Source organism: Neovison vison, chromosome 8, assembly GCF_020171115.1.
Source record: "Neovison vison isolate M4711 chromosome 8, ASM_NN_V1, whole genome shotgun sequence".
Classification (NCBI taxonomy): Eukaryota; Metazoa; Chordata; class Mammalia; order Carnivora; family Mustelidae; genus Neogale; species Neogale vison.
Window position 1 is genome coordinate 26,052,891 of NC_058098.1, and position 70,728 is coordinate 26,123,618.

Below are 70,728 nucleotides of genomic sequence, written 5' to 3' on the forward strand. Positions count from 1 at the left end.
AGGTCCGGGAATAAGGAAGCAGTTTTATTTTAACTCACAAGAGGGAAATGAAACAAGTACTTTCCCTGTGTTTAAACTCGAAAGCCACATCTAGATACTAGATTAAAGTAAGTCATTGACATCTTAGAATGGGACACCTTATCTATGCCTTCTTTAGATGCCTTCCAGAAGAGGAGTGCGTGCAGCTTTCCCAAAGAATTGGTGGCACTCAAATTTATCTCCATGTTTTTGTTTGCTTTTTTATGGAACAGACTTTATTTTTCAGAGCAGTTTTAGATTTACAGAAAAATGAGTAGAAAACACAAAATTCCCATATACCTTCTCATCCAGTCCCCAGTTTACTCTATTATTTTTTAAAAATATTTTATTTGTTTACTTGACAGGAAGAGAGAGAGAGTGAGAGGGAACACAAGCAGGGGGAGTGGGAGAGGGAGAAGCAGGCAGGGAGCCCAATGCAGGGCTCAATCCCAGGACCCTGGGATGATGACCTGAGCCGAAGGCAGATGCTTAATGACTGAGCCACCCAGATGTCCTCATTTTCTTAACAGTGTCTTTCTCAGAGCAGAGTTCTTAATTTTAATGGAGTCTAATTTAGCAATATTTTCTTCCATGGACTGTGCTTTGGTGTTGTATTGGTCCTCATGTTTTACTGCGTCTTTGCTGTGACCAGAGGGATAAGTCACAGTATAGGCAGTGTAAACCAAAAGAGCAGGACGATGGGAACTGACCCCTGGTCTTGTCTGTGTAGCAACAGGTTCCCTCCTATGGATTACTGAAGAGCTATACCACAAATCGTGAGTGCAAATTCCTACCAAAGGAGCCTGAGCTCTGCTTTCAGATACCCAAAGATATATCCCAAATGAGAAAGCAGGAGAGAAATTCAGTTACCCACTAGATAAACTGAAACACTGCTAGCTTCATTTTCCACAGCTTATTCCCGGTTCCTCTGTGCTACTCCGGGGTGCAAAACAAGTTCAATATAGGGTCCCAGGGGACCCTGGCAGGTGCTGTGATGTAAATCCTTCAGGAGATGCAATAATGTAGAAAGAAGTCATTGGTTCCCCCATCTCACTGTCTGCCTCTTCCTATCATTCCCCTTACAATGAAAGCTAATGCTTTCGATTGTAACAACATGCAGGAAGGGCCCACAGCTTCCTTGTCTTCTCTGCCTCCTTCCCACATCTCCCTCCCCTCCACTGAGAGCTTCTCATGCAGGCTACCAAATACCTCTCAGCAACCACATCTCCAGGCCCTGCTATTCCTACAATGGTGGGTATCATCTTAACAACCATGATGGCTGCTTGGCCATGGGCAGTGGCCAGCCTGTGGACAGCCCAGGAGCCCTTGGGGAGACCCAGACTAACCAGCTTATTTATCAGTGTGGGTCATCAGGAAAGTCAGGGCCCCAATTTGAAAAGTCATTCTTTTTTTTTTTAATTTTTATTTTTTTAAAAGATTGTTTAAAAAAGATTTTATTTATTTATTTGACACAGAGAGAGAGATCACAAGTAAGCAGAGAGGCAGGCAGAGGGGCAGAGGGGGGAAGCAGGCTCCCTGCTGAGCAGAGTGCCCAATGCTGGACTCGATCCCAGGACCCTGGGATCATGACCTGAGCCGAAGGCAGAGGCTTAACCCACTGAGCCACCCAGGCACCGAAAAAGTCATTCTTATCATCTTGTCAGACTCAGTTCTTTGGAGACAAACACCCATCCAGCATCCAGTGCCAGTGTGATAGGCAGAATAAAGCCCTTCCCCCACACCCAAGATGTCACTGTCCTAATCCCTGGAACCTGTGAATATGGGGCTTTGCAGATGTGAATAAGGATCTTGAAATGGAAACGTTAGTCTGGATTATCCAGGCTGGCCTAATGTACCAACAGGTGTCCCTACAAGAGGAAGAGGGAGGCAGGAGACAGAGTCAGAGAAGGAGCTGTCATGACAAGTGGTTTGAAGGGATGGGTATAAGAGAAGCAAGAGTCCAGGGACATGTCAGTCTCCAGAAGCTAGAAAAGGCAAGGAAATGAATTCTCCCCTAGAGGCTCCGAAAGGCACATGGCCTTGCTAAATCCATTTCAGACATCTGCCTCTGGAACTGTAAGATAATGAATTTGTGTTTTTAAGCCACCAAGTTTGTGGTCATTTGTTACAGAAGCCATAGGAAATGAACACAGCCAGTGACTAATTGGCGGGGGAGGGGGGAGAGGGTGGGCCATCAGAAACCTCGGAAGCCTTGGACCCCACTTCTCTTCATACTCCTGGTCTTTAGAAGGGTCCTTCCTCTTCTCAGATGTGTCATCCAGCAAAAAGGCAAGTAGATGATAGCCACGAACTGGCAGGACAAGGCAAGCCGATCTGTCAGTAAAGCCTTTAGCCTCTGTGTCTTTTATTTAAATATTTATTCCATCATTTTTAAAGTTTCCCATCGCAACCACAGTGGTAACTGGAATCCAGCTGTCCCAGGCAATAGACATATCAACTTGGGGTCTCCTGAGGACGGCAGATTTGTAGACTGCTGGAGTCAAAAAAGAGACTGTCCGGTTCAAACCACTTGACAGATGCGGAACTGAGGCTGGACCGAGGTGGGGTGGGCCGGTGTCTGTGGGGAACGGTGAGCAGGACCAGGCAGGCTGTGCTAGAGCTGCCCCTTAGGCATCAGCTGGGTACCTGGCCCCACCCGGATTCGCCCATCATGGCTGCTGTTGGTACTGGCTCTCGGTGGCCGTGTAGAAGTCGTCCAGCACGCTCTGGATATATTCGAAGGTGGGCCGCTCCTCAGGGCGGTTCTTCCAGCAGCGTGTCATGATGCTGTAGAGCTCCTCAGGGCAGTGCTCTGGTCGAGGCATGCGGTACCCGCGCTCCAGTGCCCGGATCACCTCTGGGTTTGTCATCCCTGAGAAGGAGCCATGGAATTAAAAAGGGAGGGATTGGGACAGGGAAATCCAGGGTGACAGACATCGTGACCTCCCGCACAGCCATCACTTCCCACCTCCCTTAGGAACTGAGCCCCTCCCACTGTGAAAGCCAGTCTCCCTAACAGCTAGGGTAGGGGCGTGATACCCAGTTTTGGCCAATGGGAGCTGAGGAGCATTGTTCTGGCAGACTACCAGGAAAGGTGTTCCTCCCTTGGAAGAAACACCCTTCCTCTTTCGATGACACTGAGGAACAACATGATCCTTGGAGGACGGCACAGGGAAGACAATCACAGAGAAGCTAACCACAGTCCTGAGTGCTGTTGAGCACGTGAACTAGCCAGTCACCAACACCAGACTCCTCCTCATGGAGACTGATAACTTGCCTAGAGTTTCTGCCACTCTTGGTTATTTTGTTCCTTACAGCCTAATGTGTACTCTTGGATATAGGTTCCATAACCCATTGCCTGGCTCTTACTGGTGTATCCTCAAGACAAAACAGGCGGTCTGTCTCAGAGTCACTGTGAGTGGGACCACTCCTTGTTCAATTGACGTTTATCTGAGATATCCTGAAAGACAATCTTCTGCACGCCTGTGATGCCCAATCTTACATTACAAGTCTAGAGCCCCAAACTCATATCCGACTGCTTCCTCCAACATCTTCCTTGGATGTTACACGTCACCTCGATTTTAACAGGACTAAACCAGAATTCTTGAATTTCTAGCCCTAGCCCATCCTACCCAGTTGCTCAATTAAAACCAAGAGGATCAGGGCACCTGGGTGGCTCAGTGGGTTAAGCCGCTGTCTTCGGCTCAGGTCATGATCTCAGGGTCCTGGGATCAAGCCCTGCATCGGGCTCTCTGCTCAGCAGGGAGCCTGCTTCCTCCTCTCTCTCTGCCTGCCTCTCCATCTACTTGTGATTTCTCTCTGTCAAATAAATAAATAAAATCTTTAAAAAAAAAAAAACCAAGAGGATCAACCATGATTCTTCTTCTCTCTCTCTCCTTCCTCATCAGCAAGTCACATTTTTCCCTTCTTTTAAAACATAGAATCAACCCACCAACTTACCTCTGTCTCCACCACTTGCCCCCATCCCACTGCTGTGACTGCTACCTTCTCCTCAACCCCCAATCTACTCTCCATGCTGAACTGAAACATCACTTAAAGATGGAGATCAGATGATGCCACTTCCCTGCCCCAGACCCTCCAATGGCTTCCATACACTTAGACTAACATCCACAGTCCACATTCTTTACCATGGCCCCGGGCCCTCCCTGATCTGGCCCCTGCCAACCCCATCATTCACCTTCTGCTCTCATTCCTTGTCTCCAGCTACCAGGCTTCTCTTTCTTTAAACATACCTCAGGGCCCAAGAGCTAGCGGTGTTTTCTAACTGGACTCTTTCCTCTAGTTCATCACTGAGCTGTCTTTCAACTCCAATAGGACCCACTCTGACAGGAGCTGGGGAACACCACAGACAGCCCATGTCACTCCCTCTCACTTGTCCTGCTTCATTTTCTGCTCAGCAGTCTTCTCCAGCTGGGAGTGTGTGTGTGTCTGATGTGTGTGTGTCCCTCCATGCTAGAACATGCTGGTCTCACCGTATCCTCAGTGCCTAACACACAGGAGGGATTTGATCAATACCAATGAATGAACCAACTGTCTATATCTCTTTATTTCTAACCTTCACAACCACTTCTGCAAGGTAGATATCATTACCTGTATTTTTCGAAGGTAAAGACACCAAGGTAGGAGAAGTGAAGTGAATTTCTCAAAGTGTAATTGTTGTTGGGTTGAGATTCAAATTCAGGATGGTTTATATACAAAGTCAGGGAATCTCTGTATCTGCCTTTCTCCTTCTCCCCAGTGTTCTGGCTACAGATAACCCAGGAGATATCCCAACCAGAAAGGAACAGAGAGTAACATTATTTATAGAGTCTCAGGCAATCTGCATGTTGGGTATATCTTTGTAACTACATGGTCTACTCAGTGTAGGGTGCTGCCCATAGGCATGGGGATAAATTAATTCATTCAGCAAGTGGTTATTAATCACCCACCATGTGCCAAGCACACAGGTCGGCACATACACTAGTGAGGAGTACAGACATGATTTCTGGCTTCATGGAGCTCAGTGTCTGGTAGGGAAAATATTAAACAAATATATAGTTATCAATTGCAATGAATACTCTGAATGAGACCATATGGGATATTATGAATGAGAAGTGAGGGGCATGTATGATACTTTAGATGACAGGATGGTGGGTACAGACTGAGATGAAGCTGGAGAAGGAGGCAGGTGCTGGATCATGTGGGACCTGCAGTCTATACTTAGAAGTATGAGATTTTGTCCCAACTACAATGAGAGACCATTAACGAGTTAGAGGTGGAAAGGGGACAAGATTTGTTTCACAATTCTAGAAAGATCCCTCTGGCCTTAGTGGAGAATGGCCTATGGGGGAGAGGGACAAATGCAGGGAGACGGTGTAGGAGGCCACCGTGCCATCAGGGTGGAAGATGATGTTGGCCTGGATGTAGGTGGAGGCAGAGGAGTTAGACATGAGCATATATTTTGGAGACAAGTGGCCAGAACCTTGGGACTGCTTGGATGTAGGAAGGGGTGAGAGAAAACAGAGGGCCAAGGAAGCCTCCAGATTTCAGCTTAAGAAACTGGATGGATGGATGCCTTTGACTGAGATGGGGCAGGTGAGGGGAGGTTGGGGGCAAGGACCAAGAACTGTCTGAATGGACACACTAACAAGAGAAGACACCTGGACGGGGACATGGAAGCAGCCACAAGCTATGTCCCCCTCACTACCTGGGTAAGGGATCCGGCCATAGGTGACGATCTCCATCAGCAGAATACCAAAGGACCAGACATCTGACTTGATGGTGAAAGAGCCAAAGTTGATGGCTTCAGGAGCTGTCCACTTGATGGGGAACTTGGCCCCTGTGGGGTTGGACAGAGCAGAGTCAGGGAGAGTCTGGGAGCAGTCATGGCTGGGCGTATGCTAGGGTAGGGAGCAGGACAAGGGCACGGCTGCTGACATCTGTCCCTCTGTCCGGCTTCCATGGTAGCAAGGGCCATCAATCCTAAGGACAGTTGTCTAGAGGGGAGAGGAGAGGGCAGAGGGCTCTGGGGTGTGCCAGGGGAGCTGACACTCTGGGCCACCTCACTGATACAGCTCATACCCCAGGAAACTACAGCTCCTGAAGAGGACAGTCCTCAAGGACTGGTATAAATGGAGTCATACAATATGCAGTCTTTTCACTTAACACGATGTTCTGGAAGTTTATCCACGGTCAGCATCCATCAGTCCATCCCTTCTTTATTGTGGCCAAATAACGTGCTTTTGTTGCTTCCACTTTTTGGCTGTCATGAATCATGTTGCTGTTCATACACAAGATGGCCTGTTTCTGAATTTTATATAAATGGTGGTATCTACGTTTTGGGGGGGTGTCTGATTTCTTTCATTTCAATATTACGTCTGTGAGAATGAACCATTTTGTTGCATGGAGCATTGGTTTGTAATTTTTCATTGCTGCATAGTATTATATTACATCAATGTACCACAATTTATATATCCATTCCATTATTCATGGATAGTTGGATTCTTCCTAGTTTTATCTATTACGCATAAAGTTGCTCTCACCCTTAACTTCAACATGCACTTGGCTAGCTCAGGCTAAAATTGATCTGAGTCACTGGGTATGAGAGTCTGTGGGTCAGGATACTCTATCTGGAAGGACTCCAGCAAGCCTACTAACATCAAGCTAATACTGAGACACATCTCATCTCTCAGTGCTCATAACCCACCCAAGAGGGCCCCATGGACACTTTGGCAGGGCTCCCTACCTTCCCGAGCTGTGTACTCATTGTCCTCGATGACACGTGCCAGGCCAAAGTCGGCGATCTTACACACCAGGGATGCAGAGACCAGGATATTGGCAGCTCGGAGATCTCGGTGAATGTAATTCCTCTGCTCGATGAAGGCCATGCCTTCTGCAATCTCCACCCAAAACAGAGACATCCTCATCCTCACATCTGGCCCAGCCCAAAATAGGTCCCAGCGAAAAACATAAGAGGAGTGAAAATGCATGTGCTTCCCCTTTCTTGTGGAAGGGTCCTGAGCTCAGTTTAGAATTTCTCTATCTCCCCATTTAGGCTGGGGGAATATCTCAGGACCTGGGTCTCTTTGGGGGATTTTCTGGGATTCCAAGACTTCCAGAAACTACTTTGAGGAAAGAGCATTATTTCCCCAGGACCTATATACACATAACAGAATACTATAAGATCCTCTCATCCGCAACCTTCTTTCTGGGGGACAACCTAGGCTAATGCCATATTCTGCTGTATCTCTTGTACCTTCTTCATCTTTAAGCCTGGGTAGGGAAAATTCATGTATTCATTCAACAAATATGTACTGAGTGTCTCATGGGTGCCAAGCATATTATTTGAAAAGCTGGTGAGCCAGGCAAGGTCCCTGCGGGTAGTAGTAAGTGTCATAAAGGATAAAGCAGGATAGTAGAACACGAGTGTAGAGAGCTGTTTTGGATTGAGTAGTCAGGGAAGCCTGCCTGGAGAAGGTGAAATTTTAGCAAAGATCTGAGTGGTGATAATAAGTATGTCGAATAAGAGCATTCCTGGCAGAGAGCGAGAACATCATGTGCAAAGGCCCGGAGGTAGGAATGAATTTGGGTGTTCATGGAACAGGTAACTAAGCAGAAGTTGTCACGGTGCGGGGTGAGGGGCAGGATGGTGGGAGTTGAGGTTGAGAAGGAGGCTGCTGACTGTGAAGAACCTTCTAGGTTTGGAGAACAGGTTGGATTGTATTCTGAGCATGATGGGAAGATGGTAGAAGTCCTCGAGCAGGAGTGTGACATGATCTGATGTATATTTTAATGCCATCATGGCTGCTGAACGAATAAAAGACTGTATAGAGAATTCTCATTCACAACGTGTCCCTAAAAATCCTGATTTTTCCTTAAGGACTTTTCTCAAGGGCTTGTGCATTAACCCTCATAAAGAAGCTTATAATTAACACCCAGACACCCAGAAAACAGCACTTGTGGCTTACAAACTGGCCTTTGAGCTCCTCGAGCCAGGTGTTACTACAATCTCTGTTTTATAGAGTTGGGGGACACTTTTTCCAGATCATCCCACCAGGAAAATTCTCAATGTCAGACTCAAACCAGTCGGCAGATTTCCAGTCCCTGTGCCCCATGTTGCCTCCAACTACTGCAGAGCTCCCGTGCTTGGAGGACTGCAGCTGGGTGCAATCTGGTGAGATTTGGGGGGTGGGGGAGCCTGCCAAGACAGACCAAACCAAGACACAAGCTGCTCAAGGTCGGAGGCAAGAGGGTGGTGCACTTGCAGAAAGTGGCCAGCAGGGGGCACCCGATGGCTACCGGAACCGAGGTGTGAGGCTTCAGACTTTCCAGCAAAAATTTGAGACTGATTTTGCTTGGAGTTACAAGCCAGAGGTGAGATGAGACAAGGTCTTGCAGGAGGCAGAGGGGGAGGGGAGCGGGATTAATGAGGAGTCCTCAGACAATGGAATAGTTAACAAGAGCTATTATGCTAATGACAGGCATTGTAGCTCATTCATTTGTTACACGATGATATTTGAGATTAAATAGCATTTGCTCTGTGCTTGGGGGTGGTACGGCTGCTATCAGCCATATGGCAAGAAAGCTGGATTCTAGAGAAATAAGTAATTGGTCCAAGCGGAGAGCAGGAATGGACCTCCAGCATCCCTGCTCAGGATCTGTGCACTGATGCATCACTCTACCTGGGTTTTGGCCTTGGATTTGGCACTAATGCCGAACTTTTTTCAGCACTCACAGGCAGACATTCATGTAACTTATTGATTTTCACATGCACTTGGTGGAGCAGATGGGATTAACCCAATTTAGGAGACTAGAGGATACTGCCTAAGGAACTCTGGGCTTAATCTGATGTTGGACCAATTCAGTCTGAGTCCACAGCTCTGGGACCTCCAGCAAGCTACTTCCCTCTTCTGTGCTTTACTTTTCTTCTCTGTAGAATGAGGACAACAACAGAACCTGCTTCTGGGGGGTTATGTGAGGATGAATCCTCTCAGCCTACACAAGAGTGTGAACAGAGTCTGGCTCGTAGGTATTCACTTCAATCGGGGCTATTCATGCTCCCTGGTGAGGAAGGTGGCATATTCAGAGAGGTTAAGCAACTGGCTCAAAGCAACACAGGCAGAGCTGGGATCAAAACCAAAACTCTATGTGACTACTAAGCCCAGAGGCTTACACAGTGTTGCTTCTCAAGGGTTGAAGGAATAACAGTGAGGTTCACTGGGTCCAGGATTGGTCTAAGAAGGAGGGTGTGATGAAGTGGTGATATTTCATGACCACCAAGAAGGCTGCCATTATGTTGGGCATTAAAACTTGGATTTGAAAAACAACAACAATTGGGGTTTCCTTCTGAGAGTATCAGGAAGCCACAAAATCAGAGCTGGAAAGGCCTAATCTGGGCTCTTCCAACAGAATCCTAGTAATTCCTTGGGTTTGCTGGTCGGGGTTGGGGCGGGACAAAGCAAAGGGCACCCCCTTCAATCCGAGCACCTCTGTTTTGATCTATTTTAAAATACTCAGCAACTGTACAAGAGTTCACTTGACCAACAAGGTTAGGGCTTTACAAAAGACTTCTGGGGGTGCCTAGGTGGCTCAGTGGGTTAAAGCCTCTGCCTTTTGGCTCAGGTTATGATCCCAGGGTCCTGGAATAGAGCCCTGCATCGGGCTCTCTGCTCAGTGGGAGCCTGCTTCCCCATCTCTCTCTCTGTCTGCCTCTCTGCCTACTTGTGATTCCTGTCTGTCAAATAAATAGATAAAATCTTAAAAAAAAAAAAGACTTTTGAACTTGGAAAGCATAGCTGTGGTCTAATTCCCTCACTTGACAAATGAAGACACTGAGGCATGTTGTAGGTCTGAGGCCCATATAGTCAGTGCTCAGGTGAGGCATGTTCTACACCATCTGCCTTTCTAGGACTGGAAGTGAAGACCTGGTCCCAGGTTGCCTCCTTCCTCTCTCTGGGCCCTCTACTCCTGGACATACAAGGGTCAGGATCTTCTTTCCCACCCTTGGTTTCTGTTTTCCCATCTGTGAAGCAGGGAGAATGGCATTTGTCCAGGCTGACTCTTCCCCAGTAAGATTTCTGCCAGTTTGATGGTTATAAGTTAGTTATAGGCCGGACTATTATTTCCCTAGGGACAGGGCCCATTAAAGTGAAAATACCAGGCCTTGATTTCCATATGCCTCTGGCATTCCAGACTCCAAAATTTAAAGCCTTTTTTTTTTTTTTTAAAGATTTTATTTATTTATTTGACAGACAGAGATCACAAGTAGGCAGAGAGGCAGGCAGAGAGAAAGGAGGAAGCAGGCTCTCTGCAGAGCAGAGAGCCCGATGTGGGGCTCGATCCCAGGACCCCGGGATCATGACCTGAGCTGAAGGCAGAGGCTTTAACCCACTGAGCTACCCAGGCACCCCCCCTTTTTTTTTAATAATCTCTGGACATTCCTCCCTCTCCTAAGATTTACATACTCAAATGAGTTCTGCCTTAGGGATCTCCAGAAAGCACAGCCTTGGGTCCTAGGCAGGTTTCCCTTAACACTCTCCAGGCTGCAAACCATACCCCTCTCATCTTTGCCAGCCCCAGGTATTAGCTTATGAGGCCCTGCTCTTTTGCTTTTCCCTATGGGCTTTGGCACAGGCTGTTTCTTCCATCTAGAATACCCTCTCTCTCCAGTTCAGCTGCCTAATTTCCACTCATCCTTCATGGTTCAGCCCAGAAGCCACTTCCTCTGGGAAGCCTTCTTGGGTTGTTCCTGGACCAGGCTAAATGCTCCAGTATGTTCTCCCACAGCATCCCTTCCTCCCCTGCTTTCCCACAGAGAGGAGAGAATGAGAGAGACAGAAGCGAAAAACACTCAAGCTGGGGGTAAGAAGAGCTGTAGAGAGTGAAGGGAAGATGAGAGAGATAAAGTTCATCTGTAGTCAACTGCTTCTACAGGCCTAGCTTTCCTATTCTGTAAAATGGGATGACCTATCTGTGGCCAGCCTGTTACACGGGTGGCCCTCCGTGGACTGTGTCTCCTGGAACTCATGCCCTCGTGCAGCCCCCTCCCACCCTGAGCCTTGGCTGGGTTGTGGGCCATACTTTGGCCAGTGAAAAGTAGCAAGAATGATGGGAGCAGAGGATCCACAAGGGCTTGCACATTAGGGCTCGGCCCCTTGGAACACTCCCTCTTGGAACCTAGCCTCCATGCTGTAAAGAAGCTCTGGCTGGACTGCTGAGTGATGAGGAGCCACAGGAGAGTGATCCCAGAGGATGTGCCCCCATGACAAACATTCTAGAACATTCTAGCCCCAGGCAAGCTCTCAGCAGAATCCATCCACATGACTGACCTCAGTCTCACCACAGGGAGCAGAAGAGCCACCCCACCAATTCCAGTCAACGAGCAGCATCACAAGAAATAATAAAATGTGGTTTCAAGCCAATAAGCTTTGGAGGAGTGTGTTACATAAGAATAGATAATAAAGCGGTGCCTGGGGGTCTCAGTCCATTAAGCAACTGCCTTCAGCTCAGGTCTGGTCCTGAGGTCCAAGTTCAAGTCCCTGGTGGCTGGCTCCATGCTCAGCGGGGAGTTTGTTTCTCTCTCGCCCTCTGCCCTTCTCCTGTGCCCTGTGTTCTCTTTCTCTCTCAAATAAATAAATAAAATCTTTTTTTAAATTTTTTTATTTTTATTTTTTTTAAAGATTTTATTTATTTATTTGACAGACAGAGATCACAAGTAGGCAGAGAGGCAGGCTGAAAGAGAGAGAGGAAGAAGCTCTGCTGGGCAGAGAGCCCGATGTGGGACTCGATCCCAGGACCCTGGGACCATAACCTGAGCCGAAGGCAGAGGCTTAACCCACTGAGCCACCCAGGCACCCCTAAATAAATAAAATCTTAAAAAAAAAATAGATAAGAAAAATCCCACTCTCTAAGGTTGATGTGAGGACCAAATGAGTTAGTACCGGCAAGACACATACAGAAAGTATACAGTTGACTCTTGAACAACACGAGTAGTCAGGACCCCTGCACAGCCAGAACCCCACATACAACTTCTGTCTCCCCCCAACTGAACTACTAATAGCCTTCTGCTGACCGGAAGCCTCACCAGTAACATAAACAACGGATTAATACCGTTGTTATATTATGTGTATTATACCCTGTACTCTTACAATAGAGTCTGCTAGAGGAGACAAATTGCTATTTACTATTTACTACTATTTACACTGTTATAGAACATGTCCAATAAACACGTTAAAGAGATCACAGAATTTCTGTCCCCCCCCACCCCCTGCCCCGCCGCCAAGGCCCCCTTAGACTCTCACCTGGGCTGAGAAGTCAATGAGCTTGGGCAATGGCTGCTTGCTGCCCTCTGTACTTTTCAGGAAGTCCAGCAGGCTTCCTGTGTGGGGAGGGGAAGCAATACATGCCAGTCAGTTCTCACACTTCTTTGGTGCACGGTTAAAATTGCTCATAGTCATGGATTTAAATAAAAATATTTATTTACCACTCCTGGTGTTTATGAACTAGAGTTTGAGTGTTTTAAAAATGATTTGTGATTGGGCGCCTGGGTGGCTCAGTGGGTTAAGCCGCTGCCTTTGGCTCAGGTCATGATCTCAGAGTCCTGGGATCGAGTCCCGCATCGGGCTCTCTGCTCAGCAGGGAGCCTGCTTCCCTCTTTTTCTCTCTGCCTGCCTCTCCGCCTACTTGTGATTTCTCTCTGTCAAATAAATAAATAAAATCTTAAAAAAAAAAATGATTTGTGATTACTAGATGGGGGCAATCACGGTTTCTTCGACTGAAGGAGTTTTCTGAGCCCCGATGACCAGAGGGGCCTGTGCTTTCCCCGCGCTGGCATAATTGTGTATTTAGAAAATGAAAAGCATTTTGAGATTTCAAAATCACACCTAGTGACGCTGCGTGAGATGTTTCTGTTTATCGAAAAATGGGCAAGGATTGAAGATGGTGGTGAAGTGGTGGCCTAAAAAAAAAAAAAAAAAATCCCTGGGAAATCTTGGATCATGGGCAGGCGGGGTGGGGGCAGCCTGGAGGGAAGGCTTCGCCAGCTCTTTCCCAGAGCATTGGTCTGGCCCGGGAAGACTACAGGTAACCAGGGAGATGCCCCCAGCCTCAAAGGCTTATTGTGAACCCATAAGCCTCTTCTACTATCACCCAGAAGGGTGCTGGCCCCACTCCTCTCTCCTGTAGCCCCGTGAGTTCCCCTTCTCCTGGCATTCTCTTGAATGGTTTCAGCCCATTAAGGAGGAGGGCTGGGCCATTCCCTGTCAAGGCCCAAGTAGTCAATTTCAGAGTAATTGTCAGAAGAGCTCCTGGCCAGACTGGGGCATCTGGAGGGCAGGGGCACATTTGAGTCTGCAGTTGACCAGTATGAGCCACCGCCTGCAGCCCCAGCGCCCCGAGCGCAGCACCTTTGGCCATGAACTCCGTGATGATGTAGATGGGTTCTTCTGTGACCACCGCATGCAGCTTCACTAGCTTGTCGTGCTGCAGGGTCTTCATCAGGTTGGCTTCTGCCAGGAAGGCCTCCACCGACATGCTTCCCGGCTTCATCGTCTTCACGGCCACCTTGGTGTGCTTGTTGTAGGTGGCTGGAGCAGGGGAGGGAACAGGAAAGATGGTCAGAACCCACTGCTCCTTCCCCCATGGCCCTGGGAGGCCCCCACAGCAGGTCTGTTTCCTCCAGAAGGCCTTCCCTGCTCATCTCAGCCCTCAGAGAGGGAAAGGGAGGCACAGGCTTTGGCCTCAGAAAGATGTGGGTTAGAAGGCTGGTTCACTACTTCCTAGCTGTGTGCCTTTGGGCAAGTCACTTAACCTCTCTGAACTGTGGTTTCCTCATCTGCAAGGTGGAAATGATCAGCATTGCCTTTTAAGGGCTGTGGTAGGGATTTAAGAATAACCTCAAAATCTCACTCAGACTGTTACTTGCATATGCGTGTGTGTGTGTGTGTGTATGCACACACGCATGCACAGACATACACACGAGTGCGTGCGCGCGCACACACACACAGACACACAGACACACACACACCATCTTTGCTTAAAATGCTTTAGTTGTAACACTGCTCTCAATTAAATGACCCATCTCATCATGGTCCACAAAGCCCTGCAGGATTTGGCCTCACCAAACTCTGCCCCCCTCCTTTTGTACACCAATCAGCCTGCTTATCAATCAGTCTCCTCCTCCCACCACAGAGGATAAAGCCACCCCATCCCTGCCTCCTCCTGTTGATCATGTAAATCTCATAATTACTTGTGTTTCCATTTTTACTTGGCTGCCAGGAAGCTCAAATCTAGATTTGCAGTCTTCCTGTAGTGAGAGTCTAAGGCCTTCATATATAAAATTTTTAGTTTTCCAACCTTATCACTCAGCCACATTCTCTTATTCAATGCCTGGCACACAGCAGGGTCTCAGTAAATGGAGTTGAAATGTGTGGGTTTTAAGCTTATTTTTTTTCTTGCTGAATTGTTTGCATCTCTGTAAGTTGTCTTCACTCCCACGTGGAGCATGGTGGAGTGCACCGGGCACTGGGCCAGGCATTGCATATACCCCATATTCTGCAAAGCAGGCAACGCTGTTATTATTAGGGGCAGGATGACAGAGATGGTGTATGCCTTTTTAGCGCCCCACAATGCCCTAGCGTGGTGCTGGGCACATGATGGGGGCTCAGAGCAGGTTGCTTATCAGTTGCCAACACTGAACATACCTGAAAAATCTCAAACTACATTTCCCCACTTAGTTTCCATCCTCCTAAGAGGATTTGATGATCTCAACCCCAAACTAGGGGAGCGTTCCAGCTCCATACTGGGGAGGGGGAGTAGATTCCTCACCTGGAACTCCTCCTTCCCAGAAGGGAGATTTGGACCCCAACAAGGCTGACCTCAAAAGCAAATCAGTGTTTGCATAGCAAGACAATGTGGTTGCCATCAGTTGAATTGCTCCTTTATGATTCTTATTCAAATCTCCACACCCAGGCAGGGTGGCATCCCCACTTTGCCTCTGACTCTTCCTGGAAGCAATGACCTCCTTCATTCCGCCCTCCCTCCACCCTCTGGCCCTGGGTCCTTACCCATCCAGACTTCCCCAAACTGCCCCGCTCCAAGTTTCTTCTCCATCTTGAGGGATTCCCGGGGGATCTCCCAGGCATCTTTCTCCCATGGCTTCTGGGGCTTGGAGGACACGCAGGGCACTGTCAGCTTCTGGCAGAGTCCGTCACTCCCCTCTGGAACATAGCCCCTGGTCAGTCGAGGGCAATTAGCCTGAGGCTTCCCCTCAAAGGCCTCCCTGCCCGGTCCACTGCCTGTGGCCAGGGTTCCAGTGGGTTATCACCAGCGGGGACACAAGCACAAGGCATGATGAGATGTATCTTGACATCAACAGGCCTAAGACTTCTGGAGAATCCAAGCAGCTATGTGTCGGGAGAAGGGCAGGAAGAGCTCAGCAGACCTCAGAGGCCAGAGGCCGGGGAGATGGGTCCACCCTGGTTGGGATACCGCCCTGGGGAGGACTCACTCTTGTAGTGGGCCACCAGCTCCTGCAGGGTATTGAAGGTGCTCCGTGGGGAGATGTAGAAGCCCCCGCTGTCCAGGGTCCGGATCTTGTAATGCTTCACCGTGTCCCTGTGCTGGGGGTCGTAGTCTCGCACAGACAGAGAATAGCTTCCTGCAAGGGCCAGAGAAAAACCCGTCAGGAGAGGGACCTCAGTGCCCTACCACCTCCTGTTAGTGATGTGGGAAACAGAGGCAGAAGAAAAATTATTAAATTTCCTTACTCACTGACAAGCCCTTGAAAAAGGCAGAATGACGTTCCTCTAGAGACTCAATTGCGTCCACCTGGAGGCTTTGCTAAGGGGAAAGCGCAATCCTAGCCTGACTGACCCCTACCCCCAACCAGGATCCTGTAGTCTACTTTAACAATTGCTTTGGAAACTTCATCTTATCTAAACCCTCCAAGAGAGTGTTGATAATCATTCCCAAGCATATGGTCCACTGATATACATCTAAAGGGTCTCAGACAAAAGTTTTATTATTGGTAATGACTAACCTTTCCCAACAATAGCTAGCCCTTCAAGGTCCTGGAAACCTTGCTTCCAAAATTCCTTAGAGATTTGCACCATCCCTGACTCCCTCCCAACTTGCAAGCATATAATGGACCACTCCTCACAGACCCAGAGAAGCAGCTCTTTCTGCCCAGGGATCCTGTCCCCATACTTTGATAAACCACCATTCTGCACCAAAGACGTCTCGAGAATTCTTTCTTGGTTGTCGGCTCCAGATCTCACCCCACCGAAACTCACTTATATTCTAAGACTTCATCATTAGCATCCTGATATCCACTCCCGGCACCCCTATAAGGCCACCGTCCCCACTGGGTGGGCACTGGGGCCGCGGAGTATAGGGGAAGAGTGGGCTGTGGGGTCTGGTGCTCATCCAGCCTCCTCCATGTCCAGCTGTGAGACCCTGAACAGTTGATGCTGTCACCGCCCTGTGCCTCAGCCTCCTCATCTGTAAAATGGGGTTGGTCCTCATACCTCCAAACCTCATCGCATTGCCTGAGGATTAAAAGAAGTAATGCTGGAGGGCGCCTGGGTGGCTCAGTGGGTTAAGCCGCTGCCTTCGGCTCAGGTCATGATCTCAGGGTCCTGGGATCGAGTCCCGCATCGGGCTCTCTGCTCGGCAGGGAGCCTGCTTCCCTCTCTCTCTCTCTGCCTGCCTCTCCGTCTACTTGTGATCTCTCTCTGTCAAATAAATAAATAAATAAATAAAAATCTAAAAAAAAAAAAAAGTAATGCTGGAAAACACTCAGGATGTGAACCCTCAGCAGATGTCGGCTCTCATCAGCGTCTTCATTATCTCGATCTATCATCTACCATCTGTCACAATAGCCAAGACATCACATCACACTGGTAAAGAGATGACTCAGAAGCCAACAAAGAAAAAGATTCACAACAACAACACAACGCAGTCTGATTCTTGAAATGTAAACGTCAAAATATAAATGTCAACATTGGATGTCGTGACAGGCTGAACATCGCCGCCCCCCGCCCGAAGATGTCTGTGTCCTAATCACTGGCACCTGACTTTGTAAGCTTATGTAGTTAAAGGGACTTGGGGGGCGTGATCCCATGAAGGATCTGGACATGAGCAGATTATTGTGTGTTGTCCAGGTGGCCCCGATGGAATCACAGGGTCCTTATAAGAGGAAGGTCAAAGTCAATTGTAGGATAGGTGAAGACAGAAACACAAGGTTGGAAGGATGTGGAAAAGGGGCTATAAGCCAAGGAATACTGGTGGATTCTAGAAGCTGACAAAGACCCAAGGAATCAGATTATTTCCTGAAGCCTCCAGAAGGAACCAGCCCTTCAGACACCTTGACTTGAGCCTGGTGAGACTGACTTCAGACTTCTGACCTCCAGAACTGTAGGATAACAAATTTACCTCGTCTACTATGAAGTTTGTTGTCACTTGTGACAGGAGCATTAGGAACCTAATGCATGTGACATCACACAGACCGGAAACACGCAAGTCTTTCAGTCCCTGACCATGCTTCTGCGTTTGCAAGCTGGGCATCCTTGGGCATCCTGTTAGCCTCTCTGTCTCTCGGTCTGCTCTACGTGCGCCGTGAGCACTATGACATAGGATTTTGAGGAGGCTTGAATTGTTGCACAAAAAAAACCAGGTGACCAGATATCCCAGCTACTGTTCTAAGAATTTCATCCAAATAAACTGCGGGTGAATATGAATAATCATCCCCAAACGGATTGGAATTATATGAATACAAGGCATTATGTTATTCATTATAGTGAATGAATAACCCCGTGAGGTCGGGCGTTTAGATCGCCATCATTTTACAGGCAAGCAGACTGAGGTCCAGGCAGGTGAACTAACTCACTTGCAGGCATGCAGCTGTGAAGTGGCAGAATCTGGAGTCAAACCCAGGCGGCTGGCTCCAGGCCCCACTCTTTGTCACTCTGCCCAGCCAAGGTGAGGCTGGCTTGACTGGTACCAAATGGGGGTGGGGTAGAATCCAAGAAGCAGCAGGATAGGGTTCAGGGGACTCACGGGGTCAGTTTTATTAAGCTGGTTAAATTGGCCCCTAGGTCCTCCAATGGGGCAGGGGAGACCTGTGCAAGGGACCAGCCTCACCTTCCCGCCCTGCAGGAATGGGGTGGTTTCTTGATTCTCCTGCCTCTATCTGCAGGATGGTCCAGCTCAATCAATGCCCCAGCTGTCCTGGGAGCAGCTGGACAGGAGAAGCCAGGAACTGTATGCCTTTGCCTTTTTTGGTCCTATTTCCCTTGCCCTGAGGCTTAAAGGGGGGTTGTTGGGTGGGAGGAAATAAAGTCTAAACACGCACTGGCCTGAAACAGTGATGGTGAGTGGCGTTATCCTGCCACATTCGGGCTTGACCAATTTGGACATCTAGAGGGAGAGCAGAAGGCCAGGCAGATGTCTTTGATGGATGTCCCCCAAACTGCGCAGGATCCTGTGAGGTCACACTTTATACAATTTGCTTGCTGAATCTGCACCAAGCAGCTTTGAGACTAAACATATTAGTAAAGAGGCGCTCCACATGTGAAGTTGGAAATCATGAGCCTCCTTATTGACATCCATTCCTTTGGAAAAATTAGCCTCAACGGATGCCAGTTTGTTTTTGCGTACTGTTCTTCCTTCCTGGGTGACCACCCAGCAGAAAGCCCCCCTGAGAGCACAAGAATTTCAGGAAGTTGTTCGCCAACATCACAACTTCCAAAAAACAGCACAAATGCCAGTTTAAGGAGAGTCTCAGAGAAGGCTGGTGTGGGGTTCTTCTTACTGCCTGGTCTACTCCTTCCTTATGGGAGGAGTGGGGAATCAGGCTTGTGGACAAGATATATTATGATGGGTATTTTAAGTAATACAAGCTAATGAAGGTCAAGCTTCAACAGAATATTGTTTTTTGAGGTCCACAACCACTTGAGGACCCAACCAGAAACTACAGGGGCTGAGAAGACCTAAACCAGGCTCAAGCAAAGGGCAGAAGAAAACTTGGCAGTCTGGTGGGCTGAGTGAGTTGTTCAGCCCCCCTGTAGCATTGCAGTGACGCAGTCATGCCTGGGGTACCCCTGAAGGGTGGGGTAGGGTGGGGAGGGCTGGCATCACCTTTGGTGGTCTCGCTGTCCCGGATCATGAAGGAGCCCAGTACATTGCCAGGGGCCAGAAGCTGGCGCTCTGCATCCTTCCGGCTGATGTCCTTGAAGAACCACCTGGTGGAAAGGGGCAGAAGCATTGTGTGAACTTGGGATAGGAGGTCCTGTCCTGCTCACACTGGGCACCAAGAGACCGAGCACCTGGCTTCCTGTAGCATCGATTTCCCCCACAGGATTCATTTGGGGAAAAATATCCATTCTTTTGATATAAAAACAGACATTTTACCAGGAGTGAATCCAGTTTGCTGAGATGGAAACTTACACAGTTTGGAGGCTTTCTTTAAGAAAAATAATACCAAAAGAAAGATTTCCCCCCAAAAATATAAAAAGAAAACACCCAACTTTTTTTAAAGATAAAGAATACAGCATTATTGGGACGCCTGGGTGGCGCAGTTGGTTGGACGACTGCCTTCGGCTCAGGGCGTGATCCTGGAGTCCCGGGATCAAGTCCCACATCAGGCTCCCAGCTCCATGGGGAGTCTGCTTCGCTCTCTGACCTTCTCCTCGCTCATGCTCTCTCTCACTGTCTCTCTCTCTCAAATAAATAAATAAAATCTTTAAAAAAAAAAAGAATATAGCATTATTAATACAAAATGCCCATGGGTCATTCCAATGCCACCCATGGTGAGGGATATGGTGAGGGATAGAAAAACTGACTGGTAAGATACAGCAGTCTTAACCAACTGTGGTCAAAATCTTGCTTTTGCCAATTTCACAGGCACACATGAGCATCCTCCCAGGGTCTCAGAGGGTTCATATGAGTGGGGGCCTGAGCTTTGTAAACTTTACAATGTATCCTCTTCTGTGTGTGCAAAGTTGAATATAAAGTCAACATGAATTTTCAAGCTAAAATGTGAGATTACAATCATTTTATACTTGGATCTTTTCATTTTTCTCCCTGGCTGCTTGGGATATTGAGTATAAAAGCCCAAGACACAGCAGCAGCCAAATCCATTCCTACCCTCAGCAGGGTGAGGAGTGGTTCGTGTGCTGTAATGGAAAATGTCCAAGACCCAAGATCAGCTGGCCTCGCACCTGCCACAAATCTGCCGTGTGACTTTGAGCAAGTCACTCTCCCCCTCTGGGCCTCTGTTTCCTCTGTATCAACTGGGGGAGAAAAGACAGCTAACATTCATCAAGTTCTTGTTAGTCACCCAACAATTATATGGAATCATGGCCCTTATTATCCCCATTTTATAGAAGAGAAAACTGAGGAATGGAGAGAGCAAGTTCTTTGACTGGTGTCATACAGCTAGGAAGTGGTAGAGGCAGGATTCAAGTCCAGGCCATCTAACTCTGGAGCCCATGCTCTTTGTCACCATGGGACACTGCCCACCTGCCTTTTCTGCTTTCATTTGTGAACTGATCCGTGCCATGGTGAAATAGTCAAGCAGTGGAACAGGGTACTCAATGAGAGCCGTCTCGCTGGCAATCCCACTCTTTGGAAGTTATCCCAAGGATCTTGCAAAAGGATGAAATGACAGATACACAAGGAGACTCACTATAGCCCAGGACTGGAAACGATTTCAGGGACCACGAAGAGGGCATGGTAGCATGTCTACATGATGGACACTGCACCTGTACAAGGAAGGTGCAGGATGGCGTGGGTAGTATCTGCCACTGGGGTAAAATAAAGGGAGATATATGTATTTTCATATACAAGTATTAAGCATTTGGGAAGACTCATAAGAAACTGGCTTCTGGGGAGGGGAAAGTGGTTGGTTGGCGACAGGGTGGAAGGCAGACTTTTCACCCTTTATTCTATGTCCTTCCCCACCATTTGCATTTTGAAACATTCAAAGTATTGTCTCTTTCCAGGATGGGGAAGAAGTAAGATTCTGTCCCCCCCACCATACTTCCCAGTACCCTGACCCCAAAGGCACCCTCCACTGGTAGTTTCTTAATACAGATGCAAGAAAGTGTGAGTGCGCTCAGCAAGCCCAGTGTGTCTGTTTCAGTCAGTGGTTCTCAAGGTGAGTCCTGGGACCAGCAGCATCAGCCTCACCAGAGAACTTGTTAGAAATGCAAATTCTGAATCTGACAGTTGAGGAGCAGGGCCCAGAAACCAGCATTTCAACCAGCCTTCCAGGCGAGGCTGATGCCCTGAAGACTGAGATCCACCAATGAGGTCATCCCTTTTGTTCCCAAATGATAACCCGTCATATGTGCTTTCTGCATCCTGTCTTTTCCACGTAGCAATTGTGTTGCCCTTGAGGATTCCCACCAGCCCATGCCTCCTCTAAGGCTGCTGGGGGAGGTGGGAGTGCAGGCAATCTGTGAGTGTTCAGATCCTGGAGTCTGGGAACAGAGCCCTGGATGCCTCAAGAGAAAGCCTAGAAGGATGAAGAAGGAACCAAGCCCTGCCTGCAGCATGTAAGGGGTGTGCTGGGGGTGGGGTGGGGGGTGGTCCAGGACAGTAGGCTCCGTGGTAGGAGAGGGGCGACTTCACACAGTTCCATGTGCACCAAGAAGGGCATGACTGAAGATGGGGAGAGCCCAAACATGTGAATTTCTAATAGGCCAGCATTTCAAACCCTCAATACCATCGAGCCAGAGGGAGGAGGCAGAAAAGAGAAAAACCACAGTGACTTTTAACTTCTTGAATGGCTGGTTGTGAATGGGATCCGTCATTGCCCCGTGGCATGGCCATTGTTTCACTCACCCATCTCTCTCACCATCTGGGAACATCACCATGGAGGAGCCCTGAGTCACCTAGTGTCCCTGAAACAGGGCTACTGGGTGTTTGGCAAATGTCTGTTGGATGTTGGGGAGGCTGCGTGAATGCCGTGTGCTGTTTATGTTTTCAGGGTCAAGCTAGATACAGAGAAGGACCTGCAGCCTAACCCTCTGGGCTACATGGAGATCTCTGAAGGCAGGGGTGTGCCTTACTGGTTCTTGAAGTCCCTGGTCTGGCACAGGGCTTGGTGATGTGCAGGCACACACTTACTGAATGAACCAAATGAGGGATATCTGGCCAGGCGTGGGCTGGCTCACCTCCCAGAAGACCCTCTTTGGCATGACCATATACTTCAGTCAACAAATATGCATTGACTGCCTTCTGCATGCCCGCCTGTGCTGAAGGTTCCTGGCAGACAGACAAGGTCCCTGTCCTCAAATGGTCCCATCTGGGAGTGGGGTGGGGTGGGGAGGCAGGCAGGGAACGTGTGAGCAACCACAGAAACAAGATTGTTCTTTCTAGTGAGAAGTATTCAGGTCTCCATGAGTAACACAGTCCCAGAGGAGATCCGCTTTAGACAGGGTGGTGGAGAAAGGCCTCTTTGAGACCTGAAGGGTGAGAAGGAGACAGGCAAGGGCAGACCCCTAGGAAGACTGGGTCATGCGGGGGACACAGTGAGTGCACAAGGCATGAGGCAGGAACAAACCGATTTTGCTCATACTTCCTTCTGCAGGGCAGGAAAAATGGAATACTTACTCCTCTGTCTCCAGAGTGTTAATGCGGGCAACATAGTTGCTTGGGATGTAGCCTTCCTTCCGGGTGACCAGGGATCGAGCCTTCCACCACTCCCCAGACCTGAGGACAGGAGGGAGCAAAGGAGTCAGGGAGCAGAGAGAATCCCCCGGTCTTGGGCTCCCCAGCCTTGGCGGAGAATAGCCCCACCCCAGGAAGCAGACAGGGTAAGGGGCAGGGTCACCATGGTCCCAGCCCCCAGCATGCACCCCATCACCAGGGTTGGGAGCTTTGCAACAGTCCCCACTGTGCATCCAAGGGTCTAGAATCAAGCCCAGTCCTTGCATTCACAGCCTGCAGCCCTAGGTCTCTGGCCCCTTCCCCTGGACTTGGAGAGGTCCATACTTAGGGTATGGGGCCCTGTGCCCATGGCAGACTCATTGTATGCTAAGAGCCACAGGGAGTGGTCTGACCAAGCATAACCATTCCCATTCTTGAGCCCTAGCACACAGGGACTCACTGACGGTGAAGACTCTAGGGGAATGGAAGTAGCAAACTCAAGAGACCAGAGATTTCTTTTCTTTCCTTTTCTTTTCTTTTGAGACCAGAGATTTCTGAATGCAAAGGCACCTCAGCAGGGTCTGGTCTATAGACAAACCTATAGCTTAATTACAGGAACCTGAGGAAGGCAGCCCTGAGAAAGCACTTTCACCTCTTGTTGCCTGGATGGGGACTGCTAGCAAGCACACAAGCTCCTTTGTTGTGGCTCTCACCCAGGTTCACAGCAAACCCTCCCTCCTCTATTAGGATTCTTATCAGCCATTTACCCCCTAGTATAAGATAGTCTATAGGGTCCTTTATTGAAACACAAAGAGAGCATGATTGAGTATTGAAGGTAGCTGTGTCTTAGGAGTGGGACAGAGACTCACTCTTCCAATACCACCATCTGATCTCCCTTCTGGAAACTGAGGTCTTCATGGTGAATGGCCTCGTAATCATATAGCGCGATCACAATGATGTCATCGGGACCTACTGGGAGAGGGACACACAGGACGGTAAGGCTTTCTCTGAGCACCCCCACAGCCCTGGGTGTTTCCCATCCCAACAACTGGCACCCAGCCCTGGACCCAGTGACATGTCTGTCTCTGGTATAAATAAGGATCGTGCCACGTGGGGTGCGGTTCTAGAGTTTAAAGCTAAAGGTGTTTTGTTTGCATTCGTATACAGGGTAATAGAACAAAACAGCCTATACAAAGTACCTTGGGAGCAATTTAAAGGATTTGCAAGGGTGGTTGTGACTGTGTGGGATTTTCACCTTAAGCTCTGACTGAGCACCTAACCTAACTCGCTACGTGAACAAGACGCCACCTCATACATTTGCCAAATACTTACCATCCGCAGACCCTGGTGGGATGTTGTTGCTGTTGTCAGGACGCTGCGAGGAGGAAACGGGAGAAGGGGATGAATCTGATAGCGTGTGGGGAGCCACAGAAGGTCTGTGTCACAAAGGATGCCCGAGAGTATCTCATCCCAGCCCTGTGTGTCATGGGAGGAGGACCTGAGAGGGCTGGGGACATCGGTGAGGTCACACAGCCCATAAGGGGCACCACAAAGATCCAAGTCTCTTGGGTTGTGGCCATGGCCTTGGCCTTGGGCCTACTGGGGGACACTGGCTTGTTCCCTCCCTTGACATATGGAGAGGGGTTGGTCCAGATCGGTGTTTTCTGAGATATGTTTGAAGAAGTTGTAGGTCTCCCAAGATGTCCCAGCATAAAGGCTCCATTCTGTATATGAAGGACCCTAAGTGTTCACCCAGAGGTCTACACCTTGGATGCCGTCTACACCCTGGTACCCTACACAGTCCTCAGGGAGGTGGACTTTTATTCCCTGCACAACTAGGCCTTAAAGATACACTGGTGAGTGAACAAAGCTAGTTCTTCAGAAGGAGAACCATGATTCGTGTCTAGAGAACACATACACATACGTCCTCAATACATTCTGTGGACACAACCTGTATGTGTGTGGGTGTAAATTCTTGGAAAAAGGTTTGCAAGGGTCCACACCAAACTGACAACAGTTGACGCCTCTGAAGAGGAGTGGGATATCTCTGGGGAGGGAAACATTGGTCAGGGCAACTGTAGCTTTCACTGTAATCTGTGACTTTTCTTTATAAGGGGAATGTGTTTTTATTTCACACACTTAAATAAACTTGGAGAAACAAGTGTGGGGAACAATGAGAAGTATCTTTTTGGGGGCAGATCCACAAAGCCCATCAAGATTTTTAAAGCTTGAGGACTCCCACAGAGAAGGAGTCTGTTTTGGTCAGTGTTTTGTAAACTGGTTTGGCCTGGGAACCCTTTCTCTGAGGATCACTTACTAACTCATCACTGAATTAATGCCCTGCAGGAGAAGGACAAATGGCTGATAATAACATCCCTTAAATCTGATGCTCAGGAGACAACCAAAAACCAGTGGGAGAAGACTCTTTGCTTCCCATTGGTGCCAAGCCAGAGGGCCTCAGAGAACCTGGAGCCCTAGCCACAGAAAGGGCCCAGGGCCACGAAGGTTAGGAGAGAGAACAGATGTAGGAGTGACTTAGGGTTTAAGATGTTGGTTCAGGACATCACTGGTGTGAAAAGCTCATATAATCTCAGGATCAGGATGTATTAATAGAGGTTAAGTGCAGAGGGAGGGAGGTGACTATACCACTAACACCCCCCCACCCCACCCCTTTCCCCAAATTAGCCCTTTTTGAGACATCATGCCTGGAGAAGGGCAAGCAGAATGGAGAGATGCCAGGAACCTATGTTGTGTGAAAGATGATTCGGAAGGAATGGGTGGGTTGGGATAATATGTTTGCTTTATTCTCTACTGGTTGTCATGGGGCAAAGGGAGAGGATGTATTTGGTGTGGGGCTGATGGGCAGGTTTGGGAACAAGGAGTCAGAGTATGAGACAACAGGCTTCCTTTCAATATGAGGCAGAACTTTCTAAGGGCCTACTCCAGGAAGGAGAGTGCACCCCTGTCTCTGGAGGCAGCAAGCAGAGACCGTGCTTCCGTAGATAACCTCAGATAACAGCACAGATTCCAGGATTCCAGAGTAGAGAGCACCCCATCCTCGGAGTTAGAAAGACCTGGCTTTGCTGTCCCCAGCTGTGTGGCCCCTGGGAGGCATTTCACCTCTTTGAGTCTTTGTCACAGTGGCTTTAAAGTGGCACAACTCCTGCCTCACCACTTTTGGTGGGGACTAATATTGTAGAAGCCCCTCACCCCAGAGCCTAGAACATAGCAGGTGTTCCAAGAATGGGAAGATGATTACAGCTGTTCCTGCTGCTATAGTACCATCACCACCGCTGCCGGTTCTAGTACTGTTACGGTTAACAGCACAGTTACTGCTATAGCCACTCTTGTATCACTCCAGCCCCCCATTTTTTTTTTTTATTATGTTATATTAGTCACCATACAGTACATCATTAGTTTTCGGTGTAGTGTTCCACGATTCATTGTTTGCATCTAACACCCAGTGCTCCATGCAATCTGTGCCCTCCTTAATACCCATCACTGGGCTCACCCATCCCCCAAACCCCCCCTCCCTTCTATAACCTTCTGTTTGTTTCCCCGAGTCTTCTACCCCTCTCATGACTACAGGACTAGGGGCCCTACTGCCAGGGCACCTACTGCTCCCGTTCTCCCCACTAGTATTGCCCTGACTATAGTTCCTCATGAGCACTTGGCTTCCACCTCTGTTTCTCCTGCTTCAAACACTGGCACTTGGGAGACAGCCCAGGTTCGAATCCTGCCTCTACCCCTTGCTACCTGTACAGCCTTCAGCACATTATTAAGCTCTGGTGTCTCATCCGTGTAACAAAAATGGAGACCTAGGATTACTGTGAGGCTTTCAGGTGCTGATAACTGTACAGCACTTAGGACAGTGCATGGTTGGTCGTGGGCTCTGTATAAGCAGAGGAGAAGTAAGCGAATACCTCTACTAGTAGGACCACTTTGCTTACTTACTGCGTTGTCTGCGCTTGCCATCACACTCCCGCTGCTCTTGCTGCTACAATTGCTATTACGGTTGTCGCTACAGCACTATACTGTCCTTACTGTCACCACTTCAACTGCTGTTGTTACTCATCAGGCCACTGACTACTCTCAGCGCTGCTCGTGTTACTGCCCGGGTTTGGGGCCTCTGCCATGCCCACCGGGACCTGGTCCCTGGAGCCCGGGTGGAGGGGCCAAGGTGTGGGCAGCCGGATAAGGAGGAGTGACGTCACTGCCCCAGGTCCTCGGTGCAGATGTATTCCAGAGTGTCAGGGACTGCTGGTGATGGGTCAGCTCCATGTCACCCCTGCTGACCGTTGGGAATACAGGAGGCTGTTAGAGCAATTTGGGACAGCATGGGGCAGTCCCTTGGGCTGCCGAACCCCCCTTCCTTCCCCCACTCACCCGCTTGCTTGTAGACGTGGGATCTGGCACATACACAGGGCTGTGTGGGTTGGTGCTGGGCTCGGTTTTTGAGACCTTGCCTCTGTCCTGGAGGAATTTGGACTTCATGCACCCCATCCTGCATCAGAGAGAAGGGAAGTGAGCCTTGCTTGCCCCCAGCCCTACACAGGAGAGTCTTGGATGCTGGGTTCCAGGCCCCCTGCCCTCGGGCTCGCTCCCTCTCCCCTACCCTGTCCCCGCACCCCTGCCAAGCCCACTCACTCCACCCTTGTCACCTCTGGGCTTCTCCACGTCCATGTCTACCACATACCACACAGAATTGACAAGTTGTCATAGCCATGCTACCAAGAACGCTTGCAATGGGGAGTTTATTCAGAGAAATAAATCATGAGGATCATCAAAATTCAACAGGCAGAGCCTTGAAGCAGAGTGGGTGGTAGGCACCACGGGTTCTGGGATCAGAAAACCTTGAGCCCTATGACCCAGCAATTGCACTACTGGGTATTTACCCTAAAGATACAAACGTAGTGATCCAAAGGGGCACGTGCACCCGAATGTTTATAGCAGCAATGTCCACAATAGCCAAACTATGGAAAGAACCTAGATGTCCATCAACAGATGAATGGATCAAGAAGATGTGGTATATATACACAATGGAACACTATGCAGCCATCAAAAGAAATGAAATCTTGCCATTTGCGACAACATGGATGGAACTAGAGCGTATCACGCTTAGCGAAATAAGTCAAGCGGAGAAAGACAACTATCATATGATCTCCCTGATATGAGGAAGTGGTGATGCAACATGGGGGCTTAAGTGGGTAGGAGAAGAATAAATGAAACAAGATGGGATTGGGAAGGAGACAAACCATAAGTCACTCTTAATCTCACAAAACAAACTGAGGGTTGCTGGGGGGAGGGGGGTTGGGAGAAGAGGGGAGGGATTATGGACATTGGGGAGGGTATGTGCTTTGGTGAGTGCTGTGAAGTGTGTAAACCTGGCGATTCACAGACCTGTACCCCTGGGGATAAAAATATATGTTTATAAAAAAATAAAAAAATTTTTTTTAAATTTAAAAAAAAAGAAAACCTTGAGATCAGAAAACCTGGGCTCAGAAAGCCTTGAGCTGATGCTTGGCCCCTCCACCCCACCAACACCTCACTCATCACTCGCCCTGCTCCCCAGTCTCAGTTCCTCATCAGCAAAATGGGGATAATAATAATGCAACATTCTTGCAGGGTGCTGGAAGGATGAGAAAACATGTAGGTGGGGAAACACTTAGCACAGCATGGGACTCAGAGCAAACAGTAAAGTGAAACTATACTATTACGATCTAATAAATTATCATTTTATATTAAACGACCAAGATGAGGTCACATAATATGGCTCAAACAGTCTAGCTAAATGGTAGCCAAGGCATCATCTTCCTTGTATCATTTAATAACTGCCTTATAATAGTTTCCTCCCACACCCCCCCTTTCCTTTTTCCTTCTTTCTCTCATGAGTTTATTGGGTCATTCATTCCTTTGTTTACTCAGCAAACACTTACTGAGCACTCTTCTACACCATGAATAAGATAAGCGAGTTTGTGCCCGTTATGGAACTCACCCTGGGGATGAATGGGAGACACAGACAATAAACAGGTAAACAAATACATACCTTGATAAATTTAGTGAAAAGTGTTGAGGACAACCATAAAGGATGTGACAGGAAACAATGGTGCAGGGCTTTTTTTTTTAGACAGGGTGATTGGGAAAGGCTTCTCTGAGGAGATGATGTCAGACCTGGGACCCAAATGGCACAAAGGAGCCAGTCATGAAACACAGTGAGGAACAGTGTTCCAGGCAGAGGGAACAGCAAGTGCAAAGGCCCTGAGGCTGGAATGTGCTCGGAGAGAATGTGGTACTGAAAGGAGGCCAGTGTGGCCGGCGGTCCCAGGCAGGCAAGAGGGGTGTGGTCTGGGACAAGGCTGCCACATCTTTTATAGCCAAGGGAGAATCTGGCTTTGATTCTAAAAGATGATGAGAAACCACGGAAAGTTTTAAGCAGGAGAATGATGGGATTCATTTATATTTCAAATAATGGCTGCTGAGTGGAGTAGGGACTCTAGGAGGCAAGGCAGGGAACCCTGTCCACAGCAGAAGTTCAAGCATGAGATGATGGTGGCCTGGCCCAGGGGTGGTAAACAATGGACTTGAGGATTTGAGGGGTTATTTTGGAGGTAAAGCTGATAGATATTGCCAATGGATTTATGAAATTTTAAGATATTTAAAGAAAACGTGTTTTTCAGATCAGAGTCAAAACTTAATTGCAAAATGGCAGAAATGTTTTATTTCTTCTCTCAAAATGCTCACGTGTATTTGCTGAGACGAGCCCTAAGCAGCCACATGAGAGAGTAATTGTTTTTCTCAACTCTGCACAACTGTAATTCTCCTCTAAAGCATTTAGAACTCGGTTATACTTATCTTGTTAAAATAAACACATGTTTGTGGTCTAAGAAAAAAAAAATCCATATTCCTAAGCTTAGGGGAGTTACTTTTTTAAAAAAGATTCTTTTTATTCACAAGGATGTTTTTGTCTGTCCTTGTGGGAATTGGCAACAATTTACCACTTGAAGACTTAAGCGGTTTCTGCTTCATTTGCCTGTTGTGAATAAAATAAGGAACTTCTTCAGGCTCCCAGGGTGCTGGATCATTAATTTGAAAAATTATCACAATTAATCACTGCTTTATAATGTACTTAGATGCATTTAAATCACCTCTCTTTGACTTGTGATAAATGGGTATTATGGTTCTGGAAACAAGAGACCATATTGTATGGTTCTGTACGGCATACAGTCATATCACATTTCATATTTTTTTTTGATTATGTAAGAGTGTTCTGGGAAGAACACTGCTGTGTGATACAGGGCAGCTCCTTCTGCTTCTCTGAGCCCCTACGGAGTATCATTTATCCCAGCAATTTATATTCGAGATGGCCACAAGGTCCTAAGCAATGGGACTCTGCAGTCTTCGTGATGATGCATGAGTCAAGGCCACATCTGAGAAAGGATGGTGTAGTTCTACCCGCCAGGGTGGTGGTGAGCATGGAATGACTTGATAAATGTCAAGGTTCCTAGCACACAGCAAACATTACAAAAATGTTAACCGTAACTAATTCTATTTACTAGCAAACATGGACCTGCCCTGGAGGATAAAGCAAATGCAGATTGCCATTCCTCTGACCCACGAGCTTAGAGATACAGCAACAGCAAAATATTTTTATTTTATTTTATTTTATTTATTTTAAGTAGGGCTGGAGCTCACTGCAGGGCTTGAACTCCCAACCCTGAGAGTAAGACTTGAGCTGAGATCAAGAGTCAGATGCTTAACTGACTGAGCCATCCAGGTGCCCCAAGAAATTGAATTTTGAAAATAGGGAGTTCCCATTAGTTCAACTTCTGCCCAGTAAAATATGATGTTTAAAAAGTTAAATACTGGGGACGCCTGGGTGGCTCAGTTGGTTAAGCGGCTGCCTTCGGCTCAGGCCATGATCCCAGCATCCTGGGATTGAGTCCCATGTCGGGCTCCTTGCTCAGCAGGGAGCCTGCTTCTCCCTCTGCCTCTGCCTGCCTCTCTGTCTGCCCGTGCTCACTCTCTCTGGCAAATAAATAAATAAAATCTTTAAAAAAAAAAAAAGTTAAATACTGGCAGGAGTCAAATTTGTATGAAATGTGACTATCCCCCTAAACCAGAAGAACTATCCCACTGCTTGATGTGACGTGACCACAGACATGCTCATTTTTGTGACCACCAGACCCGGAAATGTAATGGGAGCCATGCATATAATTTAAAAATTCCTACAGCCATATTTTTCCAGGTTAAAGGAAATAAGGGAATTAATTTAAAGATACATTTATCTTCCCTAACATGTCAAAAATTATTAACATGTGATTGATATAAAAACTGTCAATGAGGGGTGCCCAGCTGGCTCAGTCAGTAGAGTGTGCAACTCTTGATCTTAGGGTCATGAGTTCAAGTCCCACATTGGGCCGAGAGCCTACTTAAAAATAAAAAATAAATAAATAAATACATAACAATTTTTTTTAAAAGTTAAAAAATTATCAATTAGATACTTTATTTTTTTTAAGATTTTATTTATTTATTTGACACAGAGAGAGAGAGAGAACAAGTAGGCAGAGAAGCAGGCAGAGAAAGAGGGGAAGCAGGCTCCCTGTGGAGCAGAGAGCCTGATTCGGGGCTCGATCCCAGGACTCTGACTGAGATTATGATCTGAGCCGAAGGCAGAGGCTTAACCCACTGAGCCACCCAGGCACCCCTCAATGAGATACTTTATACTTGTGTTTCATACACTAAGTTTTTCAATCCCAACGTGTATGTTACAAACATAACACATCTCCATTAGGACTTGCCATGTTTCAGGTGCTCAAGAGCCACCTGTCAGAGCAGATACAGAACATTTCTATCATTAAGATTACAGCAGAGGCTGGTCCTGCTCATGTCTGTGTCCCTCAGTGCTTGGCTTAGCGGCTCCCTGGCACATAGTAGGAGCATAAATCACAATTAGTGCATAAATGCATGCCCAGGACCTGTAATCAGTCCAAAGTGAAAGCATCAGTACATGCTTCCTGCTCCAGGGACTGAGCTGAAACAGAAAGACTGAATGTACAGAATGATGTTCCAAAGCCAGATACTAAGAAGCTGTTACACATTGGCAAAGACAGTCAAAGCCACACAAAGATCAGCAAGATACTTCTTGAGTTAAAACAAAACAACAAATAAAGCAAACTTCCAAAGATATATAATATCAAGCCATTTTTGTAAAACAAATACATCTGGGTTCTGCCACTAACATGTATATTAATATGTTCATAGAGGAAGAAAACTGTTTACAATACTCGAGCAGCGGCATAACAAGTTGGGTTTTGAAGACTGGGGAGGATTTCAATCAAGATTTGGGCAAAATCAAGAATGTTCCAAAGGGGTGCCTGGGTGGCTCAGTCGGTTAAGCATGCGACTCTTGGTTTCAGTCTAGGTCACGATCTCAGGGTTGTGACATCAAGCGTTTCATCTGGGTCATGCTCAGCAAGGACTCTGCTTAAGATTCTTTCCCCTTCCGGGGCGCCTGGGTGGCTCAGTGGGTTAAGCTGCTGCCTTTGGCTCGGGTCATGATCTCAGGGTCCTGGGATCGAGTCCCGCGTCGGGCTCTCTGCTCAGCAGGGAGCCTGCTTCCTCCTCTCTCTCTGCCTGCCTCTTTGCCTACTTGTAATCTCTCTCTGTCAAATAAATAAATAAAATCTTTAAAAAAAAAAAAAAGATTCTTTCCCCTTCCCTTTCCCTCCCTCTCTGCTCCTTCTCCACGCCCCCCAATAAATAAATAAATAAAATCTTGGGGGGAAAAAAAGCAAAACCAAAACAACAAGAATGTTCCAAAGAAGCACTAACTTCCACAAAGAATTTGAGGGAGTTTATAATATTAGACCATATCCAGAGGGCTCCAAGACTCAAAAAGGGTTATGCTACTCCATCGAGAAAGGAAAGAGTATTGAACCAGAAGCCTAGGGTGCCGCCACTACTACCTACTAGGTTTATCTCTGGGCTTCTTACTGGCCAAGATAAAAATGGGAATTTGTACATTGTCACCCCAAAATTCCAGGAAGCACAGCAATTTGTCGACAGAAACAAGTATTTTGTGAACACTAAATTCAAACAAGAGTTTATTACGGGGCTCCTCATGTAAAGGTTACTGAAGATCACAAAGGATGGTTTCTCCAGCTGTGACGAAGGCAGTGGAGTCTGCAATTTGTTGACAAGTATGTTCCCAAATAAATGGTGCTACTGTTTGGGTGGGTTTTGGGGGTCATGGGATGGATGGGGGCGAGGAGAGGATGAGCGAAGAGTGACTTCCCCTGAGCTGCTTTCTCTGTCTGCCCTATAAAGTAGGAGGCCCTTGCTTCTCAGGCTCGGCCTGAAGTCCTGGGTGACAGGGATGTGAAAAGCTTTTTGAAACCTCTGAACACATGATTTTTGTCTAATGTGACTCAAAACCAGGCTCTGAGAGCAGAAGTTGCTTGCCTGGTCCCAGACTAGCTTAGAAGCGCTGACCCCTGTCAAAGATGCTTCCTCAGGTCACTGTGAAGCTCCTGGAAACTGAAACTCACCCCTTACCCCCTCAGCTTCTGCAGGCCTGACACGGAAGGGAAATGAAAAAGGTCAGTTTACTTGCCCTGGGTGTTCCCACGGTCACCATGCAGGCTGGGGAGCCGCAGGGACTCCTGCATGCTGGGAGTGAAGCCCAAGGGGGAGAGGCCAGGGCACTGCCTGGGCATCCTGTGGACTGGGCAGGAGAGATGGTTTTTAAGGAGATTTTAGGCTCAAGCAGAGGCCTGTGGGGGCTGAGGCCGAGGAGCCCCGGATTCTTCTTTCACCTCTGCCACAAGCTCACTATGTGAGCTCAGACAACTCCCAACCACTCTCTGGGCCTCCATTTCTCCAAATACGAAGAGAGATATTGGATGATCGTTCTTTCCTGCATAGTCTCTGCTCACCTTTCTTCTGAGAACAGCTTCCCAATCTTCCTTTGGGAACCACCTCTCCCTCACCCTCATTTCATGGATTGGGGTAGAGCTGACTTCAACCTCTGTAGGTGTGTGTGTGTGTGTGTGTGTGTGTGTCAGAGGTGTCTGTGATCAAGTCTGGCCAAGCAGAGTTGCAGTAACAGAAGGAGAGGCGGACATATGACTCCATCCTGGACACTGAGAGTCATCCATTGGCCTGTGGCTGGAAAAGAGTTGTAAACAGCCAAGAAGGGGAGAAACGCAGATTCCCAAGCCCTTGAATGCAGCCCTTCCTGAAGCATGTGTTCATGGACTTCCCAATAATCTCTCTCGCCTGCCTGGGCCAGTTTGAGCTGGACTTCTGCCCCACCTTAAACTTCAAAGAGTGCTGCCTAGGGCAGAGGAAATTCTTTTTTTTTTTTTTTAATATTTTATTTATTTATTTGACAGAGAGCGAGAGATCACAAGGAGGCAGAGAGGCAGGCAGAGAAATAAGGGGCAGCAGGCTCCCCACCGAACAGAGAGCCAGATGCGGGGCTCGATCCCAGGACCTTGAGATCATGAACTGAGTTGAAGGCAGAGGCTTAACCCACTGAGCCACCCAGGTGCCCCAGGCAGAGGAAATTCTTACCAGGGATGCAATTCATACTTAAGTGTAAATGACTTATAGCAAAGATTTCATAGATAGTAGGTTCTGATGGATGAGACGAGGGTACTGATCCATTAGAATAGGTAAGGATGTATGGAATATGGACCCCAAGAAGGTGATGGCACTGAAGCCATGCCTAGAAAGTGCCTGGTATGTATTAGGCCCTGCATATACATTTGTGGACTAAATATATTGTGTTCAACCCTCTACAGTCCTGACCATACTTGGCTGAAGTCAGCAGGACAAGAGTTAAGAGCCCATTTACAGACAGGGAAATGGAAATCCACAGCAGAGAGGTGCCCCGGGTGGTCCGTGGCAAGTAGAATGAAAACCCAGCTCTCTTGCCTCTCATCCTCTGCTGGGGGTCAGCCCCAGAGGCTGCAGTGGGGAACTGCAGGATGAGGATGAGGAAGTCAAATAGGAAGTTCAGGAAGGCAGTCCTTGAGGGGCCCAGGGCTCAAGACTGTCCAACTAGAGGAACTTGCCCTTCTCAGTTCAGCTCAGCCATGGAGTTGAACCCTGGCTACCATGGAGGTGGAGAAAAAGACTTCCCCCATCAGGGACAATTTCCAGAAGAGTTTCCAGGGATGCAGAGCCCTAGAGATCCCCCCACTTCTGGTTCACCTACTGTTTTCTCAATGAACCACCTAAACCCCCAAGTGACTGTTATCCCTAATGGACATTTGGGGCTCACCCCTGACACCTCATCTCTCTCCTTTCCTGGCCCTCAGCTTCTGATCAAAGAGCTCAAAACTTGGACTTTGCAGACAGGAAGGGGTTGGAGAGACCTTCGTTCTGCAGCTGGAGCGGCAACCCCATTGAGTGTTGTGTCCTGGTTTACACAATAGCTAGTGACAGAGCCACAAGCTGAAGAGGAACTGAAGGCCTCTGGTCATTCGCCTGACTCGGCCAGAGGGCTGGCTCTGACATGCGTGTGTGTCACCTACTTGTTCTAAACATGCGGGAAATTCCTAGCCTGTTCATTGTTACCTCCAGGTCACCTGTTCAAGTCCAGAAGGCCATTGGGAACCTCCTTAGAATAGCTTTATCTCTAAGGTAGGCAGGGGGCAGGCAAGTTTGGAAACTACAGGATGAGATTGATGTCACATTGAGCTTGGTTTGAATTACCATTCTGCCTCTTACAGACCAGCAAGCCTTTTAAAATATAAATCAGATCATGTGCCTCCTCTGCTCAACAATTCCTGGGGCTCCCATGTCACTTGAAATAAAAGCCCAAGTCCCCTTCTGTGGCTGACAAGGCTCCATGATCTGGGTTCCCCCCAACCCTGCAGTCCTGTCATCCTTCCTGATGTTTTCTTTCCAGTCACACAAGCTTCTTGCTATTCCTCAATTCCCCAACCATACTTCCACCTCAGGGCCATCACATACTACCTTCTGGAATGTTCTTCACCTGAAAAGCCTCTTTCACATCACCCAAGTCTCTTTGCAGATCTCACTTGCTCTGAGAGGTCTTCTCTCATCACCCTGGTTAAGAATAGGAACACCTACCCCCCAATTTCCATCACTTTCTAGCCCTTCCCAGCTGTATCCTTCATGGCTTTACCCAGCAGTTGGTGTGGCGGCCATGAAGATGGGCCTCACAGATCTCTGACTGCAGGCAGTGGAACTGACCAATGGCCCCAGCTGCCGTCCACCATCACTATAGCCATGGGCTGTTTCCAGCCAGTGAGGGAGTATGGCAGGGATACTGAGGCAGGCCATGCCAAGGGGACCTCTGACAGGAGACTTTGGCTAAGGGCTCCCCAATAGCCTTGGCAAGTTTTCCTTGGAACTACACTGGAGTCTAAGGTATTTCCACCTCTTCTTTCCTTCTTCCTTCTTGCCCTCCTTCCCACCTTCCCTTTCTTCTTCATTTGGAATCCAACATACATAGCCTCTCCTACTTGCTCCACATGCATTCCCGCTAATACATTTCTTCCATATTTAATCTCTCTGAGATGACAGTCTGCTTCTCAAAGGACCTGGACTAACACACTAATACATGACCTAGGGTTCTGTTTATCATCTGTCATCCTTGGAATGTAAGACACATGATTGTTTTATGCACTGCTGTATCTCAGTGTGTAAAACGAGGAGCCAGTAGGTGCTCAATAAATTCTTGAATAGGGACGCCTGGGTGGCGCGGTTGGTTGGACGACTGCCTTCGGCTCAGGGCGTGATCCTGGAGTCCCGGGATCGAGTCCCACATCAGGCTCCCAGCTCCATGGGGAGTCTGCTTCGCTCTCTGACCTTCTCCTCGCTCATGCTCTCTCTCACTGTCTCTCTCAAATAAATAAATAAAATCTTTAAAAAAAAATAAAAAAAAATAAATTCTTGAATAATTAAAAGAAGTCTCCTTCAACTTCCTGGGTGCCCTGGTTTTCCGTGTGTCTAAACTGAAAAGGGGTATCCGTGCTGGCTTATCTCTGCTTGGAGAGGAACAAAACCTCTCCTCGACTGGAACTATGTGGAGGTTTCCCCCTTCAGACAGTACACAGGGGACAGTGTGCCCCCAGGGGGGCAACTTTTAACTCTCATTTCCCATCATGCTCCAAGGTCAGCTACCCCCAAATCTGTCCCCCACAAATAGAAAGCTCGAAGCCACAACAACGCACGCGCTGACCCTTTCACAGCTGCTTCTTTATAGCTGACAGAGTCTCAGTTTCTTTTCTGTTTTGGAGGGTATGTATTTTGTTTTTAAAATGACCTTTCGTCACCTGGTTAAACAGTACATCGTCCTTATTAAAAAGGAAAACCTTACCGATAAATCTAAGGTGCCTTTGGCTTACTCCCTGGACAGGCTCTCCCCGGCCACCCCTTGCCCCTAGCTCTGCGCCCGCGTTGACGCAAAGACGTGCGGACGGACAGACGCACGGGGATCTGGCGGTGCGCCACCACCCCCCACCTTGCCCTTCACCGTTTCAGAGCAATCCTGCTATCAGCACCTGTATTTCTTCGCCTGAGAGAGTTCTCTGTGGCCATTGGCACCTGCTCTGCGCATGAGCTTGGCAAGAGAAATACCATCCCCCAAGAGCAGCCTTCAACCAGTGAGACAGGAGCAGGCGGGTGAATAAATACCTTAGGTCCCTCACCTGCCGCGCATGCTCACTGGCTCCCGTGGCTCCCAGCCGAAGTGAGTTCCCGGTGCCCCCCAGCAGTGAGTGACTGCCTGCTCTTTTGGCTCACGTCCCGCTCTCCTCCAGGAGTTTCTGGAATCCCCTACCAAGGAGACTAGATAGTAAATGCGCATGGCACATTTTCTAGGTCTGCTTCTAAGGAAACTCAAGTTAAGACATAGATGACCACAGAAAATAAGGAGTTTTAAATTTGTTTGTTTGGTATGTTGACATCAAAAGACTTGTAGTGAGTTGGGAGGTAGTGTTCTTATTCTCATTTTTCAGACGAGGAGACTCTTCTGAGGCTCAGAGAGTGAGGAGTTTTGCAGAATGCATCACACTTCTATGAGGCAACATGGGCACTCAGACTCAGGTATTCCGTGCTCTAACTACGGTGGTTTCTCTGGCAGAGACAAGGAAAGGTCTCCTATTTGCTGGGCTGCACCTAAGTCTCAGAAGCCAAGAGACTTTAGCGTGGTGGTGAGAGCTTGGGTGGGTGTCTTAGGGCAGGATCAGGAATGCAGGCCATGGTGCAGTGCCATCGGGAGGGTGCCGCACAGGCAGAGGGCGTGGCATGTGTGGCCACAGGTATCGGCCAAGAACAAGGGTGCATTTTACAGTCGAGCAAGGGTTTCTTCTACATCATTACCCAGGCCCCTGGAAGTACACTAAAACTCCCAGCCCTGCAGTGGAGGAAACTGGAGAAACCACTGTGGGGGCTAAGAGAGCTTGTATAGCTAACATGCTGTGTGATTTTGGGAAAGCTACTTACCCTCTCTGGACCTGCATTCCTTTTCTATAAAAGGGGAGGCCTTGTTGTGATTGGGGGGTAGGACTTAAGAACTTGGATGGCTGTAGGGGCCCACAGGGACACCCACATGAGGAAAGAGATCCAAGAAAGGGGCCAACAGCTCAGGGGTAGTCCACAGGGCAGCCCTGCCCAGTTTCACCTGCCATGAGTGAATAGCAGAGGGGCGCGGGAGATGGAGTCTCTGGTCCCACCACTGCCAATTTCCCTAGTTTCTCAAAAGACAGAAATCCAAATTTGTGTGAGTCCTCTTGATGTTAAAACTTGGCAGCTAATTGAAAAGAATCACTGTGTGGGGCCAATAAAATACATCTACGTGCTGAAATGTCTCAGGCAGAGGAGGAGAGAGGCTGTTCAACATGCCAACATTCAAGGTTTCTGAGACCTCACTCTGTGCCAGGCACCTACTATGTGCCAGTGAGACAGTGGTTTAGGAGACCGGCCCATCTTTGCCTTTACTTTCCAGGAAGAGTTTAAAGGGCAAGACCTCGCTGGTCCCTTGAATGCAGTTTTCTCCTCACTCTCAGGGGTCAGGGCCCCCAGCGAACAGCCTGATTTGGGTGAGATTAAGATCCATGCTTCTCACAGCCACTAGGATGGCTATAATAATAGTAATTTTTAAAAAAAGGAAAACAGCAAGTGTTGGCAGGGAGGTGGAGAAATTGGAACCCTTCTACATGGGTGATGGCAATGTAAAATGGTGCAAAACAATCTGGCAATTCCTCAAAAAGTTAAACATGGAATTACCATATGACTCAGCGATTTACACTCCTAGGTATAAACCCAAGAAATTGAAAACAGGTGCTCAAACAAATCCCTGTAGGCGCGTGTTCACAGTGGCACTATTCACAACAGTCAGAAAGGTGGAAACAACCCAGATTTCCATCTGCAGATGAATGCATAGCAAATTGTGGTATATACACACAATGAAATATTATTCAGTGATAAAAAGAACCGAAATACCGAGACATGCTACAACTTGTGTGAACCTTGCAAACATTATCTTATGCGGAAGAAGTCAGAATAAATTAATCCAAAGATACAAAAGCAGTCTGGGGGTTGCCGAGGGCTGTGGGGAGGGAGGAATGGGAGGGACTGTTTTAATGGGTTCACTGTTTCCTTTTGGGGAGATGAAAATATTTGGGGACCATATAAAAGTGGTGGGTGCACAAATGCCACAAAATTGTTGGTTTTAAAATGGTTAAGTTTATAATGCTATGTGAATTTTGACTCAAAAGAATTTACATGTTGCAAACTACATGGAAGTGCTTTCCTAGGATGGTTAAACAAATTATAGTGCATCTAAGCAGTGGAATAATATGTGGCCATTAAAAAATCCGAGGGGGCTGCTTGGGTGGTTCAGTCAGTTAAACGTCTGCCTTTAGCTGGGGTCATGATCCCAGGATCCTGGGATCCAGCCCCACCCCACATCTGGCTCCCTGCTCAGTGGGGAGCCTGCTTGTCCTTCTCCCCCTGTGTGCTTGCTTGCTCTCTTTCTCAAATAAATAAATCTTTAAAAAATTAAAATAAAATAAAAAATTAAAGGATATTTTAGGGCACCTGGCTGGCTCAGTTGGAGGAGCATGCCACTTTTGATCTTGGGGTCATGAATGCGAGCTCCATATTGGGTGTAAAGATTATTTAAATAAATAAATGAACTTAAAAAATAAAATGACAATTTTTAAAAATTTAATGACATGGGTAAATGTTTGCAATGTAGTGCTAAGCAAAGAAGTAGGATGAAAATTGTATACCCAGCAGTTTATTGATTGTTAAATAAAAAGTGCACAGAAAAGAAGACTACACAAAAATAAAATATTTGTAATCCAAAAAACTTTTTTTTTCTTCCAAGGAGTCATGCTTCCATTGTTTGTGCTTCTACCAAGTGTCACGCAGTTGAAGATCTTTGCTCTCCTGCAGTGGAGAACTAGAGACTGAGGACAGTGACCCTGGGAGTTCAGCCGACCCAGACATTCTGTCCTCTCTGATCGAGACTCCCTGGGTGATCTTTCCAGGCATCAGTCCTCCTCCCACACAAGAAGAGAGGGCCACGGATGACCCCTCTGGAGACCCATCCAGCCTCTTGCGGTTTTCCCAAGAAACACCTGCACCCTCCCACCCCCACCAAGGTAATACATCCAGGATCGTCCCAGCAGAATCTGTTGTAGTAAACACACTTGTAGTTCCACACCCGAATGTCCAGCAACAGGGGATGAGAAGTAAGATAGGATGGTCACCTGCTGGGACACTCCACTGAGAAGGAATGAACTATGTATGCCTCTGTGTCTCATCCTGGCTAGACCCTGACAACTTAATGATAAGGCAAGGAAAAGAAAAATGATATTGCAGAAGAATCTCACAGCTGGATAGCATTTTTGGAGTTCTTTAAAACACAGAAAAACAATATGTATTATTTATGCATCCATATCTATGGAATAAATTCTTAAAGGCACAGACTGGAAAGGACCCTATTTCATGACAATGGTTGCCTTTGGGGAGGGAGAAAAACAGGACTGAGAGAGACAAGGTGGAGAGGCTTCGATTTTATCTGTCACTTTTAATAATTTTATTAAAAAAAAAAAAAAGAAGAAGTGGGCGCCTGGGTGGCTCAGTGAGTTAAATCCTCTGCCTTCGGCTCAGGTCATGATCCCAGGGTCCTGAGATGGAGCCTCATGTCAGGCTCTCTGCTCAGTGGGGAGCCTGCTTCCTCCTCTTTCTCTGCCTGCCTCTCTGCCTACTTGTGATCTCTCTCTGTCAAGTAAATAAATAAAATCTTAAAAAAAAAAAAAGAAAAGAAAAGAAAAAATAAGAAGCAAACAACAAAATGCCGACATTTAATTCTGGGTGATGGGTCCCTGGGATTTTTAGTATATTATCCCTTCCACTTTTCTTTACTTTTACACCCCCTCCCCCAACCAAAAAAGAAGAAGGAGGAGGAGGAGGAAGAGGAGAAGGAGGAGGAGGAGGAGAAAAGGGTGGCGAAGAGAAAGGAACCAATATCTATTGAAGCCTTTCTCTGTGCTGGCCAAAGGCTACAGCTATGGTTCTCGAAGCATGGGACCTGGACCAACAGCGACAGCATCATCTGGGAATGTAAATTCTCAGTACTGGGCTGCACCTCTTGGATCAGAAACTCTGGGGTCAGGGCCCAGAAATCTGTGTTTTAACAAGCCTTCCAGGTGATTCTGGTATCCTGGAGAAGCACTGGGCTGGACCCTAATAGCTATGACAATAGTTCACATGTATTAAGCATGTATACCTGTCACATCCCGCTCCAAGAGCTTTCCATTAATAATTTAACCTTCCAAACGGCCCTGCGAGGGAGTCGTTATTATTCCTACCCCATCCTGCAGGTGTAATGGAGGCACAAGAAGGCCAAATCCCTTGCTCAAGGTCAACAGACGGGTTGCTTCCGGAATCCCCCTCTCCCTTGCATGACCCCCAGAGCCTCTAGCTCACTGTAGCCTTGGAGAAGGAATAATAGCCCGTCCAACAGAGGAGGAAACTGGAATTTGGAGAGAGAGAGCGCGACTTGGCCCAAGGTCTGACGAAGTGGAAAGTGACGGGGCAGACACTGTGGTACCGGAGGTTTTTGAGGTTTGACCCAGACCTGCTGGGGATCAGCGCCCAGCGCGGGAAGAGGAGGGAGCGCAGCGAGCCGGCCCAGCTGCAGCCCCGCCCGGGTGTGGTTCGCACGTCACGCCTACGGCCAGCTGTCCCCTTCCCCACGACCGCTTCCAACCCGCTGCCAAACCGCCGTGACCCACCCCCACCAGGAACCGTAAGGGCCTTCCCCTCCGGGTCTCCGTGAAGCCCCATCCCTTCCTTCTCGTTTTTTTTTTTTTTTTTTTTTTTTTTTTCTTTTCTTCTTCTGCAGAAAGGGAACCTGGACGGCTCGGAGAAGGGGAGGCTGGATGGAAGTCACTCGGTGGCCGGAGCTCCCCTCCCTAGAGCTTTCTCAGGTTCGCGCCAGGGCCATCTCCTCCCCCGGCCCCTCATCCCATGGCCCCTCCGCAGCTCCCGGCAACCCCGACGGCCCCTTCGCGCCGCGCCCCAGCCGGCCCTGCCCACCACCCCGTGTTCCCCCAGCAGCGAAGACCCTCGGGCAGCGCTCGGCGGCTGCGGCCGCCCCACTCACCTGGGCGCCCGCTCCTCGTCCGGCGGGCAGCCCGGATCCTCGCAGCTCGAGCGCCCCCCCAGCTCAGCAGCCCCCGGGGTCCCGGGGCGCCCGTGCCCGAAGGGAGACGGGCTGACTTTCCAGAAAAGGCAAGGGACGTGCTCTGAGGGGCTTGAGCGCCGCGCGGCTTTTCCGGCTGCCCTGGCGTGGATCCGCCCGCGTCCCCACCCGCGGGCGTCTAGGCCTCTGTGGTGCGCCCCGGCTAGGACCAGGGACGCGGTGGCACCCACAGGCCATCTGGGTTCCTTAGCCGCGCCCTGAGCGATGCTAACCCCACCCCCATGTATCCTAACCCCGCCCCTGACGACTCTACCGCTGGGACTCTAATCCCACATCCCACCTCACAGCACCCTAATCCCACCGCCGAAGGATTCTTTAAAAAGATTTTATTTATTTGAGAGGGAGCGAGAGCGAGAGAGAACAAGAGCAGGAGCAGAGGCAGAGGGAGAGGCAGACTCCCTGTTGAGCAGGGAGCCCCATGGGGGACTAGAGGATGCCAGGACCCAGGGACCATGACCTGAGCCGAAAGCAGACGCTTAACCAACTGAGTCACCCAGGAGCCTCCAAAGATTTTTTTTTTTTTTTTTTTTTTTTAAATACCGCCCAACCGAGGCGTCTAACTCTGCCCCTAAGGATTCTAACCGGTCTGGAAGGATAATAACCCCGCCCCTAAGAATTTTAATTCGTCCCCCAGAAATCAGAACCCTGCCCCCTCCTCCAAAAACCCTTACACCTGCCCTAATTCATTATAAACCCCGCCTCTCCAAACCCCAATGCGGTCCCCAAAGAGATTAAACCCGTCCTCCCAAGAACTGCAACACCATCTCCCACAATCCTAATTCTGCTCTCAAAGAATTTTGAATCTCACATTTGAAGGATTTTTTAGCCTCACCGAACCAAAGGTTTCTAATCCTGCCCCCAAGGATTCTAATCCCGCCAACTAAAAGATCGTCACCCTTCACCTCAAAGGATTCTGATCCAGACCTCCAGATTCATAACCCAAACCCCAGAGATTCTGATCCTGCTCCTGGATAATCCCAATGTTGTTCCTAAAGGATTTTAATCCACCTTCAGGATTCTAATCCGATCCATCCAAAAATTCCAACCCTACCCTCCAGGATTTTAACCCCTCATCAAAGAGTTCCAACTGGGCCCATAAGAATCCTAAGCTCTCGTCCCAAGCATCTGACCGGTTTTTCCCTACCATTCTAATCCACTCTTATGAGGCCAAGCCCCTCCCCCACACAGCGTCCCAGGCCTTCCGGGTCTTTCTGTGGTCAGTGGTTTCCCCTATACAGGCCCCGCACTATTCAAATGGCGTGCAAAGTTTCTCACCCACAGTCACCGCCCTGGCTCCTTCTTGGCCCGTTTCCGGCAACTCAGAGGACTTTGAAAACTGAAGGGGCGGGATGCCCGCCTGGAGGGCAACTGGAGGTCCCACATGAATGAGATGTGCCCAGGACCAGGCAAGGACAGAGCACATCTGCTCCTGGAAAAAGGGAGGTATTGTCGCACTAAAGTCTTCCAAGTACACTTCCAAGATGTGTAAGAATCTCACAGTGTTTCTGCATTCCCACCGCTACCAGCCACTTCAGGCCACCATCATCTCTTCATTCATTCATTCATTCAGCCAGCAATACTGTACTGAGTGCAGGGATACACAGGGCTTCTTAACTTCAGTACGATTGACATTTGGGTTGCATAATTCTTTTGTGTGGGACTGTCCTGGGCATAGTAGGATGATGAACAACATTCCTGGACTCCACCTACTAAATGACAAAATTTATTTAAAAATACATTTAAAAAATATTTTTAATGTATTTTAGGGGGTAAAGGACAGAGGGAGAGGGAGTGTAAGTCTCAAGCAGACTCCACACTGAGCGTGGACCCCAATGTGGGGCTCAATCCCAGGACCCTGAGATCATGTCGTGAGCTGAAACCAAGGGCTGGATGCTCAACTGACTGAGCCACCTGGGTGCCACTTTAAAAATAATTTTAATTCCATGTTTAATTTACTTGAATGGTACTTATTCAATTTTGTGCTTCACCGTCCCTGCCCTGGACTCCATCACTGTAATTAATATTTAGCTGTGTTGCTAAAGGTCATTGCCTGCATCTTCCACAGTTTATTTTTATACCCACCTAGTCATGGACAACTAGATGGCACAAACTTCAGGCTACTTGTGCCCTGTGCACCTCTGTAAGAATTTTGTGAAGATTTGCTTTGCCAAGAACGATGGATGCTTGCAGATGGCTGCTGCCAAAATTCTTCTCCTAACATATACTTACATCTTTGAAAATTTAAATTAAATTCATTCTGGGGCACCTGGGTGGCTCAGTGGGTTAAAGTCTCTGCCTTTGGCTCAGATCATGATCCTGGGGTCCTGGAATCAAGCCCTGCATCAGGCTCTCTGCTCAGCAGGGAGCCTGCTTCCTCCTCTCTCTCTGCCTGCCTACTTGTGATCTCTCTCTCTCTCTGTCAAATAAAAAAATAAAATATTTTTAAAAAATTAATTAAATTCAATCAGTCTTATATAATATCCAGTGCTCATTACATCACATGTCCACCTTAATGTCCATCACCCAGTTACCCCATCCCCCCAACTCCCTCCCCTCATTTCCCCACATCTTGACTGACTCTTGGTATCATCCATTAGTCTTTTTTTTTTAATGGTTTTATTTATTTATTTGAGAGAGATAGACAGCAAGAGCAGGGAAGGAGCAGAGGGAGAGAAGCAGACTCCCCACTGAGCAGGGAGCCCAATGCAGGGCTGGATCCCAGGACCCTGGGATCCTGACCCAAGCCAAAAGCAGACACTCAACCGACCGAGCCACCCAGGCACCCATCATCCATTAAGAGTTCCCCAGAAGCAGACCCTAGACATGTATTCAAGTGAAAGTAGGTTATTTGGGAGATGTAGAAAACCCTGGTGGGAGCGGGAGGTGGATACGATAGGACAGGGAAGAAAGCCATTTAAGAGACCATTGTCAATGAAGTTACAACTGTGGGTTCCTGGAACTCACTCCTGCTGGAGAAGGAATTCTGGAGACACTGAGGTCTTCCCATTTCATAGTTATTCTTCCTGGAAGACGAGGAAGCTGGGGCATTGATGTACTAACTCCTGGCAGACATTGGATGAGTGATGCTCCTGGGGGATATTAATCCTCCAGCTTTTCTGGCCTGCCCCCTGCATGCTCCAGCCACCAGAAAGAGAAGATACATGTTCTGGGGACACGAGACAGTCATCATTAGCATCAGCTACAACATCTTTCACAAGTTCGTCATTCCGATGGCAAAGGACCAGACAGCTGGAACATTGTCCTGTTAACAGTCAAATCCACCTCCTCCCCCCGGCAATTTTTTTTTTTGCTATTGAAATAATGCTGCAGTAAAAATCTATGCGTGTGTTTCCAAAGCTCCTATCAACTTTACTGGGGCATAGTTTCATACATAAAATGCACCATTAAAATATTCAGTTTGTTGAGTTTGGTAAAGGTATACACCCCATGTAACCCCACCCTAATCAAGATATAGAACACTTCTAGGCACCTGGGGGGATCAGTCATTAAGCTTCTGCCTTTGGTTCAGGTAATGATCCCAGGGTCCTGGGATCGAGGTCCATATCAGGCTCCCTGCTCAGCAGGAAGCCTGCTTCTCCTTCTCCCACTCCCCCTGCTTGTGTTCCCCCCGCCTCTGTCAAATAAATAAACAAACAACAACAACAACAACAAAATATAGAACATTTCTATCACTCCAAAGAGTTCCATTGTACCCTATTGCAGTCAGCTTCTCCCTCCTCCATTGCCTTAGATAACCACTGTTTTTGGCTTTTTGTCTATTATAAATTAGTTTTGTATTTTCTAGTATTTCAAATAAATACAATCATACTATATGTTTCTTTTATGTCTGTCTTCCTTTACTTACATATTGCTTTTGAGATTTTCCATGTTGTTACGTGTTACAGTATTTTGTTCCTATTCACTGCTGAGTTGTACTCCACAGTGTAGACATACCACAATTTGTTTATCCATTTCCTTGTTGATGGACATTTGGGCTGTTTTCAGGTTTGGTTACATGAACAAAGCTGCTATGAACATTTATGCACAAGCCTTCGTGTGGACATGTTTTCATTTCTCTTGAGGAAATACTTAGGCCTGGATTTGCTGGGTCAAGTGAGTGTATTTTTTAACCTGATAACACCCGGCTAAATGGTTTTCAAAGCGATTATACCATTTTGTATCCCAACCAGCAATGTATGGTTTCCAGTTTCTCCACATCCTTGCCAATTTGGTATTGTTGTTCTTTTTATTTTTCCTTTTTATTATTTATTTATTTTTTAAAAGGCCATTCTAACTTTTTTTTAAAGATTTTATTTACTTATTTGACACACAGAGATCACAAGTAGGCAGAGAGGCAGGCAGAGAGAGAGGAAGGGAAGCAGGCTCCCAGCTGAGCTGAGAGCCCAATGTGGGGCTTGATCCCAGGACCCAGGATCACAACATGAGCTGAAGACAGAGGCTTAACCCACTGAGCAACCCAGGTGCCCCTTGCTGTTCTTTTTAATTAAAAATTTTTTTTCCCATCTAATTCATATTAGCATCAAAGAACATTTATACAATTATAAATTTATCCTAAAACGCTACCTTACCAGTACTTGGGGTGGCAAATATTTTATCAGTTAATTAATTAATTCATTCATTGTCATGGGGAATATAGCTGACCACAAGAAGTAGTGCTAAATGCTGCCTCTTTGGGATCAAACTAGATTTCAAACCCTGGCACTGCCATTTATCAATGAAGTGATCTTGAACAAATCAGATCACCCCTCTGAGCCTCAGTTTTCCCAGCTATGGGGTGGAAAAAACAATAGTATTTATCTCAGTGAAACTTTGTGAAGATCAATTAACATCTTATGTACAAGGGTGATAGGATTACAAGAAAAATAAATCAGGGCAAGAGGGTGGAAGGTGACTTGAGACAGAGTGGTCAGGGAGGACCTCACTGAGGAAGTAGCATGTAGCTGAGACCTGGTGCATTGGGGGAAAAAGTCATGTGATAACCTGAGGGAAGTGTGTTCCAAACAGAAGGAACAGTAATGGCAAAGGTCCTGAGGTGCAACTGCACTTGGGTGTGTTTAAGGAATAAAGGAGGCCATGTAGCTGGATCAGAGTGGGTGCAGAGGAGAGTAATGGAGGTGATGTTGGAAAGGTAGTGAAGTCAGATTATGAGGCCAAGAAGTCTTGGTGTTGGTATGAAACTTTAACTGACACAAGATGGGAGCCATTGGAGGGTTTTGAGCAGAGGAGTAAACCACACTGGCTTGTGTTTTAACAGGATCTGTCTGGTTGCTGGGTGGAGAGTGGACTAGAAAGGCATGAATGAGGAAAGCAGGGAACCCAATGAGCAGGCTGAGGCAGTCATCCAAGGGTAATATAATGGTGGCATGGGCCAAGGTGGTGGCAACTGACAGTTATAAAAGATCAGAGAGAGAAAAGATCAGAATACTTGAGACTTCATGGGTATGTACAAGGGAAGTCAATACAGCACCACTTTTACTAGGAAAGGGTTGGAAATAACCTATAACAATAATGGAGTACCAAGCTGTCGTCAAGAAGAATAAGGATGTATAAAAACAAATCGCATCTTAAAATTTTAATTAATTAATTAATTAATGGGAGGGAGGGGCAAAGGGAGAGTGGGAGAGATGATTCTAACCAGGCTCCATGCCCAGCCCAGAGCCCAACACGGGGTTTGATCTCATGACCCTGAGATCTCAAAACCCTTGATCTCGATCCGAAATCAAGAGTCAGATGCAAAAAAAAAAAAAAAAAAGAGTCAGATGCTCAGCTGAGTGAGCCACTCAGGTGCCCCAAAACTAATCATATTTCTATACACTAGCAATGAACAATCTGAAAATAAGGTTAAGAAAGCAATTTCATTTACAACATCACTAAAACAAATAAAATCCTTGGGAACAATTTTAAGAAAAGTAGTGCAAGATAATTAAAAAACTAAAAAATCACCCTTGAAAGAAACTGAAGAAGACCTAAACAAAGTCATCTTATAGAATGAGAAAGATATCTCATGGAGAAGATATTTGCTTATAGATCGGAGGACTTAATATTGTGAAGGTGATGATAGTCTTTAAATTGATCAACATAATTCCCATATATTGAAAAAATAGACAAACTCATCCTAAAATTTATAGGAAAATGCAAGGAATCCAGAACAACCAAGCAATCTTGAAAAAGTAAAACAAAGTTGGAGGACTCAAAATTCCCAATTCCATAACTTAGTACATAGTTACAGTAATCAAGACAGTGTGGTACTTTATAAAGATAGAAATATATAACAATGGAACAGAATTGAGAGTCCATAAGTAAACCCTCACATTACGGCCAACTGATTTCCAACAAGGGTGCCAAGACAATTCAATGGAGGAAAGAATAGTCTTTTCTAGGAATGGTGCTAGAAGGACTAGATACCTCCATGCAAAATCATTAAATTGGACCCCTACCTCACACCATCCACAAAAATAAGTCAAAATGGATCATAGATAAATGTCTGAGCTAAAACTATAAAAATCTTCATGACCTTGGATTAAGCAACGCCTTCTTAAATATGACACAGGTAAAAACAACAAAAATTGATAAATTGGACTTCATCAAAACCAAAAACTTGTGCAGCAAATGGGACAATCAAGAAAATGAAAAGATAATGCATAGAATGGGGGTGAATACGGATCTCCTATTGGACTGGTTACCCAAATATGTATACCCTTACAACTCAACAATAAAAAGACAACATAATTGAAGAGTGGACAAAAGATCTGAATAGATATTTCTAAAAAAAAAAATTATACAAATATCTAACAAGCACATGAAAAGATGCTTATTATCATTAGTCACTAGGGAAATACAAAGAGATGTCACTGCACACATTAGAATGGCTAAAATTAAAAAGACAGATAATAACAAATGTTGATGGTCTGGGTGACAGAGCAGGGAAGGAGACTTACTGGTCCTAGTATACCCTTCGTACTCTAGAATTGTGAAACACTTAAATATATTAAATGCTCAAAAACTAAAAGTCAATTTAACAATCAGAGACTTGGGGGTGCCTGGCTGGCTCAGTCTACCAGCATGTGACTCTTGATCTTGGGGTTGTGAGTTTGAGTCCCACATTGGGTATAGAGATTACTTAAAAAAATACTTAAGTCAGAGACAGAGATAGAATCGATAGATAGATAGAGCTGGGTAGGATTTTTAGAGGATGAAAAAGTCAAGAATAGTTTTTGGTGTGTACTTGACCGTGGGTCAGGGATGGAGGAACGATGGAAGCAAAGGCATTGAAGCTGGACTACATTTCACTAGCTATGATTTCGTTTTCTCATCTGCAAAGTGGAATGATAAGAGTACCTATTTCACCAGGTCATTAAATCATCACATTAAAAGCTCTTATTATTGTGCCCTCACTCGTATCATCTGATTTAAATCTCTTTGAGATAGGAATGATTACAAGTGGGTAGCTCAGAGAGGTAAAGACACCTGCCCAAGGTCACACAGCCAGCAAACGACAAGGCTGGGATTCAAAGTGAGTTCTGTGAGTCTCCAGTGTACCTTCAAAGCCCATGCTTGTAAGGAGTACACAAACTCAGTAAGAGTGCCGTGGAGCCTGAGGAGCAGGGAGACAAATTCGGACTAGGGGACACATCTCAGGGCTCAGTCCTGGAGGGAGAGCATGAACTGGGGAACAACACTGGCTTCACTTTACGGTGAGTCAGATGATGGCTCTTTCAAAAATATATTTTCCTATCTCAGAGGGCATTTGCATTTCATATTTCAAATTCTTTGGGACCATTGTTGATTGTTCTATATTCAAAACAAGATGGGGGATGGGGAAGAGAGCCACAGTCATTACTTCAGGGTTCAGATATTTCCCCTTTTATTTACAAAAGTAGTCAGTGTTCATTTGACAGCAATATTCTCCCAGGCAGGTCACTGCTGCCCTCATTCCAAGAGAGGTAAATGAAAATCTGAGAAGACCAGCTCCTAAGAAACTCACAACCACCCCAACAGGTCACTGATGCCCCTTCCTAAAGTTCCTACATTCTCCATCACCTCTAGCTCCGTCCCCCACCCTGCCTCAGTTTTTGTCAGAGAACTTGTCACCACCAGGCACTATAATACACATTTATAATAAGTTAATCTGTTTATTGTCTGTCTTTTCTGCTTATCTGCAAGCTCCATGCAGGTACTATTCATCGGCCCATTTTACAGATGAAGAAACTGAAGTTTAAGGTTTGCAAACAGCCAGTCAAGGATAGCACTGAGATCCAAACCCTTTATTCTTTGGTTAATTCTGTTAATATTTATAAAGGGCTTATTATGTGCATGTCTGCCAGGGGCTGGAAGCACGAAAAGATTAACAAGATGCCTTCAAGCAACATCCAATCAAATTAGAGAGACAAACATAAACCGACAACTCAAATACAGAGTGGAAAATGCTGGGGGAACTACTGAGAGGCCCATTGTTTTGTAGGGCTAAGTAGGAGGGCCACTGGTCCCGCCTGGGGTGCATCAAGGAGGACTTCTTGAAAGAGGCGATAGGTCCACATTTAAAGGATGCTAACAGAAGATCATAGCAAAGGGTATTTCAGACAGAAGAGACAGCCTGACAAAGACTGGAGGGAAAAACAGCTTGATTTGGCTGATGAACCACAAACACTACTGTGTTGTTGGTGCCTGAAGCCTCTGGGCGCAGACGGGTGGAAAATCAGGATGGAAATGGCTGCAGAAGCTGATAAGGAGCTGGGGCTTTCTCCTGTGGGTGACCGGGAAGACTATGGGTGTGTCTCAGAAGCTTACCTACACCAGGTACCATTCTAGAATCAGCTGACCTCCTACTCAGGGGTCTGGAGGGACTGGGCGGGAATGGGGTGTTGAGGGGAGCCCAAGAAGTTGTTTTTCTGACCCCAGCTGCGTGCCTCCTCCAGCTGACGGGTTTCCCCATACCCCGCCCCCCACAGGGGAGTTGGGGGACAGTTCAGTTTCACAACCTCCTGCCTTCCCCCAGCGTCCCCGGAGGGCAAGAAAAGAGGAAGCACTCATCGGACTTCCTCCTGGGTCCGGGTGCGCACAAGCTCATGCAGGTCCTCTTGGCGGGTGAGGGTGCTAAGCCAGACCTGCCACCCGCCAGCATTCCGCGAAATAAGGCCAAGGTCCCGGCCGCGCACCCCCGCGGGGGCGTGGCCGCCGCCTGGTGGGGGCGCGCCCAGGCTCCAGAACCAGAAGAATGGGTTCCAGTCCCAGCAATTCTGATTTGCTCTCGGCTCTTGGACGAGAACTCCTCTCTGAGCTTTGCACCTTGAACAAGGCACATCCTACGATCTGAGGCAGTGTGCACAAATTGACATGGAGAGATCCCCAAGACATACTTGCAGAGTACTATGCAGGTACACTTAAAAAGGAACATGGTTTTGTATTTACCTATATCTGTATGTAAACCTAAAGGGAAAGGTGTGGAAACTCTACAGCCCACAAGAACAGAAGTTGTCCCTGAGGAAGATAGGAACATCAGAATCAGGGGGAAGAGATGGTGACTGTTTCTCAGGTTTTTGGTTTTGGGGTTTTGGTTTTTTTTTTCATTTTTAAACTTGATCGTATTTATTTGTGTAATTAAAATAGTAATAATAAACGAGAGGACTGATATATGTGGTTATTGAAGGTCTTTTCCTTAAACATTTTGTTATGAAAATTTCCAAACATACAGCAAAATTGAAAGATTTACAACAAGAGCTCTATAGTACTTACCATTTACATTCTATTGTTAACATTCTGCTTGCTTCATCACATGTCTGTCCATCCAGCTATCCATCAATTCATCTTTTTTTAATAGGTTTTATTTATTTGAGAGAGAATGAGCACACAAGCAAGGGGTGGGAGGGCGGGCAGAGGGATAGCAGACTCCCCACTGAGCACCCAGTGGGGTTGGTGAGGGGCTCCATCCCAGGACCCTGAGATCACGATCTGAGTGGAGGGCAGATACTGAACCGCTTAACCCACTGAGCCACCCAGCGGCCTGTCATCAATGCATCTTTTTAAAATGTATTTCAAAGTTAATTACTTCAGCCCACATATTATTAACTAGAGTTCAATGTTTTTTACAGCATTTTTTTAGAAGGGGGAGGGGCAGGGGGTGCAGAGAGTGAGAGAGTCTCAAGCAGCCTCCATGGCTAGGGAAGACCCCCACGGAAGTCTCAACTCAGGAACCTGAGATCATGACCTGAGTAGAAATCAAGAGTCCGACATTTAACTGACTGAGCCACTCAGGTACTACTGTTTACAGTATTTTTTTAATGTAAAATTTACATTGAACAAAATACATAGCTTGAGTGTACATTTGCTGAGTAGTTACAAATGCATATGCATCAACATTACTTCAACTCCATAAGATAAACATTTCATCACTCTAGAAAGTTTCCTCTTGTCCTACAGTGTATTTTGATTGCCAGCATTCTATGAGTCAGCATTCAAGATAGGACCAGGAATATAGTAAGTGCTCAATAAATGTTAGCTGAAGGGCATCTGGCTGGCTCCGTCAATGGAGTCTGTGACTCCTGGTCTTGGGGTTGTGAGTTTGAGTTGGGTGAAAAATAAAATCTTTTAAAAAATAAGAATAAATTGGGGCGCCTGGGTGGCTCAGTGGGTTAAGGCCTCTGCCTTCAACTCAGGTCATGATCTCAGGGTCCTGGGATCAAGCCCCACATCGGGCTCTCTGCTCAGCAGGGAGCCTGCTTCCTCCTCTCTCTCTGCCTACTTGCGATCTCTCTCTGTCAAATAAATAAATAAAATCCTTAAAAAAAAGAATAAATGATAGCTGAAGAAATGAAATGTGCACATGGCCTGTTTCCCTGAAGGCAGAAGCATGCCTTTTTCCCTTCCACTGCCCCACCGAACTGAAACTCAGTAAATGCTTATTAAAGACTTACTGATTGCATTAGGTATATATCGTTGTGTAACAAACTACCCAAAATTTAGCAGCTTAAAACATTACAAAGGGTTATTATCTTACACAGTTTCTGTGGGTCAGGAACTGGGGGGCAGCTTAGCTCAGTGGTTTGACTTGAGATTTTTCATGAGGCTGCAGTCGAGAGCCACCTGGAATCATGTGAGAGACCTACTGGGGCTGAGGATCCATCTCCAAGATGCCTCACTCCCAGGACAAGAGGTGCCCGTTCCTCAACAAGCGAACCTCTCAGTAAGGCTTGCCTGAGTGTGCTCCCAACATGGGGGCAGCTCTCCCCTAAGAAAGAGTGATCCAGGAGAGCAAGGTGAAGTAGCCTGTTGATTCCACAGGTCATCCCTATTCAATGTGGGAATGGTCTACACAAAAGCAAGACTACTATGAGGCTAGACCAACTGGGGTCTTCTTGAAGAAGAAGAAGAAGAAGGTAGTCATTATGAACAGGTATTCAAATTTTCTGAGCTCTCGCTTTGTGCTGGGTGTGATGCTGGGCTCCATGGAGTACAGGAATGAGTCAGAACTGACTATCCCTTTTCCCCTCACAAGATGTGTGTGTGTGTGTGTGTGTGTGTGTGTGTGTGTGTGTTGGGAGTGGTGGATGTGGGGTGAGATCAGACAGACATGGAAACAGATGGTGTTACAGAGTACAATAAGTATCACAATAGTGACTTTAACAAAACTGCTTTTATGTAATTCGTATTTGTGGTACAACATTCAAGACACAGCATGAAAGAGGGTTTCCTTCTCTCCTTATTCTATAACTATACACTCTTCCAGCTTTGGCAACAACTGGAACCCATTTCTTATATCCTTTCAGAACTATCCTGTGCATATACACAAAGACATTTCCCACCCTCTTTAGACAAAAGGACACCGCTCTTCAAAGTGTTTGCCTCTCTGCATCCTGCTTTTCCCGCCTCGCTTACTTTATCTTGGAAGTAATTTCCCATCTGTTCATAGAAAGCTTCTTCATTTTTATTAATGGCTGTATGGCATCCTATTATCTGTGTGAGCTGCGGATTACTTAACTAGTCTCCGATCACTGAACATTTGTTTATTTCTTTTTTTTTTTATGAGACTGACATGCTACCTACTGCGCTAACGAGGCACCTATTTCTTTTTTTTTAAAAAAGATTTTATTTACTTATTTGACAGAGAGAGAGAGAGATCACAAGTAGGCAGGCAGAGAGAGGGGTAAGAAGGCCCCCCACTGAGCGGAGAGCCCGACGTGGAGCTCGATCCCAGGACCCTGAGATCATGACCTGAGCCGAAAGGAGAGGCTTAACCCACTGAGCCACCTAGGTTCCCCCATTTGTTTATTTCTAATCTCAACAGTTTTCTTTGCCCATCCATCACCTCTACTTGAGTGTAAATGTAGAAGTTCCTGGCTGTGTATTTGCTGCGTCAACAGGTCTAAGCATGTAAAATATTGTTAAATAGGGTTTATAGCAATGTACATTTCTACCAGCAACGTAGGACAATGTCTGTCTCCTAGCACCTGTACCCACATGGTAAGTGACCAGACTTGCCAAACTTAGCCAATCCAGTGACTGAACAATGTTCTCTTGATGTGATGTTAATGTATGTTTCTCTTACTATACGTGAGGTTGGCACTTGCCACATTTCAGAGTTACTTGTATTTTCTTCTCTGAGGCCCCGTACAAATAATTTGCCTATTTTTCTATTGCACTGGGAGTGTTTATTATTTGTTTGAATATCTTCTTTGCACATCAAAGAGACTATCCCTTTGTCTACACGATAAGCTTCAAAAACAAGGATTTTTTTGGTTTGTTTTTTGGAACAAGTCGCTTTTAGACATTAATGAGAAGTTTCTCATGAGAAATGACATGAGAAAATGTCATTTTCTGGGCATCAGGGCAGAGCTGCCCATGGTCTAGGGAGCAGCTGTGCCCTGTAAGGTTCTGGTGTGTGTGTTGGGGGATGGTAAGAGGTGGGAGGAGGGGGGCAAGGAGGCAGTTGTTAATTCTTGCACTGGATGGAAAGGGCTGTCACCTGTGAACTCACCATCCCAGGAAGTAGGCAGGACAGGCTGGCCTAACTCTAAGACCCTTTGCCCTTCATCTGAAATGTCTGAGGATAGGCAAGAAATGGGAGGGCACACTAATAGGGCTGCTAATTTCTGATCATTTAAGCCTGAATGGGTGGAGACTGGATCTAGAAGCTCCAAGCTACATTGCTTAATAGTAGTATAAATTTTCTAGAATGTAAACACCATGAGGCCAAGGTTCAAGTGTTAAACAGTTGTGGAATGAAGGAAGGAAGGAAGGAAGGAAGGAAGGAACAAATGAATGAATGAATCTAATCAAAGGTTGTGAGAGGCAGAGTTTCTGAGCAGGGAGGGAGGAGGGAGCCTTCTTACCCCTGCCCCTCCTCCTCCTCTTCCTTCCTCCTACAACATCTGAGTCAGGTCTCAGCTTTGGTCATCAGGTCCTGCCCCAGCTCTCAGGGCCCAGGCTCTCCTCTGCCCTCTAGTCAACTCACCTCTCCAAGCAGCTAGACCCCTTGTGGTCACTCCCCATGACCTGCACTTCAAGGCACTTCTCAACCTGCCTGCCCCTCTGCTTTCCTCTCCCATAAGTCCTGTTTCTCACCCTTCACACCTTATGTTCCTCCAAAAATAGTTGTGGTCGCATTTATTGAGCACTTCCTGTATGTCCTTTTACATGGGTCATGCTGAAGTCTTGCAACAATCTACGAGATCTATGAGAGTTATTATTACCCTTATTTTATAGATGAGGAAACCAAGACCAGAGACATTCAGGAGCTTATCCAAGGTCAGCCAGCTAGCAGATGATAGAATTGGGATTCAGAACTCACTCAGTCTGGCCCCAGGGGCCGCGGTGCCTCACTGGTGCCGTAGAGCTAACTGGTTACCAGTCTTGGAGGGTGCCATGCTCCTTCAAGCTCCCTGCCCTTTGCTCATGATGGCCCCTTCTGGAGGGCTCTCCTGTCTATCTTCCTCTACTTGCCAAAAGTTTTGCTCATCCTTCAAAGTCTTGCTTGTAAGTCACCCCCTCTGCAAAGCCTTTTCTGTTTGCCCTAGGAAGAGCTAGTTGCTCACTCTTCAGTCTCACAATTGAGAACTTTATGCTGTAATTATTTAGGGACCTGTCTCCCCCATCAAGCCATGAGCACCCACCCCCACCCCCGCCAGGGGACAGAACTTGTTCTATATCTCCCTCTTGTCTAGCACAATGCCTGGTACAGAGTGCATGCTCTCAAAACATATGGTGACCAAAGGACAGTGGCCTGAGGACTCCTCCCAACACTCTGTTGTGAAGGTCTGCTAGGAGTCTCTGGTGGGAAGCTGGGAGAGTGTAGGAAGTTGCAGGGCCCAAAATGAAAAGAGTCACCACTGTGAGGGGCAGCTGGAGACAATTTCACTAATGTCACCATTTGACCATGGATCAAAACTGTCCCCTCGAGATCTAGCTGGAAGGGAAGTCCCATCTTTATACCACCTCTAGAGGTTTTTGGGAAGCAGCTGTCTAACCGCCTGTGGTTTCCCCACTCTTGCAGTGCCAGGAATGAAACCATAATGAGAAGTGATCCTGGAAAGGCCTCTGGAAGCTACAGGAGGAAGTGTGGCCAGACTCCTCATGCTGAGAGCCTGGACTGCCCCACACAGGGCTCATAGGACCTCAGAAACCAAGGGGTTACACGGCTTTGGTAAGAGGGTAGTTCCGGGATGGGTGGGGACTTCCTCGGGGTGTGAGGGAAATTGCTCCATCCCTGGAACTATGGGGTAAGAACTGTCCCAGTGACTCTCAGCGGCCCTGTTTCTCCCTCTGTGTCTGTCTCACGCAGGAACTTATTAAAGTTCCCCATAGTCTCAGGACAAATGCCTCAGCCTGTGGTCACTACATCCCAAAAGTTGGTGGACAGGATAGCAGAGCAGTTAGGACTATGGGATCTGTGGTTGGCCAGATATGGGTCCAAATCCCAGCTCACTGTGTGACCTTGGGTCTTTCATGTCACTTCCTTAAGCTCCAGTTCCCTCATTTGTAAAATGAAGATAAATAAATTTTAAAACATCAAAATTAAAAATTTGTTCAATGGAGCAAATTTGTTCAAAGGAAGGCACAACGGGCCAGTGATTTGCAAAGTGTGTTCCCCGGACCATCCAGGTACTTGAGTGCTTGTTCGAAATGTAGAATCTCGAGCCCCAGGCCTGCTCTATTGAGTCAGAAACTCTGGGGTGTGGCTCAGCGATCTGTGTTTTAGCAAGCCTTACAGGAGATTCTGGTGCATGGTAGAGTTTGAGAACCACCGCCACAGACAAACGGGACGTGAGCAACATATTGGGGATGATATTGGGAACATCAACAACCAACAAGGCATTAATATCTAAAATTTACAAGTTACTTCTGCAAATTGACAAGAAAAAGATAGGAAACCCAATAGGTAACGGGCCCAAGACAGGAATGGGCAGTTCACTGAAGGCGAAGCCCAAAACCCTGACAAGTATAGGAGAAGATTCTGAATCTCATATAATCAGAGAAATTCAAACAATAAGATGCCACCTTACACCCAAACTACAGGCAAAAATTACAGTCAGATAATGTAAAAGCTAATGAAAATGTGGGGAGACAAGCATCTTTCACATGCCATTAATAGGATTTAGTGACATTTAAAACATATATGTCATCCGCTAATTCCACTCGGGTATAGGGTCCAAAGAAGTTTTCACATAGGCCCATAATGTCATGTTCAAAGTTGTTCATCACAGTGTTGTTTGTGATGAAAGGAAGTTGGAAGCCATCTGGTTGTCCATCATTGGGGCGGGGGAGGGAATAATTAAAACCATGGATGCTCGGGGCACCTGGGTGGCTCTTTAGGTTAAGTCTCTGCCTTCAGCTCAGGTCATGATCTCAGGGTCCTGGGATTGAGCCCTACATCAGGATCTCTGCTAAGCAGGGAGCCTGCTTCCCCCTATCTCTCTCTGTCCGCCTCTCTGCCTACTTGTGATCACTCTCTCTCTGTCAAATAAATAAATAAAACCTTTAAAAAAAAAAAACCATGGATGCTTAACTTGGAATGCTTTGCAGCAATTTGATGCAATAAACTAGACTTTCCCTCAGCAATGTGGGTCTATCTTTTTTTTTTTAAGATTTTTTTATTTATTACTTTGACAGAGATCACAAGTAGGCAGAGAGGCAGGCAGAGAGAGAGAGAGAGAGGAGGAAGCAGGCTCCCCGCTGAGCAGAGTCCGATACAGGGCTCTATTCCAGGATCCTGAGATCATGACCTGAGCCGAAGGCAGAGGCTTAACCCACTGAGCCACCCAGGCACCCCAATGTGGGTCTATCTTAAATATCATATGATGGAGTGAAAAAAAGGGAAGCAGTGGAATTAGATTTTTCACACAACACAGTTCATGTAGTGTAAATACACACACAAAGCATTGTGTGTATCATGTTCAGGGACACATATCAACACGTAGGGTGGGTGTGCACTGTGGGGAGAGGAAGGAGTGTGGGGAATGAGGGGTGAATTAAAGCAAAACAAAACATCAGAGGGCATTGAAGGACTAATTATGATGGGATGGCCATTTGCTACAAACTGAGGATAAATCATGGAACTCTGGACCTAAAGTCCTAATAATATTACTTTAAAATCGTGATCATTGTACCTGCCTCATGGTGAGTCCCATGTGTCTGGCCATGGAGGGCTCTGTGAAGTTTTACAAATAAGTTTTTGCAGTTCTGTGTTAGTCTCTGGTCTCCTCTTAGGGCTTTTACTTGTTGTCCTTACGCTGACTTCTCTGCCTCTCCAACCTTGCCATCAGGTTTCTTCAGCTACCCTGGACTCCCAGGATGGCAGCTTGTGGAGTCGGGGGGAACTTTTCATCTGGGGCTTGAGCCCAGAGCCAGGGTGCAACCGAGCCATGGGGAACAAGTCCTATTTCCTCTTCACAAACTTCTCCAAGGGTCTTCTTACAGCCCATCCTCTCGTCAGTTCCTACCCCACTGCTCCCAGGTGAGATAGGCAGGACCAAGTCTGAAAGTATTAGGTGTGGAAGGAACAGCTTTTATTGGGTGCCTATCAGGTGCTGGACCCAGCCCCAAGACTTTGACTTTTGTTCGTCCCCAGAACCACCCTGAGAAGTGGGAGGCGCCCACCTCATCCAACAGATTAGGGAATGGAAGTCTCCAAGAGGTGAGAACACTAACCGGACAGGAGCCCTAGGTCTGTCTGGCTCCAAATCCAAGATCTAAACAAGCAACTCCTCCAGAGTTTTAGGACCAGGACTGGGACCCGGATCATCTACTTCTGACTCAACAGCCAGCAGAGAAAAGCCTCTGTTTCACACTGATGATCCAATTCCTGCCATGAGGGGAGGGGCGACCCTGACACTTAGAGTCCTAAGCAGACCCTCGACGTTATTTCGTATGGTTAGCTTGAGGTCATCTCTAAGGAGAAATAGGAGATTCCCTTAAGTTCCTTCCCATTCTTTGAACCTTAATTTCTCAGACTGTGAAAGAGAACTGCCTGGGCTCTGGGGCTTCCTTTCTGTCTGCCAGCAGGTGGAGCCCACCCCTCATCCCTCCCTTGGCCTCCGGAAAGTTGCGGGAGTGGGAGGGGAGGGAGGGAAGATGAGCGGTCCTGGGGCCGCGCCTGGGGCTAGCGGGACAAAGTGGGGCGCTGCCCATCCTGGTCTGGCAGAGGGGCCCGCTGAGTCTCCGGCAACTGCGACTTTAGGGCCCCGCCCCCTGCAGGACATCCTTGGTACTGCAGGGACTGGAGCCCCGAGGGCAGGGACGGACACCAGGGGGAGTGGAGGCCCGCGTCCGGTGCGAGGGGGTCCTGGGCCAGGGGTCTCACAAGCAGGAGCCAGTGAGACGCAGCCGGGATTGCGGGTGCGTCCCCACCGTCCCCTTCGTCTGCGGCTACAGGTAGTTGTCCTCCGCCGCGTCCCCCCCACCAGGGGAGTCCCGGGCCTCCTCGTCCGTGCTTTCATCATCGTCGGGGGCCAGCGCCTCGATGTCGTGCGTGATGTCGGCCAGCAGCCGGTGGAAGGCCTGCGCCTCGGGCCGCTGGGCCGCGCCATCGTAGCTGCGCACAGCCGACGCCGACGTGGAGCTCATGCTGCGCTTGATGCGGCCGAAGCTGTCGGTGAGGATGCCGCCCTCGCGGATGCCCACGCCCTCCAGGAAGCCCTCAAAGTAGCCGATGTCCTGGTCAGGGATGAAGGGCCGCATCCCTGCGGGGCCGAGAGGCCGGGAGACTCCTTGAGGTTCAGCCCTCCCCCTCCCACATCGGAGCCACCTTCTTCAGAGATCTGAGTTCAAATCCCTGCTCCGCCCACTGGCTGGTGGCCTTGCTCAAATTCCTCGCTTCTGCACCAGAGCATAATAATCTAATGCTCTGCACAGAGTAAACGCTCAATACAGGTTAGCTTGTTGTTGTGACTGTAACGGTTACATCCCCATTTATTAGTTGTGTGACCCTCATTAAATAGCTACTCTGAGCCTACTTTCCTCGCCTGTAAAATTCAGATAATCGCACCAGTTCTCCCGGTAGGGTTGTGAGGAGGTGCCTGGCTCACACTGAGGGTCCCAGACAAGTCAGCCCGTTTTGCCTCCATCTCTACTCATTAGCCATGTGACTTCAACACTTTGCTTCTCTGAGCCTCAGTGTCCTCATCTGCAATATGGGGGCAATAAGTTCCCATTTTCCAAAACTGACGCATTCAAGGAGGGTAACTGCAAAATGCCTGTTAGCTTATTAGTATTATCATTCCTGATGCTATTATTAGCCTTTCTTACCAGCAGCGTGACCTTGGACAAATTCCTTAGCCTCTGTGAGCCTCAGCTGCCTGTGGGGTGGATGGGGAGAATCACTTCCTTGCCCAGTTTTGCTATGAAGGTGAATGGTTATACTAGTGCTCTCTTCTTATGTGCCTTGACAGCAAGCACGTCTCTCTTCTGCTCTGCCCCTTTCTCCTCCCTGAGATGGATTTCATGATCTTGGCTTTATTGGAGGCTGAAGAATAGGAGTGAACACGTCTAGCCTGATGCCTGATTGGGAATGTCATGGACTATGTAGGGGCCTTAGCTGACCTTGGGGGGTGCGGTGGGGGGCTCACCAAGGAGGAGGAACTTGCGCCGGTCTCCATAGAGCTTCAGCAGGCCCGCACAGTAGTCCTGGATGGGCAGCCCCAGCCGGTACTCTCGCAGCAGCATCGCAAACTGCTGGATCTCAAGGGGTCCCAGTTTACTCCGCAACTGCAGGGACAAGATTCAAGATCAGTCCCAGGGAGCAACCCCCACCCAAACTCTGCCTAAAAGACCCAGAGCCCTCTGTAAGGCTATATTTGGCCAAGACCTCCCTTGAAACCTTCCCATGGCCTATTGCGGAGGGGGGCATCCAGATCCTCTGGGCTAAATGTAAGCATGGATGTGGATTCAAGCTGCCTGAGTTCGCATCCTGGCCCCTTGGTCAGCTCTGTGGTCTTGGGTAGGTGACAACTTCCCTGACCCTTACTTTTCTTATATATAATGAGGATAATGGTGGCACTTCCCACCTTGGTTATTGAGATTAAAAAAAAATGTATAAAAGGTACATAGAATAGTGCCTGGTATACAGCAAACAATCAATGCTAGCTGACACTTGTTAAGGCTTTCACAAGCTGGCCTCTGTTTACTTTCCTAACCTCATGTCCCACCCTGATCTTCCACGTCTGCTTCGATTATGTCCAGGATTATTCATGATTCCTGAAATGCTCCATGTGATTTCTCCAGTCTCCAGGCCTCTGTTCACATTGCCTGCCCCAGCTCACCGTGACCATGTAATCTTGCAGCTGCTCGAGGCCCGGGCCACTGTGGTCACTGCCGCTGCAGTGGGAGCCATGGAAAGAGGGTGTGGACGTGCCACTATAACACGCTTCAAATGTATCCTGGGAGCCATTGCTGCAAAGAGAGGCAGAAAGGGGAGCCCTCACTCACCTCCCTCCAGCTCCTCTCAGGTGGAGGTGGGAAGGCAAAGCTACCGATGCTCTGGGCCTGAGGCCTCATCCTAGATCCCGTTCCTCTAAGGCCACACATTATCTGGCCCTGAGTCTCTCTGCTGCCTTATTGTACCCTCACTTTGCGTGTTCAGGCCACTCTGCCTTCTCTCTACTCCTCTAGGACTCCAAGTACCTCTTCACCTCTGGGCCTTTGCACATGCCGTTCCCTCTGTCTGAAATGCCTCTCTCCCCCTGTCTTTTGCTTAACTAACTCCTACTCATCACTGGGGCTTAAATGTCACCTTCTCGACAACATTTTCCCTGACCTCCCTCCCAATGACTGGGTTAGATCCTCTGTCAAATGTGGTCACAAACCCATAAGTCCAATCATGACATGTGAGGCCTTTCCAGATCCCCCAATCAATGTCCACACTGGCCTTTTGGCTGCTGTGCACCAGGCTTCGGAACCCTTGCACTGTCTGCCTTCTGCCTAGGGCACTCTTCCCTTTTCCTCCTTTGGGTCTCAGTTCAAGTGGCATCAGCTCTGAGAGGCCCTCCTAACTCCCCAGAGGTGGAAGGCTCCCATGGGCTCTCTCTCAGCATTCTGAGGTGCTTATTCTCTTTCATGCTTACCATTAATGCTTATTTCTATTAAATCATGATTTCATCATCTCCTGTGTCAGACAGTCTAACTGCGCTTGCGCTGTAAACCATGCAAGGGAAGGACCTTGGTTTCTTCCTCTGTTAAGTACCTGTTCAGTGCCAAGCACAAGTCTCATCCTTGTCTGGCTCCCCACTGTAACCCTAGCACACAGCAGTCTCTGGTGCAGGAAAGATACTCAAGAAATTTTGCTTAATAAAAATTCAACCTGGGGCACCTGAGTGGCTCAGTCAGTTAAGCCACCAGCTCTTAATTTCAGCTCAGGGCATGATCTCACGGCTGTGGGATGGAACCCCTCATCAGGCTCCAAGCTCAGTCTGGAGTCTGCTTGGGATTCTTTTTTTTTTTTTTCCCCAAAGATTTTTATTTATTTATTTGATAGACAGAGATCACAAGTAGGCAGAGAGTCAGGCAGAGAGAGAAGAGGAAGCAGGTTCCCTGCTGAGCAGAAAGCCCGATGTGGGGCTCGATTCCAGGACCCTGAGATCATGACCCGAGCTGGAGGCAGAGGCTTTAACCTACTGAGCCACGCAGGCGCCCCTGCTTGGGATTCTCTTTCTCCCTCTCCTTCTGCCCCTCCCCCTGCTCATGTGCTCTGTCTCTCTCTCAAAATGAATAAATAAAATCTTTTTAAAAATAAAAGATATAAAAGATTCTCTACCCCCTGCTCTCTCTCTCTCTCTCAAAAAAAAAAAGTTAACCTGCCTCCTGTTTTCTAAATTGTTCCAGAACCATCTTGCATTATTACCTCCAGAAAAGCAGTGTGGCATAGTGGTTAAGGGATGTGGACCTGGAGCTAGCCTGCTCAGTCAGGTTCAAATCTCAGGCTTACAACTTACTAGCTGTTTGGCCCTGGGCAAGCAGCTTAGCTTCTCTATTCTTCAGTTTTTCCATCTGTGAAATGGGATGACAAAAATGGATGTCACAAGAACTAGAGGAGTCTGTACAGCACCTGGAGTCATGGACTATAAGCAGTAAATGAACAATAGCCACTGTAATGTTGCTTCATGCGTTTTTTAGAAAAAATGCCGTGCTTGGGGGCACCTGGCTGACTCAGTTGGCAAAGCACGTGACTCTTGATCTTGGGGTGGTGAATTCAAGCCCCATATTAGCGGTAGAGTTTATTTTTTAAAAAAAATGAAGTGCTTTATAGAACAGCACTAGGCACACAGTAAGCTCAAAGCTTAGCCGTTATCATGATTGCCATCTCTCCGGCAGATATCAGGTTGTTTAAGGACCAGTCCAAGTGCACACAGTATTAAGAAGGTAAATATATTGCTGCCAAAGAGGGGGGAGGGGAGGTCAGGCATATATTACAGGCAGAGATTGCTACCAGTCAAGCCTAAGGCCTTAGTAACAGAACCATCATGACCAACTTGTCCCCCAGTTTGCCTGGGACTTCCCTGGTGTTAGTACTGAAATTCCCAGGTCCAGGGAATGCCCTCAAGGCTGGAGGGGCGGGGGGGCAGGCTGGTCACACTAAACAGAACCCTGGACAATGTTCCTGCGTGAGTTTGTTATGTTGCACTTTCCAGCCTTGCTGGCCGCTAGTGGTGGCCACGTGACCAAGTTCTGGCCAATGAGACTTAAGCAGAAGTCGTTAGGTGGGACTCCCAGCAAAGCTCTTTAACGAGGCCCCTGGCAGGACACTGTGATGACAGGAGCTTTGACCATCATCTTGGTCCATGAGGTGACTTTGAGGATGGGAACAAGTGCTAAGGAGGGGAGAGAAGAGAGGCCTGGACCCCTGCCATAAATGCCTGATCTATTTTATATAAGAGACAAGGTGGGAAAAAGCTATCTTGTTTAAAGCTTTATCTTTTTTAGGGTTTTCTATCACATGGAATTAAAACTAAAGTAAACCCAAGTCATTTTTTGGTTCCTAGCTCTGACTTGGGCTCTGCAGGCCACTATGTCTGGAAGACGAGCAGAGAACTACAGGCCTACGTGGGCCCTGTTCTGGGTTCTGGCCCTCCCCTGGGCCTCTCAGAGTCTGGGTTTGGATCCTCTGAGCTAACTAAAGCCCAGAGAAATCGGTTTACCTACCCCCTACCCTCACAGTCCAGGGTGTCAGCACAAATCGAGGTGGGGTCATTTTCTCCCACCCTCTCTTGCCCACAAGGGGCACAAGAATGCCCAGAAGAGTAACCTTAATTGTGCAGGGATGGGGAGGGCAGGACGGTACCCACAAGGAGCTGCAGCAGCTGAAGTCGGCGTCATAGGCGTAAGTCCCATCCGTGCGGCAGCTCTCACCTGGGGTCAGCAGACAGGTTGGCTGTCAGAGGCCGCAGACCAGGGACCGACATCCCCTGCTCCCTAAGGCCCCAACCTCAGCCCCTCCCTGTGGCTGGGCTGGTGGCGGAAGCATGGATGGCCTTGTAAGCAACCGTAAGGGTATTAGCTTTTACCCTGAATGAAATCAGGCAGCAGCTGGAAGATTCTGACCACGATTCCTACCCCCACCACCAACACACAGACAGCCTTTGGGGGGCAACTCACCCCCTCTCCTGGCCCTCAACTTCCCCAAGGCTGGAACAACACCACCTTCCTGCCTGCCTCACAGGGGTCTTGGGAATAGCAGGTAAGGTAAGAGGTGAGGTAATTTTTTTTTTTAAGATTTTTTATTTATTTATTTGACAGAGAGAGATGACAAGCAGGCAGAGAGGCAGGCAGAGAGAGAGGAGGAAGCAGGCTCCCTGCTGAGCTGAGAGCCTGATGCGGGGCTTGATCCAAGGACCCTGCGATCATGACTTGAGTTGAAGGCAGCGGCTTAACCCACTGAGCCACCCAGGCGCCCTGAGGTAATGTTTTGAAAACTGTTTGAGGCAAGAAAAATAAAAAGAACTTTGAGGTAAAGAACCCCAAATCTTGAGAGGATAGAAGCACTATTTACTGAGAACTTGCCCTCTATCTACGCCTCTTACTCTCTGAATCCACTAGCCTTACCCTTCAGATCTTGGCTCGCTCAGTGTCACTTCCTCAGGAAGTGGCTTCCCAGGTGAGGCGGGTTCCTCAGTCTGTGTTCTCAGAGAACAATGTGTGGCTACATTTTATTTATGCAACTATTTAATTACTGTGGGCCTACCACAGCAATGCAAGCCTTGTGAGAGCAGGGGCACGTCCGGTTCTAAATCCCCAGTATATCCTGGTGATAGCAGGTGCTTTAGTAAATATTTGTTGAATAGAATGAAGTTGAAATATTTGTTGACTTATCTAATTTACCTATCATCCTGTGAGAGCTGATGAGCCATCCCAGCTTCCCCATAACCACAGCCCACGGATGGGAATGCCTCCAGAAGGAAAGAGCTCTGTTGCCGGAGCTGTGAAGGCAGGGAGCACACTGAGGGGGCTGTGGCTGAGGAAATTTACTTAGTGGCCTTGAAGGCAGCATGGAACTAAAGCTGTTGCAGATAGAAGCTTTAGAAATCAGACACATCTTGGGCGCCTGGGTGGCTCATTGGGTTAAAGCCTCTGCCTTCGGCTCAGGTCATGATACCAGGGTCCTGGGATCGAGCCCCGCATCGGGCTCTCTGCTCAGCAGGGAGCCTGCTTCCTCCTCTCTCTCTCTCTCTCTGCCTGCTTCTCTGCCTAGTTGTGATCTATGTCTGTCAAATAAATAAATAAAATCTTAAAAAAAAAAGAAATCAGACACATCTGGGTTTGAATCCCAACTCTGCCATTTACTCGTGTGTGACCCTGAACAATGTATTGACCACTCTGAGCCTTAATGTCCTCATCTGTAAAACTGGAATCATAAGGCTTCAGAGAGTCCTTTCATCTACTCAAAAAATACTTGTCGGGCATCTGTGATGTCCTTGGTCCTATGCTAGGCACAGGGGATACAATGTGAATAGGACCGACAAGGTTGCTATGGGATTAAATAAGACTTGGCACATTGGTACTGTGCTTGGCACACAGTGGGTGCTCAATAAATGCCTCTATTAGTTTTATTCTCATCCTAGCCCTTGATTGCACTCAAGGGTGGGTCTGAAGATCTTGGGTTTCACCTAGATTCCTGGTGGAGTCAGACAGCTCAGGAAACAGAAAGTGCATGTGTTTGGATTTCTGCAAAGCAAGGGCATCAAAAACGAAAGCAGGGAGAAAAGTTCAGTTTTGAGGGGCTCATTCTGAATCTGGCAGCACATCTATGAAGAAGCTAAGTTGGAGGTCATCGTGAAAACCGACATTTTATTTTAACTACATAAGGGCGGCAGGAGTTGGGGTACCCTATAACTGTGGTAGAGATCAGGACTCCTAAAGGCAGTCATTGGCCCTGATTCCTGGGGCAGCCCCCCTCCCCAGCCTTTTGGGTTGTTACACAGGGAGGAGGGCAGCCTGGAGTTCCCGTACTCACTGCGGCTGCACAGCCATGGCCGCTCGGGCGTGGATGTGTAGTGGTAGCCGGCCCGGTCCACGCACTCAATGCTCTGGTCCCCGTAGATGATCTGGAAGACCTGACAGATGAGGGCACAGGACTCCTCAGCAGCATCCTGGCCCAGGGAGGAAGACAGAGTGCTCAGGACCTCTCCAGTGGCCAGGGTACCCTTATCCCCTTTAACAGTGTCAGGAGGCTTGTGGGGCCATACACGTACCTATGGGCACTTTGGAGGGCATTCCCTATCAAAATTATATGGCCATCCTCTGGGTTTTGGACTCGTTATAGAGTCCAGCAGCAACTCTAAGTCTTCTGCTCTGAAAAATGCACTCCATATTTCTAGGGGATTCATAGGATATCCTGAAGTTTATCTAAAATAAGCCCTAGGAGCACCTGGGTGGCTCAGTGGGTTAAGCGTCCAATTCTTGATCTCAGCTCAGTTCTCTTATCTCACAGTCATGAGTTCAAGCCCCACACTGGGCTCCATGCTGGGCATGGAGCCTACTTAAAAAGTAAAGTAAAATAAAATAAAATAAAATAAGCCCCGTTTTGTTAAATTTGCCAGTAGGAAGTTGAGGCTCAGAGAAGTGAAGTGATTAGCCAGGACTAGAACCCAGGACTCCTGACACATACGAGGAGGAGGAAGAATTACATGTATAAAAATTTTAGGCTCAACATAGTTACTACTACTGGATGCCATATTTAGGTATGAGCTTCCTGGCACCAGGGCAAAAATGGAAGTAGGATGAATATATAAACTTCAGTCTCTGATAAGAGGCAGGAATTTCAATTCTTGGGTGAAAGTTTCTCGAGACTGCAAATTTGAAAAAAAATTTGCCTTTCTAATTTACCTCTTTATGTCTTTAAGCAAGAGACCCAGAAAGACAATCACTGATGAGACCATCTTCAGGTACCACTTCCTATTTTGTGTCTCTAGAAAGCTCAGGGTATGGATTAAAATGTAACCCAGGAGAGGCAGGATTGATCCTTACAATAACCCTATGAAACACACACGGAAGATCCTTCTCTTACAGTTAAAGTCACTGAGGCTTAGAGCGGTCAGGTGACTCACCCAGCTCACACAGCAAGTTCTTAGTATTGGCTATTATTGGCACTCAGGTTTTTTTTCTTTTTTAAAGATTTTTATTTGACAGAGCATGAGAGAGAGAGAGAGCGAGAGCGAGAGAGTGAGTGTATAAGCAGAGGGAGTTGGAGAAGCAGTCTCCCTGCTGAGCAAGGAGCATGATGTGGGACTCAAACCCAGGACCCTGGGGCTCATGACCTGAGTCAAAGGCAGACACTTAACGGACTGAGCCACCCAGGTACCCCAGCACTCGGTTTTTGTTTTTGTTTTTATTTAGTCATTTGACAGACAGAGATCACAAGTAGGCAGAGAGGCAGGCAGAGAGAGAGGGGAAAGCAGGCTCCTCACCGAGCAGAGAGCCCGATGCGGGGTTCAATCCCAGGACCCTGAGATCATGACCTGGGCCAAAGGCAGAGGCCCAACCCACTGAGCCACCCATGTGCCCCACCAGCACTCAGGTTTTTTTTACTCTAACTCCTATGCCCTCCATTGGACCAAGGCCTTGGAGAGGAGGTCATAGAATCAGATACTCCTGAAAAACAACTCTTTATTTACTCATTTTGCAAATTCTCATTTAGTCCCATTTTAGGCACTGGGCCAGACTCTAGGGTCTCGGGGTGAATTAGATGAGGTCTGTACCCTAAAGCCCTCACAGTGCAGTGAGATTAACAGGGCACACTGTTCCCTCTGCCCAGAATTCATTTCCCTGCCAATTCACCTTGTTCACTCCTTCCTCCCCTTCACATTTCAGTTTAAAAGGCACAAACTCACTTTCTCTTTGGAAAGTGGATCTCCTTTCTCATTATCACTGCAATCTGCTTGTTTTCTTCTTGGTCCCCGTCCCAAGGTATAGTAATATAATCCCTATCTCTTCGTCCATTCATTCAATATTTATCATATGCCAGCCACTGTTTTAGGGGTCAGAGATAACAGAGTGAGCCATCCAGAATGCACAGGTCTTTTGCACTCTACAAGGAGACCAGTCTGGGTAAAGTGAAATGCATAAAGGGGGACCTAGAAAGAGGAGTCCAGAGAGGAAATGGGCTTCAGCCACCACCATAAGGTGGGTGGAGGGTGGACTTATAAGCAATTGTAAGGACATCAGCTCTTACTCTGAGTGAGATGGGGAGCCACAGGAAGATTTTGAGCAGTGATATGTTGTGACTTACGTGTTAACAGAACTGCTCTGATTGTGTGTGTTGGTGGGGGGATGGGAGACAGATTATAAGCAAGAGCCAAACTCGTGATCTAGATGCATGACGCGGATGATAGAAAATGGGGTGTGGACCTAGGGTTGGTGAGAAGTAGATAGGTTGGGTTATATTTTAAAAAATAGGGCCAACAGGATTTATTGACAGAATGGATGTGTGTTGTGTGAAAGCGAGAGGAGCCACAAGTCACTGCCAAATTTTGATCTGAATGAGGCAAGGACAGAGCTGCCATTAATCAAGACAGGGAGACAAAGGGAGGAGAAGGTTTGGAGGAGAAGACTGGGCTCTTAGCTTCAGATGTGTTGGGACACTGAGATGGTCATTAGCCCACCAAATGAAGAGGCCAATTGGAGAAAGGAGTCTGGAGATTTGCTGAGAGATAAAATTTGGGGCATTCTCAGTAAGGTAGGTATGGGGTTGGGGGAGGGGTTGGGGGCCCTGGGTTAGAGGAGAAGCTTAAACAGCTCAGGACTTGAAGATCTCTGTAGATTGTGAGCTCCCTAAGGGAGGGCCCCAAATATGTCTTGTTCACCTCTGCGTCCATAACACTTAGCCCAATGCCTAGGACAAAGCTGGCGCTCAATAAAGATGGTCAAAGGAATAGAAGCAAGGGTGAATATGGAGAATGGAGGGTGGGGAGGAGAGGCAAAAATGGAAGGCTTCTGCCTTGAATGACTGCCATAGTTAACGAGAGTAAAGGCTCTGAAAATCCTGGGTCCCAGTGTTGAAATCACCACCACCAGTTTCCTGTGTGACCTTCCACAAGTTACTTAGCCTCTGGGTGTCAGTTTCCTCCTCTATAGAATGAGGATGGTTGTGATGTTTGCCTCTAGGGATTAGTGAGAGAATGAAATGTGTTCGTGCTGGTTCCTTGTCTGGCACAGGTTGGCATTCCATTCGTGCTGGTAATGAGTGTCCTCGTGATTGTTACTGTGGTCGTGCCGAAATTGACGACATGGGAGAAGGAGCAGGGCTGGAAAGAGGGTTAGATCAAGTCTGTTTGGGCTGTTTTGAGTTTTCATCCCATTGGGATGGCAAG

General features: G+C 47.6%; 2 protein-coding genes across 4 annotated transcripts in view; both read right to left on the reverse strand.

Moving 5' to 3' along the window:
* Positions 1–2,093: 2,093 nt before the first annotated feature.
* On the reverse strand, positions 2,094–42,386 carry HCK (HCK proto-oncogene, Src family tyrosine kinase). Of its 3 annotated transcripts, none has more exons than XM_044263268.1 (13): positions 42,323–42,386; positions 27,055–27,172; positions 24,001–24,043; positions 23,538–23,637; positions 22,633–22,731; positions 19,153–19,256; positions 15,524–15,673; positions 15,081–15,233; positions 13,422–13,601; positions 12,318–12,394; positions 6,764–6,917; positions 5,726–5,857; positions 2,094–2,890 (listed from the first exon to the last, which is right to left on the reverse strand). In XM_044263268.1, the coding sequence occupies exons 2-13, from the start codon at positions 27,169–27,171 to the stop codon at positions 2,688–2,690; spliced, it is 1,512 nt and encodes a 503-aa protein (XP_044119203.1). In that variant the 5' UTR covers position 27,172; positions 42,323–42,386; the 3' UTR covers positions 2,094–2,687. The 3 variants fall into 3 exon arrangements, with proteins under 3 accessions (XP_044119203.1, XP_044119201.1, XP_044119200.1); XM_044263266.1 differs by having other exon boundaries at positions 23,538–23,640; positions 42,323–42,385; XM_044263265.1 differs by lacking the exon at positions 5,726–5,857 and having other exon boundaries at positions 23,538–23,640; positions 42,323–42,378.
* A 16,542-nt stretch (positions 42,387–58,928) lies between these two features.
* The window catches only part of CCM2L (CCM2 like scaffold protein), a 16,613-nt gene continuing 4,813 nt past the window's right edge, over positions 58,929–70,728 (reverse strand). The window contains exons 6-10 of the mRNA XM_044263269.1: positions 67,374–67,509; positions 65,209–65,272; positions 62,191–62,320; positions 61,498–61,636; positions 58,929–60,612 (exon numbers count right to left, since the gene is read on the reverse strand). Of these exons, the coding sequence (XP_044119204.1) occupies positions 60,299–60,612; positions 61,498–61,636; positions 62,191–62,320; positions 65,209–65,272; positions 67,374–67,509 (783 nt within the window). The 3' untranslated portion in view covers positions 58,929–60,298. The remainder of the gene's footprint in view (positions 60,613–61,497; positions 61,637–62,190; positions 62,321–65,208; positions 65,273–67,373; positions 67,510–70,728) is intronic.

Excerpts from the sequence above, each read along its gene's own strand:
- HCK (XM_044263266.1), bottom strand. The coding sequence starts at position 27,171 with ATGGGGTGCATGAAGTCCAAATTCCTCCAGGACAGAGGCAAGGTCTCA. Across the intron at positions 19,257-22,632 it reads AACACTCTGGAGACAGAGGA|GTGGTTCTTCAAGGACATCA; the intron begins GTAAGTATTCCA and ends CCTTTCCACCAG. Across the intron at positions 13,602-15,080 it reads GTTTGGGGAAGTCTGGATGG|CCACCTACAACAAGCACACC; the intron begins GTAAGGACCCAG and ends CCCCTGCTCCAG.